Source organism: Rutidosis leptorrhynchoides, chromosome 11, assembly GCF_046630445.1.
Source record: "Rutidosis leptorrhynchoides isolate AG116_Rl617_1_P2 chromosome 11, CSIRO_AGI_Rlap_v1, whole genome shotgun sequence".
In the NCBI taxonomy this organism is placed as follows: domain Eukaryota; kingdom Viridiplantae; phylum Streptophyta; class Magnoliopsida; order Asterales; family Asteraceae; genus Rutidosis; species Rutidosis leptorrhynchoides.
This window is the reverse complement of record NC_092343.1, coordinates 2,076,115-2,147,776: the sequence shown is the minus strand read 5'-3', so window position 1 is coordinate 2,147,776 and position 71,662 is coordinate 2,076,115. Positions and strand designations below refer to the sequence as shown.

The window sequence follows — 71,662 nt, the reverse complement described above, 5'->3', positions numbered from 1 at the left end:
CAGACTCAACCTCGTTTCGTGCCTTAAAGTTAGAAAACTACTTCGTAAGGGTTGTTTTGCGATCCTTGCCCACGTTAAGAAAGTCGAGTCCGATGAGAAGCACATCGATGATGTGCCAATTGTTAGTGACTATTCTGATGTATTTCCCGATGAATTGCCGGGTCTTCCGCCTCATCGACCGGTTGAATTCCAAATCGATCTTATTCCGGGAGCCGCACCCGTAGCGCGTACACCATATAGACTCGCTCCATCTGAAATGCAAGAATTGCAAAGTCAAATCCAAGAACTACTTGATCGTGGTTTTATCCAACCTAGCCATTCACCTTGGGGCGCTCCGATTTTGTTTGTTAAAAAGAAAGACGGATCCCTACGAATGTGCATTGATTATCGCGAACTAAATAAATTGACGGTTAAGAACCGATATCCTCTTCCTCGCATCGATGACCTCTTTGATCAACTACAAGGGTCTTGTGTATATTCGAAAATCGATCTCCGCTCGGGTTATCATCAATTGAGGGTTAAGGGGGAAGATGTCTCCAAAACCGCTTTCCGAACTCGTTATGGTAGTTATGAATTCCTTGTCATGCCATTTGGTCTCACTAACGCACCGGCGGTGTTCATGGATCTTATGAACCGCGTGTGCAAACCGTATCTCGATAAATTCGTTATTGTGTTCATCGATGACATATTGATCTATTCTAAAAATGAAGAAGAGCACGAACAACATCTCCGACTTGTGCTTGAACTTTTAAGACAAGAACAACTCTATGCCAAATTCTCCAAGTGTGAATTTTGGTTAAAGGAAGTTCAATTTCTTGGTCATGTTGTAAGTGACCAAGGTATTAAAGTCGATCCATCGAAAATCGAAGCCATTAGCAAATGGGAGACTCCTACTACTCCTACTCACATTCGTCAATTTTTGGGTCTCGCCGGGTACTATCGTAGATTCATCGAAAATTTCTCTTTGGTTGCACGTCCTCTAACCGCCTTGACTCACAAGGGAAAGAAATTCATTTGGGCGACCGAACATGAATCCGCATTCCAAATCTTGAAAACGAAGCTAACCACCGCTCCTATCTTGTCACTTCCCGAAGGCAATGATGACTTTGTTGTATATTGCGATGCCTCAAAACATGGTTTTGGGTGTGTATTGATGCAACGAACGAAAGTCATTGCTTATGCTTCTCGACAACTTAAAATTCATGAACGAAACTATACGACACATGATCTCGAACTCGGAGCCGTTGTCTTTGCACTTAAAATGTGGAGACACTATCTTTATGGAACCAAGAGTACTATCTTTACCGACCACAAAAGTCTCCAACACATTTTCGATCAAAAGCAACTAAACATGAGACAACGACGGTGGATTGAAACTTTGAACGATTACGATTGCGAGCTTCGTTACCATCCCGGGAAGGCAAATGTAGTAGCCGATGCCTTAAGTCGAAAAGAAAGAGTGGTGCCTCTCCGTGTCCGAGCTTTAAACATCACCATTCACACCAACCTTAATAGCCAAATTCGGGTAGCCCAAGATGAGGCTCTTAAGGATGAAAACATCTCTCTCGAACACTTGAACGTCCTCACCTCTCGATTCGAAGTTAAAGAAACCGGACTCCGATATTTCGCCGGAAGAATTTGGGTGCCTAGTTATGGGGACCTACGAAGCCTTATTTTAGATGAAGCCCATAAGTCACGATACTCGATTCACCCCGGTGCCAATAAGATGTACCACGACCTTAAACAGCTATATTGGTGGCCGAATATCAAAAGGGAAGTAGCTACTTATGTTTCCAAGTGTTTGACATGTTCCAAAGTCAAAGCCGAACACCAAAGACCGTCCGGACTACTTCGACAACCCGAGATCCCGCAATGGAAGTGGGAAGGGATAACGATGGATTTTATCACCAAACTACCAAAAACGACGGGCGGTTATGATACCATTTGGGTTATTGTTGACCGTCTCACCAAATCCGCACACTTCCTTGCCATGAAAGAAACGGACAAAATGGAGAAACTTGCACAACTTTACATTAAGGAGATCGTAGCCCGACACGGTGTACCTTTATCGATTATCTCCGACCGAGATGGCCGTTTCGTTTCTAGATTTTGGCGTACATTGCAAGAAGCGTTGGGAACGCGTTTAGACATGAGCACCGCATATCATCCTCAAACCGACGGACAAAGCGAACGTACAATTCAAACCTTAGAGGACATGTTACGAGCTTGCGTGGTTGATTTCGGAAAAGCTTGGGACAAGCACTTACCTCTCGCCGAGTTCTCTTACAACAATAGTTATCACGCGAGTATTAAAGCCGCACCTTTTGAAGCGCTATATGGCCGCAAATGTCGTTCACCTCTTTGTTGGGCCGAGGTAGGCGACGTGCAAATCACCGGACCCAAACTCATTCACGAAACTACCGAGAAAATCGTTCAAATTCGAGATAGGCTTAGGACGGCCCGAAGTCGTCAAAAGAGCTATACCGACAAACGACGCAACGATCTAGAATTTCAAGTCGGTGACCGAGTAATGTTAAAAGTCGCACCTTGGAAGGGTGTAATCCGTTTTGGGAAACGCGGGAAGCTAAATCCGCGGTATATTGGTCCTTTCGAAATCTTGGAGCGTATTGGAACCGTTGCTTATCGTTTAGATCTTCCACCTCAATTGAACTCCGTTCATCCTACTTTCCATGTATCCAACTTGAAAAAGTGTCTTGCCGAACCCGATATCGTCATTCCTCTCGAGGAGCTTACCATTGATGACAAACTTCATTTCGTGGAGGAACCGGTTGAAATTGTGGACACCTCCGTCAAGACATTGAAACAAAGCCGAATCCCGATTGTCAAGGTTCGTTGGAATGCCAAAAGAGGACCCGAGTTTACTTGGGAAAGACAAGATCAAATGCAAAGGAAGTATCCTCATCTATTCGTGAATTCGGAAACGCAAGATCTCGAGGAAGAAACAACGACTACTACGCCTACTTAAATTTCGGGACGAAATTTCTTTTAAGGTGTAGGTAATGTAACATCCCGCCTTTTTCCATTTACTTTTCCGTTTAACTATTTAAGTTCTGTTATATGTTCATAACACATCTCGTTAATACGCGTTTGAATTATCTCGTTTAGGTAATTCCCGTACCCGGTTCCTAAGTTGAGGGACTAAAGTTGCCAAATGGAGAAAGAGATGACTAGGTCAACTAGTCAACTCTTTCCTCTCCATTCATTCTATCACCTCCCCCAAAATAATACTTCACCTTTTCCTCTCAAACCCTCAAACCTTCAATCATCATCTAAATTCGTTCAAGGAGGATTCGATCAAAACAAATTGCATATTTGAACTCCTCGTGATCTCCTCTTCGTTTCCATACCGATTTCATCAATTTTGGGTAACTTTCTAAAATCACTAATTCTTGTGTTCTTGAGATTTTTAAGTTATAAGGTTGTTAATTAGTGTCTATGGCTCGAGTCTAGTTTGTTTATGTGATTTGTATGCTCGTTTTTGATATTTTGATGTAACTAGTTCATATTGAAAGAATGCTTGCTTAATCTTGAGTTTTAGGTGTTCATATGTTGTTGAATGATGAAAGTTCATGTTTTAATTGTGTTCCTAACATCACTAGCTTCAAATTGGTATGTAGGTTGACATGGATTAGTTTCATATGCAAGATTGTTGAATTTGTGATTTTGGATTAGGGTTTGATGAGCTTTACATGAACTTTTGATGCGTCAAATGCTATGAGATATTGTTGTTAAGTGTTTTGTTGCAATGTGTGTTTGATTACCTTCGAAACGGCATAACGTACATGTAAATTGGTTGCCCGAATCATAAAATGCGTTTTTGGAACTTAAACTTTGATTATGAATGTTTAATTACAGTTTTTGGTTGTTGTAAGTGGAAGTTTGATTGATGAAATGTACTTAGTTGTATTCCTCGTCAAAATACCTTTCCAACGATATATAATAGGCATTATAAGTGTTTGCGGGTCAAGAGTTGGGTTGGAAAAGGTTTTGGCTCGTGCATACTTTGGAAAAACAGAATCAGACCTGCACAGAGGGTGGCGCGGCGCGCCCCTACCCCGCGCGGCGCGCCAAATGGCCTGGCCAGAATTCTGTCCAACTTGGTCAATTTTTGAATAATGTTTGGCATGCTACGCACCTCCGATTAACATGTAACTTGGCCAACATGCTCATATATGATTTCTAAGATTAGAAAAATAGTTCGGAACCCGACCCGAACGTGTTGACTTTCGTTGACTTTGACCGACCAAAGTTTGACTTTTTGTCAAACTTAACCAAATGATTATGCAACCTTCCTAACTTATTTATATACTTGTATCTTGCATGAAACTTGGCAATTTGATTTCACATGCTAAATAATCGAGTCGTAACGAGCCATAGGACTAATTGAACATCTTTGACCTATCGTGTTTACCGTTATTGATACAACCTATTGTTTAGGTCAAGACTAGCATTGTTCTTTGCACACGTTTACTTGTTGAAGTACTTTACTACTCGTGCACTCAAGGTGAGATCATAGTCCCACTTTTACTCTTTTTGAACTTATATTTGGGATGAGAAAACATAAACGATTCTTTTGAACTAAGTGAACACAAGTACAGGAAAACAAACATTCTACATACGAGTTTAGAACAAAATCCTCAATTCGATTATCATTAGTTACACTTGCCGGGTGTAAGCGAGAACTTATGTTGTATGGATCCATATGGGTTTGACAAACCCTCATTCAAACGGTTCGCTACCGTTTACGAATGAAATATATTTTCGAGAAACAGTGTATGTTCTAGCACTAAGTGATGGGGTTCAATGGAAGGAAACGTTAAGCATTGATAATTGGGTGCTCGTGAAACAAACTTTTGGAATGTATTACTATTATTTCATTGATGCAAATCTTGTGGTTCACTTGTACTTACTTACTTAAACCTATGATTTCACCAACGTTTTCGTTGACAGATTTCTATGTTTTTCTCAGGTCCTTGAACGATACATGATACATGCTTCCGCTCATTATTTGATACTTGCATTGGATGTCGAGTATATGTGCATTTCATGGAGCGTCTTTTGACCTTACTTTAAACCGTGTCGCCTAGATTTCATTCGTATTATAACGTTGTAACTTAACTATTGGTTGAACAATTCTTGTAAACTTTGGGAACAATCTTTATTTTGAAATGAAGGCGACATATCTTTTGGTCAAACGTTGTTTTAAAGACTTATGACCACGTAACGGGACCTAAGTAGACGGCGCCGTCAATGACGATTTGGTCGGGTCGCTACATTTCACGGCGTGGTGCACGACGAGGAGGCATTGTTCCTTCAAAACAAAAGAATACCGTTGGTTAGTATTCTAAATAATACTAACCGTGATATGGAATAAAGATAGAGAGAAAATTTTCCTTGACTCGCCTTAAATTCTTTATGTCATAATGTCGGAACGTTCATATGAGTCACCGTAATATAATCCCGGAAATTATATTACCCTGATTCATATGTGCATTCGACATTATTTCATATAGTCAAGGTGGCGTGTCAATCAAATTAAACAACGTGAGATTTAGATGAAATAAGAGTAGATATGAGTAGAAGCGTTCGAGTATAAATGCACAAATAGTCAAGTAATTCCTACTTCAAGTCTATATGCCGGTTGTAGTCTAGACTCACCAATGTACCCTATGACTCGGGGTTGACACCAATGAACTCTAAATCCCTACAACCAACGCTCTGATACCATCTGTAGCGACCAGACCAGATCATGTTTGACGGCGCCGACTACTTCGGTCCCGTTGTGTGGTCATAAGTCTTTATTATGACTTTTGACCAAAATATGTCGCATTTATTTTATAAGAAAAAGGATGTTTCAAGTTTACAAATGTAGTTCGAAAGACTAGTTACATTACAATGTTTAACGTATGAATGAAACCTATGCGACACAATTTAAAGTAGTCAAAAGACGCTCCATCTATGCATGTATACTCGACATCCAAGCAAGTATCAAAAAGAGTGCGGAAACATGTATCAAGTAGCTTTCAAGGACCTGAGAAAACATATAGAAAACTGTCAACGAAAACGTTGGTGAAATCATAGGTGTTTTAGTAAACGTTGCATTTGAACCACAAGATTTAATATAATATGATTATCTAAATCATTTGCATTCCAAAGTTGTTATTTGTTTCGCGGGCACCCAATTATCAAACTTAACTGTTTTGCACCCTTCGCGTAGTGTTAGAACATACACTAGACCCGAAAATATATTTCATCCGCTAACGGTAGCGAACCGTCCGAATGAGGCTCGTCAAGCCCATGTGATCACATAATATAAGTTCACGTTTACACCCTGCAAGTGTAACTAATGATAATTGAATTGAGGCTTTTTGTTCAAACCCGTACGTGGAATGTTCGTTTTCGTACTTGTGTTTAAAGTGTAAAAGTATGATACGTATATGTTTCTCATCCCATAGTTTAAAGCATAAAAGTTGTTTGAAGGATGGGACTATGATCTCACCTTGAGTGCACGTATGAAAAGTACTTCACAAAGTAACGTGTGCGAAGGATAGTGCTAGTCTTGACCTAAACCAATAGGTCGTATCAATAACGGTAAATTCGATAGGTCAAAGATGTATAATTAGTCCTATGGCTCGTTACGACTCGATTATGTAGCATGTGAATCAAATTGTCAAGTTTCATGCAAGATACAAGTACAGAAACAAGTTAGGAAGGTTGCATAATCATTTGGTTAAGTTTGACAAAAAGTCAAACTTTGGTCGGTCAAAGTCAACGAAAGTCAACATGTTCGGGTCGGGTCCCGAACTATTTTTCTGAGGTTTTTATTCATATATAAGCATGTTAGAACAAGTCTCATGTGAATCGGAGGTCCATAGTGTGCCAAACATTTTTCGTATTTTGACCAAAGAGGTCAGAAACTGGACACGGCTTAGGCCGCGCCGCGGCCCCAAATTGTCGCGCTGCGACAATACACGGGAACTGGTACCTGGTCAGTCTCAAATGTCCAAGTCTCAATTCCAAACACTTTCAAGCATAACTCGCAAACCGCTAATACTTAGAACTCGTATCTTATATCGTTAGAAAGGTAATTTGACAAAGAACACAACTAAATACATTTCACCAACCAAAAATGTTATTTGTAACAATCGGCTTTCCAAAGTAAATGATCAATTAATGCACACATTTAATACACAAATTTGATAAGTGCACATTTATGATTCGGGCATTTAATGCATACATATAACATGCCGTTTTGTAGGTAATCGAGCATACAATACAACTAACTACTTACTAACTACAATTCATGTCATTCAATGCATCAAATATTCATTTCAAGCTTATCAAACTCTAACCCGAATTCACCAAAATCACTAATCAAGTTTATGGAGTTTTCTCAAGCAACCTACACATCAATTTGAAGCTAGTGATACTAGGAACACATTTAATACATGCATTTATAACATTTAACAACATTCAAACAACCAAATCACCAAATCAAACACACCAAAGTTCATACTCAAGCTAGTTACTTCAAATAATGAAATCGAGTATATAAATCATATATTCATGTTAGACTTGAGCCATAGACACTAATTAACAACTTTATAAGTTCAAAAATATCAAGAACACAAAATCTAGTGATTTTAGAAAGTTACCCAAACTTGATGAAGTCGGTATGGAATCGAAGAGGAAGTTGCAAGGATTTCAAATATGTAATTTGTTTTGCAAGACACCCGCTAGCTTGGATTTAGATGATGATTCCTTGTTTGAGAAATTGAGAGAAAATATGGAAGTAGAAGAAGAAAAGGGAAAATGAAAAAGAAAAGATGGGGGTGGGGTTGACTAGTCAAAGGCTAGTCACCTCTTTGGCATTTTGGCGAAACTAGTCCCTCAAGTTCGGTTGCGGGTGCGTGAATTATCTAGACGAGATATTTTTAAAACACGTATTAACGGGAGATGTTATAAACATATAACGGGATTTAAATAGTTAAACGGAAAAGTAAACGGAAAAAGGCGGGATGTTACATTACCTACTCCTTAAAAGAAATTTCGTCCCGAAATTTAAGTAGGCGTAGTAGTCGTTGTTTCTTCCTCGGAATCCTGCGTTTCCGGAATTGGGAATAAATGAGGGTATTTCTTTTGCATTTGATCTTGCCTTTCCCAAGTAAACTCGGGTCCTCTTTTGGCGTTCCAACGGACTTTAACAATCGGGATTCGGCTTTGTTTCAATGTCTTGACGGAGGTGTCCACAATTTCAACCGGTTCCTCCACAAAATGAAGCTTGTCATCAATAGTAAGTTCCTCGAGAGGGATGACGATATCGGGTTCGGCAAAACACTTTTTCAAGTTAGATACATGGAAGGTAGGATGAACGGAGTTCAATTGAGGCGGAAGATCTAAACGATAAGCAACGTTTCCAATACGCTCCAAGATTTCGAAAGGACCAATATACCGCGGATTTAGCTTCCTGCGTTTCCCAAAACGGATTACACCTTTCCAAGGTGCAACTTTTAACATTACTCGGTCACCGACTTGAAATTCGAGGTCGTTGCGTCTTTTGTCGGTGTAGCACTTTTGACGACTCCGGGCCGTCCGGAGCCTATCTCGGATTTGTACGATCTTCTCGGTGGTTTCGTGAATGAGTTCGGGTCCGGTGATTTGCACGTCGCCTACCTCGGCCCAACAAAGAGGTGAACGACATTTTCGGCCGTATAGCGCTTCAAAAGGTGCAGCTTTAATACTCGCATGATAACTATTGTTGTAAGAGAACTCGGCGAGAGGTAAGTGCTTGTCCCAAGCTTTTCCAAAATCAACCACGCAAGCTCGTAACATGTCCTCCAAGGTTTGAATTGTACGTTCGCTTTGTCCATCGGTTTGAGGATGATATGCGGTGCTCATGTCTAAACGCGTTCCCAACGCTTCTTGCAAGGTACGCCAAAATCTAGAAACAAAACGGCCATCTCGATCGGAGATAATCGATAAAGGTACACCGTGTCGGGCTACGATTTCTTTAATGTAAAGTTGCGCAAGTTTCTCCATTTTGTCGGTCTCCTTCATGGCAAGAAAGTGTGCGGATTTGGTGAGACGGTCAACAATAACCCAAATGGTATCATAACCGCCCGTCATTTTTGGTAGTTTGGTGATAAAATCCATCGTTATCCTTTCCCACTTCCATTGCAGGATCTCGGGTTGTTGAAGTAGTCCGGACGGTCTTTGGTGTTCGGCTTTGACTTTGGAATATGTCAAACACTTGGAAACATAAGTAGCTACTTCCCTTTTGATGTTCGGCCACCAATATTGTTGTTTAAGGTCGTGGTACATCTTATTGGCACCGGGGTGGATCGAGTATCGTGACTTATGGGCTTCATCTAAAATGAGACTTCGTAGGTTCCCATAACTAGGCACCCAAATCCTTCCGGCGAAATATCGGAGTCCGGTTTCCTTAGTTTCGAATCGAGAGACGAGAATGTTCAAGAGCTCGTGTGAAACGTTTTCATCCTTGAGAGCCTCATCTTGGGCTACCCGAATTTGGCTATTAAGGTTGGTGTGGATGGTGATGTTTAAGGCTTGGACACGAAGAGGCACCGCTCTTTCTTTTCGACTTAAGGCATCGGCTACTATGTTTGCCTTCCCGGGATGGTAACGAAGTTCGCAATCGTTTAAGGTTTCAATCCACCTTCGTTGTCTCATGTTTAGTTGCTTTTGATCGAAGATGTGTTGGAGACTTTTGTGATCGGTAAAGATAGTACTCTTGGTTCCATAAAGATAGTGTCTCCACATTTTAAGTGCAAAGACAACGGCTCCGAGTTCGAGATCATGTGTCGTGTAGTTTCGTTCATGAATTTTGAGTTGTCGAGAAGCATAAGAAATGACTTTCGTTCGTTGCATCAACACTGTAACACCCCAGCTTAACATGACCACAATATTGTCCGCTTTGCCCGCAGGCGCACGGCTTTTTCTTGGCGACCACACACGAGAAGCACTTTCCCAGGAGGTCACCCATCCTGGTAGTGCTCTCGTCCGAGCACGCTTAACTGCAGCGTACTCACACATCTGCTCTGCCTGTGGTCCCAAAACGCGTTGTGTCATTTAAGCGTGGGTATTACCTTATAATCCCATGATCACTCATGTCCGTGGGCGATGTGGGATTTGCCTAGGGTGTTACATTCACCCCCCCCCCCTTAGGGACTCATCGTCCTCGATGAGGTTTGCCCCACCACCCCAAACATCACATGAGTGGCTCTGATACCATTCTGTAACACCCCAGCTTAACATGACCACAATATTGTCCGCTTTGCCCGCAGGCGCACGGCTTTTTCTTGGCGACCACACACGAGAAGCACTTTCCCAGGAGGTCACCCATCCTGGTAGTGCTCTCGCCCGAGCACGCTTAACTGCAGCGTACTCACACATCTGCTCTGCCTGTTGTCCCAAAACGCGTTGTGTCATTTAAGCGTGGGTATTACCTTATAATCCCATGATCATTCATGTCCGTGGGCGATGTGGGATTTGCCTAGGGTGTTACAAACACACACCCAAAACCATGTTTCGAGGCGTCGCAATACACAACAAAATCATCGTTGCCTTCTGGAAGTGACAAGATAGGAGCGGTGGTAAGCTTTGTCTTCAAGATTTGGAACGCGGATTCTTGCTCGGTCGCCCAAATGAATTTCTTTTCCTTGTGAGTTAATGCGGTTAGAGGACGTGCAACCAAAGAGAAGTTTTCGATGAATCTACGATAGTACCCGGTGAGACCCAAGAATTGACGAATGTGAGTCGGAGTAGTAGGAGTTTCCCATTTACTAATGGCTTCGATTTTTGATGGATCGACTTTAATACCTTGGTCACTTACAACATGACCAAGAAATTGAACTTCCTTCAACCAAAATTCACACTTGGAGAATTTGGCATAGAGTCTTTCTTGTCTTAAAAGTTCAAGCACAAGTCGGAGGTGTTCCTCGTGTTCTTCTTCGCTTTTTGAATAGACCAAAATATCATCGATGAACACGATAACGAATTTGTCAAGATACGGTTTGCACACGCGGTTCATAAGATCCATGAACACCGCCGGTGCGTTAGTGAGACCAAATGGCATTACAAGAAATTCATAACTACCATAACGAGTTCGGAAAGCGGTTTTGGAGACATCTTCCCCCTTAACCCTTAATTGATGATAACCCGAGCGGAGATCGATTTTTGAATATACGCAAGACCCTTGTAATTGATCAAAGAGGTCATCGATGCGAGGAAGAGGATATCGGTTCTTAACCGTCAATTTGTTTAGTTCACGATAATCAATGCACATTCGTAGGGATCCGTCTTTCTTTTTAACAAACAAAATCGGAGCGCCCCAAGGTGAATGGCTAGGTTGGATAAAACCACGATCAAGTAGTTCTTGGATTTGACTTTGCAATTCTTGCATTTCGGATGGAGCGAGTCTATATGGTCAATTATGATTTGGAAAAAACCTTCATCACTGTGTTGATTGTCCGTATCATCAACTAAAGCATTCAACTGATTGAATAGCTTGGACAATTGTGATTTGGAAATTGACTTTCCTTTGCTGTTATGCCTAGCGTTCACATCAGAAGTCTTCTTGAAAGAGACATTATGTGTTCCTCGCCTGGCCTTCCACATTCCTGTGCTGGAACCTCCCATCAATGGTTTTCTTAATCGTGGTATGGTTTCATGAACTTGACCATCTGCTGTGTCAGTGTTCAAATGATCTTCTTCTTCAATGGAAGTCTCTTCGAGAGTTAACTGATCAACTGGTATATTTTCAATGAGGTTTTCATCGATTGGCTCAAGTGTTGTTTTCGATGAGGTTGTTTCAGTTGCCTTCGTGCTCTTGGTGGTTTTGGTGGTCTTTGAGACGGGTGGCGCCATCTGTTAGTACGATTTTCCGTATAGTGGCTGTAAGGTACTAGTACAGAAAACTAGCTGCTCAGCGTGTGGCGTATACTGTTGATTTTTGTTTGCCCTCGAGAAATAATCTCTGCAGACCCGGAACATAGATGTACGATATGTGGGGTGGCTGTAGTGACCCGAACTTTTTCATGTTTATATATATTAATTGAGATTGATATTTACATGATTAAATGTTTCCAACATGTTAAGCAATCAAACTTGTTAAGACTTGATTAATTGAAATATGTTTCATATAGACAATTGACCACCCAAGTTGATCGGTGATTCACGAACGTTAAAACTTGTAAAAACTATATGATGACATATATATGGATATATATATATAGTTAACATGATACTATGATAAGAAAACATATCATAAAGTATATTAACAATGAACTACATATGTAAAAACAAGACTACTAACTTAATGATTTTTAAACGAGACATATATGTAACGATTATCGTTGTAAAGACATTTAATGTATATATATCATATTAAGAGATATTCATACATGATAATATCATGATAATATAATAATTTAAAATCTCATTTGATATTATAAACATTGGGTTAACAACATTTAACAAGATCGTTAACCTAAAGGTTTCAAAACAACACTTACATGTAACGACTAACGATGACTTAACGACTCAGTTAAAATGTATATACATGTAGTATTTTAATATGTATTTATACACTTTTTAAAGACTTCAATACACTTATCAAAATACTTCTACTTAACAAAAATTCTTACAATTACATCCTCGTTCAGTTTCATCAACAATTCTACTCGTATGCACCCGTATTCGTACTCGTACAATACACAGCTTTTAGATGTATGTACTATTGGTATATACACTCCAATGATCAGCTCTTAGCAGCCCATGTGAGTCACCTAACACATGTGGGAACCATCATTTGGCAACTAGCATGAAATATCTCATAAAATTACAAAAATATGAGTAATCATTCATGACTTATTTACATGAAAACAAAATTACATATCCTTTATATCTAATCCATACACCAACGACCAAAAACACCTACAAACATTTTCATTCTTCAATTTTCTTCATCTAATTGATCTCTCTCAAGTTCTATCTTCAAGTTCTAAGTGTTCTTCATAAATTCCAAAAGTTCTAGTTTCATAAAATCAAGAATACTTTCAAGTTTGCTAGCTCACTTCCAATCTTGTAAGGTGATCATCCAACCTCAAGAAATCTTTGTTTCTTATAGTAGGTTATCATTCTAATACAAGGTAATAATCATATTCAAACTTTGGTTCAATTTCTATAACTATAACAATCTTATTTCAAGTGATGATCTTACTTGAACTTGTTTTCGTGTCATGATTCTGCTTCAAGAACTTCGAGCCATCCAAGGATCCATTGAACCTAGATCCATTTTTCTCTTTTCCAGTAGGTTTATCCAAGGAAATTAAGGTAGTAATGATGTTCATAACATCATTCAATTCATACATATAAAGCTATCTTATTCGAAGGTTTAAACTTGTAATCACTAGAACATAGTTTAGTTAATTCTAAACTTGTTCGCAAACAAAAGTTAATCCTTCTAACTTGACTTTTAAAATCAACTAAACACATGTTCTATATCTATATGATATGCTAACTTAATGATTTAAAACCTGGAAACACGAAAAACACCGTAAAACCGGATTTACGCCGTCGTAGTAACACCGCGGGCTGTTTTGGGTTAGTTAATTAAAAACTATGATAAACTTTGATTTAAAAGTTGTTATTCTGAGAAAATGATTTTTATTATGAACATGAAACTATATCCAAAAATTATGGTTAAACTCAAAGTGGAAGTATGTTTTCTAAAATGGTCATCTAGACGTCGTTCTTTCGACTGAAATGACTACCTTTACAAAAACGACTTGTAACTTATTTTTCTGACTATAAACCTATACTTTTTCTGTTTAGATTCATAAAATAGAGTTCAATATGAAATCATAGCAATTTGATTCACTCAAAACGGATTTAAAATGAAGAAGTTATGGGTAAAACAAGATTGGATAATTTTTCTCATTTTAGCTACGTGAAAATTGGTAACAAATCTATTACAACCATAACTTAATCAACTTGTATTGTATATTATGTAATCTTGAGATACCATAGACACGTATACAATGTTTCGACCTATCATGTCGACACATCTATATATATTTCGGAACAACCATAGACACTCTATATGTGAATGTTGGAGTTAGCTATACAGGGTTGAGGTTGATTCCAAAATATATATTGTTTGAGTTGTGATCAATACTGAGATTCGTATACACTGGGTCGTGGATTGATTCAAGATAATATTTATCGATTTATTTCTGTACATCTAACTGTGGACAACTAGTTATAGGTTACTAACGAGGACAGCTGACTTAATAAACTTAAAACATCAAAATATATTAAAAGTGTTGTAAATATATTTTGAACATACTTTAATATATATGTATATATTGTTATAGGTTCGTGAATCAACAGTGGCCAAGTCTTACTTCCCGACGAAGTAAAAATCTGTGAAAGTGAGTTATAGTCCCACTTTTAAAATCTAATATTTTTGGGATGAGAATACATGCAGGTTTTATAAATGATTTACAAAATAGACACAAGTACGTGAAACTACATTCTATGGTTGAATTATCGAAATCGAATATGCCCCTTTTTATTAAGTCTGGTAATCTAAGAATTAGGGAACAGACACCCTAATTGACGCGAATCCTAAAGATAGATCTATTGGGCTTAACAAACCCCATCCAAAGTACCGGATGCTTTAGTACTTCGAAATTTATATCATATCCGAAGGGTGTCCCGGAATGATGGGGATATTCTTATATATGCATCTTGTTAATGTCGGTTACCAGGTGTTCACCATATGAATGATTTTTATCTCTATGTATGGGATGTGTATTGAAATATGAAATCTTGTGGTCTATTGTTACGATTTGATATATATAGGTTAAACCTATAACTCACCAACATTTTTGTTGACGTTTAAAGCATGTTTATTCTCAGGTGAATATTAAGAGCTTCCGCTGTTGCATACTAAAATAAGGACAAGATTTGGAGTCCATGTTTGTATGATATTGTGTAAAATCTGCATTCAAGAAACTGATTTCGATGTAACATATTTGTATTGTAAACCATTATGTAATGGTCGTGTGTAAACAGGATATTTTAGATTATCATTATTTGATAATCTACGTAAAGCTTTTTAAACCTTTATTTATGAAATAAAGGTTATGGTTTGTTTTAAAAATGAATGCAGTCTTTGAAAAACGTCTCATATAGAGGTCAAAACCTCGCAACGAAATCAATTAATATGGAACGTTTTTAATCAATAAGAACGGGACATTTCAGTTGGTATCCGAGCGTTGGTCTTAGAGAACCAGAAAATTTGCATTAGTGTGTCTTATCGAGTTTGTTAGGATGCATTAGTGAGTCTGGACTTCGACCGTGTTTTCTTTAAAAATGATTGCTTAACATTTTTGTTGGAAACTATATATTTTTAACATATGAATATTATGTGATATATTAATCTCTTAACGTGTTTGATATTATGTGATAGATGTCTACCTCTAGAACAAGTCCCATTGACTCACCTAATAATAATGAAGAGTCAAATGTAAATTGGAATGATTTGTGGACTGATTCACAAATTCCTGAAGAGGAACCGGAAGAAGAGTCGGAACCGGAAGAAGAATCAGAACCGGAAGAAGAATCGGAACCGGATGAAGAAATAGAACCGGTGGGGGAAATAATAAAACGGTTAAGTAAAAGAAAATCCTCAACCAACCGACCAAAGTTAATTATGGTCAATGGTGTTTCCGCCAAGGAAGCAAAATATTGGGAGGATTACCAATTCTCCGATGAATCGGATTCCGACGAGAATTCCGATGATGTTATAGAAATTACCCCAACTGAATTTAAAAAGGCAAAAGAAAATAATAAGGGAAAGGGCATAAAAATAGAGAAATCTAATTCCAACCCCGATGAACTTTATATGTATCGTCAACCCCCGAAGTCCTTAAGTTGTAACAATGACCCGGGAACCTCTAAACCACCAGGTTTTTGTAAACCAATGTGGACAACGACGGCTCGTATTAGGGGAACATCATATATCCCTAGAAACTTGGCAAAACGAACCAAAACCGAAGAAGAAGAAACGAGCGAGTCGGAATAAGATAGTTGTATTCGTGTGGTGTAATATATGTAATATAGTGTTCTTATGCTTTATGATATATGTAAAAATTGCTTGTATTAATAAGTATTTTTTTATGAAACTAACTCTTGTCTATTTTACAGTTTAAAAACACAAAATGGATAGACAACCCAATATTTTAAGAGACCTACCCGGAGACATGATTGATGAAATCTTGTCTAGAGTCGGCCAGAATTCTTCGGCACAACTATTTAAGGCGAGATCAGTTTGTAAGAAATTCGAAGAACGTTCCAAGAATGTCTTGGTTTATAAGAGGCTTTCGTTCAAAAGATGGGGGATATCACATTGGGAAATCCATAAGTTACGATGTGTTTACTTTGACGCATATATTGCGGGGAACCCAAATGCTATTTTACGCAATGGGTTAAGAAATTATTTTGACTCAATATATCCGAATATTGGACTTCGTGATTTAGAAAAAGCGGCTAACATGCAACATAAAGAAGCATGTTATGCTTACGGATTAGTAATGTTCGCTTCTCACCAAAGTGAGAACAAGAACATCGGGCTACAACTATTAAACAAAACGTTCCCACAAGTGACGGAGTCGGTAATTGGGGTAAGAAATGAGGTTTTTAGATTGTTACGGGACTGTTGGACATTACGTAACCCTCGTCCCTTTGACAACGTTACAACACGCTGTCTTATCAACGGCCATAATGGTTATGTTCCACAAGACCAAGGATGGGAAGTAGTCCTAGTAAAACCAGAATGCATGACTTGTTTCTGGACGTATGAATTACGTGTCTTTATTGCCTTTGCTGAACGACTTGTGTACTAGCTAGAATTATCTTCACAACTATCTTGTATCAAATTTATTGTGTGCTATATTTCATGCTATATGTAAAATAAGCGGTATTGTAAGTTTGTAAAATATTGTGTAAAAGTTTGAACGCGAAATATTATTATAATCAGTTTTTCATATAGAATTGTAGTAGTTGAATTGTATATTAGCTACTAAGTATGAACTTAACGGGTAGGTACTACCCGAATTTAAACTTATAAAACGCTAATATGAAGAAAAATCTTTTATAAATGAGTTCATATTATGCTACGAAATACTATTAACTACTCTTAATATTCTATATGATTAACTTGTTCCATTTGACTATTTTGAAGGAAATGGCACCGACTACTCGACACACCGTGAATATGAATGAAGAGGAATTCCGTACTTTTCTAGCTTCAAACATAGCCGCAGTACAGGCTGCGCTACATACCAACAATAACTCTGGATCTAGCAGTACAAGAAATCGTGTAGGATGCACCTACAAAGAATTCACTGCCTGCAAACCTTTGGAATTTGATGGAACCGAAGGACCGATCGGATTGAAACGGTGGACCGAGAAGGTTGAATCGGTGTTTGCCATAAGTAAGTGTACTGAAGAGGACAAAGTGAAGTACGCTACGCATACCTTCACAGGTTCTGCGTTAACATGGTGGAATACCTATCTAGAGCAAGTGGGACAAGATGATGCGTACGCACTACCGTGGTCAGCATTCAAGCACTTGATGAACGAGAAGTACCGTCCCAGAACCGAGGTCAATAAGCTCAAGACAGAACTTAGAGGGTTACGAACCCAAGGATTTGATATTACCACGTACGAAAGACGATTCACAGAATTGTGCCTATTGTGTCCGGGAGCATTCGAAGATGAGGAAGAGAAGATCGACGCGTTTGTGAAAGGATTACCGGAAAGAATCCAAGAAGATATAAGTTCACACGAGCCCGCCTCCATACAACAGGCATGTAGAATGGCTCACAAACTAGTGAACCAGATTGAAGAAAGAATTAAAGAACAGACTGCTGAAGAGGCCAATGTGAAGCAAGTCAAAAGAAAGTGGGAGGAAAACGGTGATAAGAATCACCAATACAACAACAACAGCAATTACAACAATAATCGCAACAATTATCCCAACAATCGCAACATCAATCGCAACTACAACAAACGGCCCAACAATAACAACAACAACAACAACAACAGCAACTACAACAATCATCCCAACAACAATAATAACCGCAACAACAACAACAATCAGAAGCAGCTATGCCAAAGGTGTGAAAAGAATCACTCGGGGTTCTGCACCAAATTTTGCAACAAGTGTAAAAGAAATGGTCATAGCGCGGCGAAGTGTGAGGTCTACGGACCAGGGGTTAATAGAACGAAAGGAACAAATGGTGTCGGAACGAGTAATGGCGGAGCAAGTAGTGTCGGAGCAAGTTATGCCAATGTAGTTTGTTATAAATGTGGAAAACCAGGCCACATTATTAGAAATTGCCCGAACCAGGAGAACACGAATGGACAAGGCCGTGGAAGAGTTTTCAATATTAATGCGGTAGAGGCACAGGAAGACCCGGAGCTTGTTACGGGTACGTTTCTTATTGACAATAAATCTGCTTACGTTTTATTTGATTCGGGTGCGGATAGAAGCTATATGAGTAGAGATTTTTGTGCTAAATTAAGTTGTCCATTGACGCCTTTGGATAGTAAATTTTTACTCGAATTAGCAAATGGTAAATTAATTTCAGCAGATAATATATGTCGGAATCGAGAAATTAAACTGGTTAGCGAAACATTTAAGATTGACTTGATACCAGTAGAGTTAGGGAGTTTTGATGTGATAATCGGTATGGACTGGTTGAAAGAAGTGAAAGCAGAGATCGTTTGTTACAAAAATGCAATTCGCATCATACGAGAAAAAGGAAAACCCTTAATGGTGTACGGAGAAAAGGGCAACATGAAGCTACATCTTATTAGTAATTTGAAGGCATAAAAACTAATAAGAAAAGGTTGCTATGATGTTCTAGCACACGTCAAGAAAGTACAAACTGAAGAAAAGAGCATCAATGATGTTCCTGTCGCAAAAGAATTTCCCGATGTATTTCTGAAAGAATTACCGGGATTACCCCCACATCGATCCGTTGAATTTCAAATAGATCTTGTACCAGGAGCTGCACCAATAGCTCGTGCTCCTTACAGACTCGCACCCAGCGAGATGAAAGAACTGCAAAGCCAATTACAAGAACTTTTAGAGCGTGGTTTCATTCGACCAAGCACATCACCGTGGGGAGCTCCTGTTTTGTTTATCAAGAAGAAAGATGGTACATTCAGGTTGTGTATCGACTACCGAGAGTTGAACAAACTTACCATCAAGAATCGCTACCCACTACCGAGAATCGACGACTTATTTGATCAACTACAAGGCTCGTCTGTTTATTCAAAGATTGACTTACGTTCCGGGTATCATCAAATGCGGGTGAAAGAAGATGATATTCCAAAGACTGCTTTCAGAACACGTTACGGTCATTACGAGTTTATGGTCATGCCGTTTGGTTTAACTAATGCACCAGCTGTGTTCATGGACCTTATGAACCGAGTGTGTGGACCATACCTTGACAAGTTTGTCATTGTTTTCATTGATGACATACTTATTTACTCAAAGAATGACCAAGAACACGGTGAACATTTGAGAAAGGTGTTAGAAGTATTGAGGAAGGAAGAATTGTACGCTAAGTTTTCAAAGTGTGCATTTTGGTTGGAAGAAGTTCAATTCCTCGGTCACATAGTGAACAAAGAAGGTATTAAGGTGGATCCGGCAAAGATAGAAACTGTTGAAAAGTGGGAAACCCCGAAAACTCCGAAACACATACGCCAGTTTTTAGGACTAGCTGGTTACTACAGAAGGTTCATCCAAGACTTTTCCAGAATAGCAAAACCCTTGACTGCATTAACGCATAAAGGGAATAAATTTGAATGGAATGATGAACAAGAGAAAGCATTTCAGTTATTGAAGAAAAAGCTAACTACGGCACCTATATTGTCATTGCCTGAAGGGAATGATGATTTTGTGATTTATTGTGACGCATCAAAGCAAGGTCTCGGTTGTGTATTAATGCAACGAACGAAGGTGATTGCTTATGCGTCTAGACAATTGAAGATTCACGAACAAAATTATACGACGCATGATTTGGAATTAGGCGCGGTTGCTTTTGCATTAAAGACTTGGAGGCATTACTTATATGGGGTCAAAAGTATTATATATACCGACCACAAAAGTCTTCAACACATATTTAATCAGAAACAACTGAATATGAGGCAGCGTAGGTGGATTGAATTGTTGAATGATTACGACTTTGAGATTCGTTACCAATCGGGGAAGGCAAATGTGGTAGCCGATGCCTTGAGCAGGAAGGACAGAGAACCCATTCGAGTAAAATCTATGAATGTAATGATTCATAATAACCTTACTACTTAAATAAAGGAGGCGCAACAAGGAGTTTTAAAAGAGGGAAATTTAAAGGATGAAATACCCAAAGGATCGGAGAAGCATCTTAATATTCGGGAAGACGGAACCCGGTATAGGGCTGAAAGGATTTGGGTACCAAAATTTGGAGATATGAGAGAAATGGTACTTAGAGAAGCTCATAAAACCAGATACTCAATACATCCTGGAACGGGGAAGATGTACAAGGATCTCAAGAAACATTTTTGGTGGCCGGGTATGAAAGCCGATGTTGCTAAATACGTAGGAGAATGTTTGACGTGTTCTAAGGTCAAAGCTGAGCATCAGAAACCATCAGGTCTACTTCAACAACCCGAAATCCCAGAATGGAAATGGGAAAACATTACCATGGATTTCATCACTAAATTGCCAAGGACTGCAAGTGGTTTTGATACTATTTGGGTAATAGTTGATCGTCTCACCAAATCAGCACACTTCCTGCCAATAAGAGAAGATGACAAGATGGAGAAGTTAGCACGACTGTATTTGAAGGAAGTCGTCTCCAGACATGGAATACCAATCTCTATTATCTCTGATAGGGATGGCAGATTTATTTCAAGATTCTGGCAGACATTACAGCAAGCATTAGGAACTCGTCTAGACATGAGTACTGCCTATCATCCACAAACTGATGGGCAGAGCAAAAGGACGATACAAACGCTTGAAGACATGCTACGAGCATGTGTTATTGATTTCGGAAACAGTTGGGATCGACATCTACCGTTAGCAGAATTTTCCTACAACAACAGCTACCATTCAAGCATTGAGATGGCGCCGTTTGAAGCACTTTATGGTAGAAAGTGCAGGTCTCCGATTTGTTGGAGTGAAGTGGGGGATAGACAGATTACGGGTCCGGAGATTATACAAGAAACTACCGAGAAGATCATCCAAATTCAACAACGGTTGAAAACCGCACAAAGTCGACAAAAGAGCTACGCTGACATTAAAAGAAAAGATATAGAATTTGAAATTGGAGAGATGGTCATGCTTAAAGTTGCACCTTGGAAAGGCGTTGTTCGATTTGGTAAACGAGGGAAATTAAATCCAAGGTATATTGGACCATTCAAGATTATTGATCGTGTCGGACCAGTAGCTTACCGACTAGAGTTACCTCAACAACTCGCGGCTGTACATAACACTTTCCACGTCTCGAATTTAAAGAAATGTTTTGCTAAAGAAGATCTCACTATTCCATTAGATGAAATCCAAATCAACGAAAAACTTCAATTCATCGAAGAACCCGTCGAAATAATGGATCGTGAGGTTAAAAGACTTAAGCAAAACAAGATACCAATTGTTAAGGTTCGATGGAATGCTCGTAGAGGACCCGAGTTCACCTGGGAGCGTGAAGATCAGATGAAGAAGAAATACCCGCATCTATTTCCAGAAGATTCGTCAACGCCTTCAACAGCTTAAAATTTCGGGACGAAATTTATTTAACGGGTAGGTACTGTAGTGACCCGAACTTTTTCATGTTTATATATATTAATTGAGATTGATATTTACATGATTAAATGTTTCCAACATGTTAAGCAATCAAACTTGTTAAGACTTGATTAATTGAAATATGTTTCATATAGACAATTGACCACCCAAGTTGATCGGTGATTCATGAAACGTTAAAACTTGTAAAAACTATATGATGACATATATATGGATATATATATATAGTTAACATGATACTATGATAAGAAAACATATCATAAAGTATATTAACAATGAACTACATATGTAAAAACAAGACTACTAACTTAATGATTTTTAAACGAGACATATATGTAACGATTATCGTTGTAAAGACATTTAATGTATATATATCATATTAAGAGATATTCATACATGATAATATCATGATAATATAATAATTTAAAATCTCATTTGATATTATAAACATTGGGTTAACAACATTTAACAAGATCGTTAACCTAAAGGTTTCAAAACAACACTTACATGTAACGACTAACGATGACTTAACGACTCAGTTAAAATGTATATACATGTAGTATTTTAATATGTATTTATACACTTTTGAAAGACTTCAATACACTTATCAAAATACTTCTACTTAACAAAAATGCTTACAATTACATCCTCGTTCAGTTTCATCAACAATTCTACTCGTATGCACCCGTATTCGTACTCGTACAATACACAGCTTTTAGATGTATGTACTATTGGTATATACACTCCAATGATCAGCTCTTAGCAGCCCATGTGAGTCACCTAACACATGTGGGAACCATCATTTGGCAACTAGCATGAAATATCTCATAAAATTACAAAAATATGAGTAATCATTCATGACTTATTTACATGAAAACAAAATTACATATCCTTTATATCTAATCCATACACCAACGACCAAAAACACCTACAAACATTTTCATTCTTCAATTTTCTTCATCTAATTGATCTCTCTCAAGTTCTATCTTCAAGTTCTAAGTGTTCTTCATAAATTCCAAAAGTTCTAGTTTCATAAAATCAAGAATACTTTCAAGTTTGCTAGCTCACTTCCAATCTTGTAAGGTGATCATCCAACCTCAAGAAATCTTTGTTTCTTATAGTAGGTTATCATTCTAATACAAGGTAATAATCATATTCAAACTTTGGTTCAATTTCTATAACTATAACAATCTTATTTCAAGTGATGATCTTACTTGAACTTGTTTTCGTGTCATGATTCTGCTTCAAGAACTTCGAGCCATCCAAGGATCCATTGAAGCTAGATCCATTTTTCTCTTTTCCAGTAGGTTTATCCAAGGAAATTAAGGTAGTAATGATGTTCATAACATCATTCAATTCATACATATAAAGCTATCTTATTCGAAGGTTTAAACTTGTAATCACTAGAACATAGTTTAGTTAATTCTAAACTTGTTCGCAAACAAAAGTTAATCCTTCTAACTTGACTTTTAAAATCAACTAAATACATGTTCTATATCTATATGATATGCTAACTTAATGATTTAAAACCTGGAAACACGAAAAACACCGTAAAACCGGATTTACGCCGTCGTAGTAACACCGCGGGCTGTTTTGGGTTAGTTAATTAAAAACTATGATAAACTTTGATTTAAAAGTTGTTATTCTGAGAAAATGATTTTTATTATGAACATGAAACTATATCCAAAAATTATGGTTAAACTCAAAGTGGAAGTATGTTTTCTAAAATGGTCATCTAGACGTCGTTCTTTCGACTGAAATGACTACCTTTACAAAAACGACTTGTAACTTATTTTTCTGACTATAAACCTATACTTTTTCTGTTTAGATTCATAAAATAGAGTTCAATATGAAATCATAGCAATTTGATTCACTCAAAACGGATTTAAAATGAAGAAGTTATGGGTAAAACAAGATTGGATAATTTTTCTCATTTTAGCTACGTGAAAATTGGTAACAAATCTATTACAACCATAACTTAATCAACTTGTATTGTATATTATGTAATCTTGAGATACCATAGACACGTATACAATGTTTCGACCTATCATGTCGACACATCTATATATATTTCGGAACAACCATAGACACTCTATATGTGAATGTTGGAGTTAGCTATACAGGGTTGAGGTTGATTCCAAAATATATATTGTTTGAGTTGTGATCAATACTGAGATTCGTATACACTGGGTCGTGGATTGATTCAAGATAATATTTATCGATTTATTTCTGTACATCTAACTGTGGACAACTAGTTATAGGTTACTAACGAGGACAGCTGACTTAATAAACTTAAAACATCAAAATATATTAAAAGTGTTGTAAATATATTTTGAACATACTTTAATATATATGTATATATTGTTATAGGTTCGTGAATCAACAGTGGCCAAGTCTTACTTCCCGACGAAGTAAAAATCTGTGAAAGTGAGTTATAGTCCCACTTTTAAAATCTAATATTTTTGGGATGAGAATACATGCAGGTTTTATAAATGATTTACAAAATAGACACAAGTACGTGAAACTACATTCTATGGTTGAATTATCGAAATCGAATATGCCCCTTTTTATTAAGTCTGGTAATCTAAGAATTAGGGAACAGACACCCTAATTGACGCGAATCCTAAAGATAGATCTATTGGGCTTAACAAACCCCATCCAAAGTACCGGATGCTTTAGTACTTCGAAATTTATATCATATCCGAAGGGTGTCCCGGAATGATGGGGATATTCTTATATATGCATCTTGTTAATGTCGGTTACCAGGTGTTCACCATATGAATGATTTTTATCTCTATGTATGGGATGTGTATTGAAATATGAAATCTTGTGGTCTATTGTTACGATTTGATATATATAGGTTAAACCTATAACTCACCAACATTTTTGTTGACGTTTAAAGCATGTTTATTCTCAGGTGAATATTAAGAGCTTCCGCTGTTGCATACTAAAATAAGGACAAGATTTGGAGTCCATGTTTGTATGATATTGTGTAAAATCTGCATTCAAGAAACTGATTTCGATGTAACATATTTGTATTGTAAACCATTATGTAATGGTCGTGTGTAAACAGGATATTTTAGATTATCATTATTTGATAATCTACGTAAAGCTTTTTAAACCTTTATTTATGAAATAAAGGTTATGGTTTGTTTTAAAAATGAATGCAGTCTTTGAAAAACGTCTCATATAGAGGTCAAAACCTCGCAACGAAATCAATTAATATGGAACGTTTTTAATCAATAAGAACGGGACATTTCAGTGGCCTCAATCAATCTGTGGATCAATCTGTAATGATCCGTCTAGCGCACTGCTGCTAAGCGGCTAAGGTTGTTTTAGAGTGAGAAAGAACTGTGTGAGAGAGAAAGTGTACTTCTCTCCGACTGAAGTTCAGATCAGAATGATGTCAAATGTGGTGACCTAGGGGGTCTATTTATAGGCGTAGAATGTCCGAAATTCACGGGATACACGTGTCAATCACTGAATGGTTCTGTTACGTGAAGTATCCGGAATGTCGGTGGCGTGTGCTGACGTGGCTGCGTGCCGTTCACGCGCTGAGTTAAAGGGCTTATGCATAGAAGCTGCCTGCAGGGCTTACACTTGACGCTGAGCGGCCTGCTGGACGCTGGGCGGCAAACTCTGAACACCGCTAGATTTTGTTATTTTCTGTGCTCTTTGTTCGATTTTTCTGTATAAAATAATCTTTTTATACGTGTATCTCCTAGGATACACCATTAAACTACTTTCACAAACAACTAAATATATTTAAAAAGCTACAACTATCAGCTACCAGCTTTTAGCTAACAGCTACCAGCTTACAGCTTTCAACTTCCAGCTACCGACTAGTTTTGCCAAACGTACCCGTAGTCGAGTGTTTTTTCGTGTCTGCAGTCCTGGTAATCGAGCATACGAATTGAATCGAGTAATCGAGTTTACGAGTCAAGTTATCGGGTTTACGGACTCATATTATTTTTAGCAAGGTTGCAAAAGACGCGAGACGGGGTCGAGACGGTCGGGTCCTAAAAGGGTCGAGACGGTCGAGACGGGGTCGAGACGGAGGTCTAGACGGATGTTGACTAACGTTGACTTTTAAATAAAAATGTTATATATTATATATATATATATTGTACATTACATTATTCCAAACATAAGCATTTCACACATGTTTAAATATTCAACATTTCAAACATAAAAAAAGAAACCCTAAGTAATAGCAGAACTTTTAATATTAAAAAAAAAAAAAAAACACTTGAAAAAAATCAGAAAACCCGTTTTTTCCGTTTTTTACAACACTGATGTTTAGGGTTTTCAGTTTCCCATCGGGTACAGCTACCTACAAGGCTACAACCGAACTTTGCTAAGCGGGAGTAAAGATCTAAATCGCAATACTAAACCCGGGACAAAGCTAGGGCAAATATTCTTCAATAATTTGTTCATTATCGATCGACGGTAAATCGGAAACTGCTTCTTTCTCCCGATCGACGGTAAATCGGAAACTGCTTCTTTCTCCCGATCGACGGTAAATCGGAAACTGCTTCTTTCTCCTTCACCAGCTCCTTTTTCACCGGTAAATTTACCTTCACATTATTTTTGTTTATTTTCCAATTACTTCAATAATCGTAGTTTGCTAATCGTTGAAACATCACCTCGGAACGATATTTTGTAAATATATGATGTATTATTCGATGATTTGTTGAATTGCTGGAATGGATTGTTAGCTAATCATACTGATATTTTATTTACGTTATATATATATATATATATATATATATATATATATATATATATATATATATATATATATATATATATATATATATATGATGTTTTCTTCCTAATTTTTTCTACATAATTCATTGTTCATTGTATAATGACTGCTTCGTTTAGTTGTGACTGATGTTGCTGTAAGATCACTTCTAGGTCATGTAATTCAAGTTCATAAGCTTAATCTCACTTTAATATCTGTTATATAGCCTAGATGTCGGAATACAATTGCATATAAGGTTATCAGTTAGTTGTATGATGTGATTGTGTAACTGATTTCATTCATTGTTCTAGCAACAAATTATTATCAGCACAACATCTATTCTTTAGCTTTTGAGAATGGGATAGGGCTTCTGCAAGTAAGTTTTGACACATGCGAGTATGTGTTTGTGTGTGTGTGCAGTCTTATGTAGAATAGTATGTATGTGAGCGCATAATAGAAGGAAGGAAGGAAGGAAGTGCGATTAGTATATATGTTAAGTTGGATGAGTGTTATTAACATGCAAAACCTCCATATACTTCTAAGAAGCTTAACCGATTGGGCTGGGTGTTAACCTAACTTCTATCTATATACTTCTACGAATCAAAGACGTTTCATCTTGGGTTGGGTTAAATATTGCTTAACGATTTGATTGCTTCGTAAACATCAATATATATGTCTTTTACTATTGATGCTCTTTTTCCTGAATTTGGGTAGTTATTTTTTTAGAGCCTCTTGAATGCACAGGTGATGTCTGCATTATCTTTAGTGCAGTTGACTTGTTCTTAGACTTTATTTTCTTATCCTTTCATAGGAGTTTGCACTTGGTTTACTCTTTCTCTAACTCTATCTTACCACTTTTCTGTAAAGTGTGAACTCAAATCTATACATTGAGCATTTAGTATCTCTACTGTATTTTCATGTGAGAGCATTACTCTGTGCCTAGCTATATACTAATGGGAAGGAATGTGTTTTTATATTACAGCTTGTGTACACTTGCTAGTTTAAAAAGATGGATGACACATCCAAGGTTTCAACAGAGGAGGTAAGATCTTGGAACTGGGCATATATTAATATTCTTGAATTCCAATTATCACAGAATCTTTCCCTTGTTTACATTATGTTTTGTTTCTTCAGGAGGAAGTGATGGTGAAGAAATATGGAGGAATCTCGAATGTTCGAGTAATTGTGAATATCCGACCGCTGATTACTCAGGAGCGGCTTGCTAGGTGCTCTTACTGTATCAGTGTTACTCCAAATGAACCTCAGGTAATATCACTAACCCTAATTTCTAATTGTATGTTTGTATGTTGTTTTGTGATAGCTCTGATATGTAAATTAGGAGTTTATAAAGGACAATGGTATTGTGAAAAAATATTTAGGAGATGCTTGTGGTTTTAAACGTATTTTTATAAACATAATAAGTTGTCCTTTTGAATTTTATACCAACTTCATATAACATTTGTTATTATGGCATCAATAATAAACACATAAATGTGGGTTTAAATGAATTAGAATAATAATACTGTTTAATGAATTTGTTTAGTAGAAAAAGGTACAGATTAATAAACATATATATTTGCATACCATATTTTGGTTTTAAGCTATATATTCTGTTATTTTGTTCTATATTTGGGTTCATCGTGACGATACAAATAGTAAATTTAATTAATTAAGTATTGGAAGGACAACTATTATGTTTTGAAAAATATATATGGTACTACTAACATTCGTCAAATGCTTTTTTTTAAAGTACAATGCATTGCTAATAAACTCTGTATATTAGGTGCAAATTGCTTCACGCTCGTTCACATATGATAATGTGTATGGGAGTACGGGGTTATCATCTTCTCGGATTTTTCCTGACTATGTTGCTCCACTTGTGGATGATCTTTTTCATGGCTTCAATGCTACAGTATTAGCATATGGACAGGTATTCAGTTAATTGTGTTGTTATCTTTTTACACGACAAACTCCTTTGCATTTTCTGTTTTATGATTATGTTATTATTCAGTTTCTGCACCCCAGATTGGTTAACATATTTTCTTTCTTTTTTTTCTTTTTTTTTTTAAACAGAAATACTGCAAATTTTATTGTTATAAAGCTCATATAATGTCTAATGTTTTACATTGCAAAAGACTGGCTCTGGGAAAAGTCATACGATGGGGACAAACTGCACCGGTGACAGCACTATTGGCATTGTCCCTAAAGTCATAGAAACTATATTCAAAAGAGTAGAGGAGACTAAAAGCACAACTGATTTCTTAATCAAAGTTTCGTTCATTGAGGTAATACAATATATGTTGTTATATGCTTAAGCAATTTTGTCATAATTTCTACACACATGTTCTGATGTGTTCATTTGCACTGTATATGTTTTCGTATGTTAAAGTAGTACTTGCCTCTTTTCAGATATTCAAGGAGGAGGTATATGATCTACTGGATTCAAATCAAGGTGTTAATCTTAAAGCTGATGTAAACAGAAAGCCCATAAAGCCTCCTTCTAATGCAACAGAGGCTGAAGTCACTTCACAAGAAGATATGGCTTCATATCTGCATCGTGGATCTGTGTGTCGTGCGACTGCAAGTACGAATATGAACAGTGAATCAAGGTTTGTTTTTTACGATACAATTTTAAATCTTATTATGTACGGATGTACCTAACAAGCTTTCTAACCAATTTTTCTTCTTACATTAGTCGTTCACATGCAATTTTTACCATCTCCATCAAACAACAAAAGATTAATGATGGGATAACAACTGGAGGATGTGGGGATGATATAGGAGATGTATTATTCTCCAAATTTCATTTGGTTGATCTTGCTGGGTCCGAGAGTTCGAAGAAAACTGGACGAGACAAAAATCGTTTTCAGGAAGGTACCAATAACGTCTTTTAAATTTCATTTGGCCTTGTCAGTTTACTAATAAGATCTTTATAATTGATAGTTTTCTTTTTCTTTTCTCAAAATTGCATTGCTTTAGGGATTGACATCAACAGGGGGTTGCTAGCACTCGGAAGAGTGATTAGGGTATTAGTTGATGATCAGGTGAGTAATGAAGGGGGCCATGTGCCCTATAGAGATAGCAAATTAACCCTTTTTCTGAAGGATTCTCTTGGGGGAAACTGCAAAACACTAATGATTGGTAAGAAAGAGCTGTTTTTTAAGCTTGAATTTTTTTATTTACATTGAATTATCTTAATATATGTTTTTTTCTTGTAGCTTGTGTAAGTCCAGCAGACGTTAATGTAAAAGAAACCGTGAATACGCTGAGGTATGCAAATCATGCTCGCAAGATTCAAAACAAACCTATGGTAAGAAATATTGTTCTTTTGAGTATGAGTATAAGAATAAGAAATTATGTAATTGATATTCAAACCTTGTCTTCTTCATACGTAGGTAAACCATGATTTGGAAGGTATGAGACATGAAATGCAAAGTATGAGACGTAAACTTGAAGAGTTGAAGGCGGAGGTCAAACAAAAAGATTGTGTGATCAGAATTTTGAATGAAGAAATGAAGGAAAAAGATTCTGAACTTAAGAGTTTAAAAGAAAAAATGAAGGAAAAAGATTATGAAATTAGAGTTTTGAAAGAAGAGAGGCAGAAGATGGAGGTTTGTGATATATTTCCCTGCCATTTTTTTTTTCAGTTTGAAACATTTGTTTAAAAGGAACTTGCAAGTCTTATAATACTGACACTTGTTATTATTGTTATATAATTATATATATAATATATAATAGGAAGATATGGTGATAGAGGGTTTTATGAAGAAATGTGGAGGAGTTAGAGAAGGAGATGTACAGGAGTTACCAGTGGTCCTGGACAGTGACACATCTGAATCTGAATCTAAATCTGAAAGTGATAATGAATATCATTATCTGTCATCAGATGATGATGATGATGATGATGTTGAGGAGCTGGCCCACCAGCCAACAACAGAAAGATTAAGCAGAATATGTTGTAGATGCACCGAAAAAGCGGGATGCAAAACTATTCGATGCAAATGTCGAATAGCTCAGATTTGTTGCTGTGGTCAATGTAGGTGCCGCCTCATCAAGTGTTGGAACCAACCATATACTGAACCACCAAGTCAAGCTGCAATGCATATTGCTACTGATAATGAGGAGGTAACATCTTGGAAGTGTGCATATATTAATATTAATTTCCTTTGGTTGTAAATGGTAATTGTCACACAATCTTTCCCTTGATTTCATTATGTTTTGTTTCATCAGGAGGAAGTAGTCATTATGTAGAAATAGGGAGGGGGTATGGTGCCTAAAAAGCATCCACTCATTTTCAAGGTAAACTTTGAACTCGTCTCCGACAACCTTAAAATCAACTAATGTAACTAAGTTTTATGTACTTCTGTTGGTCTCATCTAAAACTTTGAATTTGGTGTTAGGATCATCAACGAGCTTATTTTGATTCAGCCAATTGGGCTCTGGGAAAGGTACATCTCCTGTGGACCACTTTTCCAATCTTCAGCATGAGAATAATCAAAGATAATTTTTTAATGTTACTTTTGGTTTCTAATATCTAATTAGTATTGTCTGGTATGTTAGGTCTTTGAATAGATGAACACAGTACACCAGCAGCAGAATCGGAGGACAAAGTCATGAATGAATGAATGAATGAATGAGGAAAGTGGTGGTCCTCCCCATTAATGATTTCATGAAGCATCTTGTTATTAGTTGTCTTCTTTTTGTTTCATGAAACAAAACCAATACCTGCATTGCAAATTATACAAGTATGCAACTTAATTGCAATTATTCTTCTCTTCATTTCTTCTTCTTTCTGTTTTATGTTTGATTTCAACTATTCCTGGCAAACGGGTCAGGTTGTGTCGGTTTGGGTAAAGTGTCAAAATGGTTCTGTGTTGAAATGGGTGATGGGTCAAACAGGTAAAACTTTTAAACGGGTCCAAACGGGGTGGGTTGGGTAACAGGTCAAACTGGTCAAATGGGTCAAGTGAGTCCAAACAGGTCACAAACTTGAACTTACAGAATGATGAATCTTGTCATTACTTGACTTGAAATATACGACAAAAAATGAATCATTGCTCAATTATCAACGAACGTAACAAACAAAATTATGTACGTATTTCAAGCCAAATATGACACTAGCTTGTCAATCTCATCTGGGCTTCCTATGAATATTGGAGTTCTCTGGTGAACCTGTGTTTGAAAAAGACATGGTTATTGACTTTTTCTCTTTCCTTATAACTTCATGGTACATTTTGACTTTTTGGTCAAACGACTAAAAACTAGTATCTGTTTCGTTAACTGAAATATGAAAACGAAAAGCTCACAGTTTACATATTTTGTCTATGAAACTCACAAAATCATTTTTTTTTTTTTTTTTTGATGGTTTAAACTACAATACTGAAAGATTTGAAGTTTAAGATTAGTTTGGTTGACCAAAAAAGTCAAACTGTATGATATAAACTGAGAATAGTTTACCTGCTCAGGTTTAATATCAAGAATCCTTTGAACACCATCAATAGCTTTCCCTCCAGCTTGTTCCACCAAATAACTCATTGGTGCACATTCATACAATAACCTCAAATTCCCATTTTTAGCTTTCTCATTATTTGGGTTCCCATAAACGCCACCATAAAGCAACATTCTGTGAATCTCACCAACGAGACATCCAATGTATCGCCCTGAGTACGGTTTTCCAGCAGGTCCACCAGGTTTTCGTAAATGGTTAAGATAATTCTGTAATTTAGGATCAAAAAGATCATAATTTCCTTCGTTAAAAGAGTAAATTCTTCCTTCTTTTGGTATCTTGATGTCCTCGTGTGTTAGAACAAATTCACCATAAGCTGGATCTAACGTGAATGCATGAACACCATTTCCTATTGAAATTGTGAACACAACTGAGCTTGAATACAAACAGTACCCTGCTGCTAATAAGTTGCTCCCAGGTTGACAAACGCTCACGATACACTTTTCTTTTGCCTGATCTAACTGATCACCGAAGAAAAAAAAATCATTTTTTAAACAACAAATTCCAAACATATGAAAGACTTGAGACAGTTGTACATACAGTGTCTTCGTCATAATCGACAAGGCATTGTTCATCAGGAGCGTAAATGCCAAATATAGAACCAGTGGTTAAGGCAATGTCGATATTAGCAGATCCATCAATGGGGTCAAACACGACAATGTAGTTACCCGAATTGGTTTCCTCAACTGCAACGGGCACGTCCTCTTCCTCTGATGCTATGATCCCGGTTCGGCCACTTGATCTCAAACAGTTGCAGAACAACTACATGATTTTTTCACCAAATACATATATATTTTTCTAGAATTTTCAAGGAGCAAACAGTATTTAAGCATAAAAAACTGAAATAAGCACCAATATACAGAGATTTTTAGCAGTGCTTTTGACACATAGTTTGATAAAAATGTTAATTTGAGTATGCACAGTTCAAAGTAGTTCCTAAAAGAAAGTTAATCGACTTTTGAAATAGGGTAACTTCCAACTCGAGTATATATGTACCCTTTGACCTATAAGTCAAATATACCATATACAAGATCAAAATGAATAGGCATAACTCAATGTTTCCGAAAAATATCGAGAATGATGCAAAAATTGGGAAGATATGCTACAAATGGAAGTGCATTATGTTATGAAGATGTAAAAAAATGCATTCATAATTTCAGTTTTAAAAATAGGTAACTTGACCAAAAAAGTCAAAAGATACCTCATTAGATATAACATCAAGTTTCTTTTGATCTTCACCCTGAATGTTCATGGTTCCCTGAGCACCAGTCAAGTTAATAATGCTAGATCTTTGTAACAATGACGCAATTTGCTTACAAGCCAATGAAATACTCGATAGAACTATAGTCAATTCCGCATCAATATGACCAGCTTGTTCTTGTTTTAATAACCATGTTGTTAAGTTTTCGAGTTCGTAACGATTCTTTTTCTTTGTGGGAGATGTTGTGGCTGCTGCAGTTATTGGAGTTGCTTGACAGGTGAGGGTAGAAATGGGCTTTCTTCTGCTGCCGATGTTGATGCTATACGGTTGTGTTTGGTGGTGATAAGGGTGGTGGTGGTGGTGGGAGGGTGAGAGGTGGGGTATAGAGGTTGAGGTGGTTGAGAACACGGTGGTTGCCGGAGAAATGGGAATTGTTTCTGCCATGTATGTGATGGTTATGGTTGGAACGTGTTATCTTCGTATAAAGTTTGAATGATAAAATGAGTGAATATGATTGATGATGAAACACAAGGTTCCTATTTGTTGGCAAGAATGCAATATATTTATAAATAACATTTTAGAAACGGAGTGCAACTATAATGATTGGTCAAATTAAGAAAATAATTTACTTTCATTTAATAGTTTCGTACATTGTTTGTGAGATAGCAATGACAATTAAGTCATTGCTAATAGAGTAATAGGTAAAAAAAAATTTGTTTTTTCTCTCTCCGTACATCTCATCCCTATCCATTTTCCCAAATCGTAACCCTATTTTTTGCGCCGTCAGTCACCTTTGACTTCTCTTTTTCAGCTAATCTCACGGCTTATTCTTGCAGGTTTGTGTTCCTTTGTCGTTTGGTTCTCTCCAGCCACCGTCATCTCGCCGGTGGCTCGGTTTCTTCCCTTCTCGTTTTTCTTTTCCGGTGAATCGTAGGCTTAACTGTCTGTTTTGCTTCTTCCGCCGCCGTCCTTGCAGTGGTAGGGGTTGAATTGCTTGTTGGTTTCTGATTTTTACGTTTTTCGTTTTGTTGCCGGCATGTTGTTTCTTTTTCCTGTGGTTTTGGAGGGTTCCGACGTCCTATTTCGTTTTCGGCCACCGTTCTCGTGGTGTGTGTACGGATTATCGTTTGGCCCCCGACTGCACTGGTTTTATCCGTTTTCCGGCGAGTGACTAGCCGGAGTTACCTTTTCTGTGGCGGCCGGTGGTTGTGCCGCTCCGTTGGTGGTGCCCAACGGTTGCTACGGTTGGAGATGGCTTATTTCTCCTTCAGTTATGCTGCTGCCGGCCGGCAGGTTGGCATGCCACCCTGTTGGTGGTGGCTACCTGTTGCCGATGTTGGTGGATTGAGATGGCGGTCGGTGGTCTCTTTTTCCGGTTAACGGTCTCGTGACCGTTTTTGTGGTTTGGATCTCTCTCTTTTTCGGGGTGTTCTCGGGTTTGGATCAGGCGACGATCTCCCTGTTTGAGATCTGATGTTAAATCTAGAGGTGGCTCCGGGTTTTTGTTTGGTTTGGATCATTTTGTGACGGTTCATGGTGTTGCACAACTGCTGGTTTCTTCCGGTTGGCTCTTTTTTGGTCGGATTATGCTGCTATTTATTTTTCAGGTTGCTTCGATGATTGTGCTTCGTGGTGACGTTCTCTTACTTTGAGGTTTGATTGAAGAGCTGGCGTTGAAGGTATTGTGGCTTTTTCGTTTGGGGTGCTGACGGTTATGTTTTTTTTTTTATATTTATTATTGTATTGGTTCGGCGGCGTTCGGCGTTTTCCCGGTCGTCTTCGCCATTATTATGTATCTTATTGCATGATCGGTCGTTAGGTGTTTGATTGTTAGGCTTGTTTTAGGCATGATTGAGTCCTAGTAAAGTGCGTTTTTCACCCTGTTGGTGAGGCCGTTTGCTTTGGATTTGATATGTTGTTGTTTGTTTTTTGCCTAGGTTTTGAGCTTCTACTGTATCGGTTGTACTTGTTGATCTTCGGATCCGTTCTATGTTATCGTTTTTTTGCCAAAAAAAAAAAAAAAAAAAAAAAAAAGAGAGATAGCAATGACAATTGTTAGTTTGTTACTCCTAAGCTTGACCGGTATTGTTTTTTGGGTCGTCCAATTTAATTATTTACTTTTATCAAATAAAGAAAACATTAAATAATCTATAAAAGTATTTTTCATTTTTTTTCAATACAACAAGATAATGGTTATCTCCCTAAGGTTGTACTCACTTGAAAGTTAAAAAAATGCTTGAAATTCAATGGACAAATCTCAGCATTTGAGTCAGATTTCCTTTCCATCAAATGTGATTGGATTTTACAATCACATGTGTTTAAATATGATACACAGAATCACATGTGATTGGGTTTTAAAATCACATGTGATTGACTTTTATCGAATTGAACGGATTATCAACAATATCGAGCGAGAGCATATGAACTTGAAGAGTGAGTTTTCGAATCAAACACTTTCAAGTTGTGATTCCTTCATCAAAGTTGTTTAAAATCAGTCCATAAACACTAGTGAATCATTAACTGAAGCTAAATCATCACATAATTCATGAATTTAATGATGAACACAAACAATTGACTTTTTTCTCGAACCTTTGACCTTGAAATTCGAATTCGTTTCTTCGATTTAGGAACTGAGATTTTGCAGATAGTTTCACGATGAGATTCTGAACACATCTAAATTTTCACATTTCCTCAAATCGTTCTTGATTGATCCGGAGACCTAATCGCCTTGACTTTTTGAAGAACAAAGAACACGAATCAAATAGCTTCAAATCTGTTGTTGTTGATTTAAATTGATGATGAACGAGGTTTAGGATTATGATATAGATCATGTATTTTAGCTCAATTCATTGTATGAATCATCATGAGAAGAATTCACAATTTGAAGGTGATGAAGAACGTATTGTTGCAGTTTGTTTGAATTTGAATATATTGAATTGTGTAATCTGAAATGAATGGTTGAAATTTATCACTTAGATCTTAATTTAAATTAAGGATTCAAATGAATATTCATCTTTCTCCCTACCCATAAATCATAGTCACTCGTCTCATAATTACTATTTTCTACCCATAAATCATAGTCACTCGTCTCATAATTACTATTTTTAACTTTTTGTTGGATTTTATAAAATATATTAGCAAATTGTCTAAATTGCTCTTTATTCAATAATTATCCTAATCTTAATTTTAATTAAAGGAAATTGTTATAAAAAGTAACTAATATATTAGTTCCCATATTAAATATTACATTTTCAATAATAAAAGTCATTATCGGAACTTTGATTATTTTTTGTTGATATTTAAAGTAAATGACAATATTTTTAGGACAAACATAGTAAGGTGTATAGTTTTATTTTATTTTTATAGAGGGAGCATTTGTGGCGTAGGTGAAGAATCACATGATCATATTTACTTGCCTTGTAATGTTCGGTTTGTCAAAGTGTTCATAGATGGGCCAATAGCTCCTAGCCAAGTGCTCTCATGATCGATATTCTCATGGATGGATTCTCGGAACAGCCCTCTTATCATCAAGAATCAACTTTCGTGTATCATCTAGTGCCAAATCTAGAACGAAATTTGATGGGGTCTCGAAAAGTTTCGAAAACATCATATATGAAAGGTACTTTATTGTCTGTTTACCTCCGAAAAAACATATATCTTTCCAATATGAGGTCCCATAGTTAAATTTAGTGATGTCATTACAGTTTTAAAGATATTTTGGTAAAACATTTCAACATTTGTGGTGTCACGAGACCCCACTATCCTGCATAGAACCACCATTGGTATCGTTGCTTCATTTTGGTGGTTTTGGCTTCCCATGAGTGCCTTTAATAATAACTTAGAAAGAAAGAAATTATAATCTAATAATTAAATAGAAGAAGAATGGATAAAGATCGGATTTGCTAAATGAAGGTGTAGAAGTGGTAGTTCTTTTTCTTGATTAAATGCTTAGTGTTGTGACGTCCCTAGCTTAATTGTTTGGGTACGTAATTCTTTTTAGTTTTACTTTAACTCATTGCTAGTTGCTTTCTTTAATATATTTAGTTGTTTTTTTCTTTTCTTAAGAAGTATTGTGTAACAGCAACTCAAGAGTTGGAATTGGTTGATGGTTATGATCTTACTCCCGGCAACCTTAAATCATATATTAATTTAGCACGTATGCAAGTGGGCATGAAAACCTGGCTTTCGAGTTAAACATCGATCCTTCTAAGGCTTACTTCACTTCATGTCTTTGGTTGTTATTATATGTACTTGTATTGTATGTATCACATAAAAGGGCTAAAGCACATAGAAATATATGACATTATTCTCCACTTCACCCAACCACTTATATAAAGCTCTTTAACTTGGCACTTGGGATATATATAAATTGCATATGTACCAACTTGTGGGTACTTTTCAATAGGCTAAACATGTAAATAATTGTAACCATACTTGCAACAAGTATGTTGTAGCCTTGTAGGTTAAAGCATGTGATTGACCACTTCTCAATGTAACCATTCAACATAACTACCTATATAACAATGTAATGATAAACTATAAAAGTATAATCTGATGATATATGATGAATCTGTTTTAGACTTTTAGACAACATTTAAATCAAATCTTATGTAGTGATTTTTGTCAAGGAGTTGGGTCTTGACATAAATATATAAGAAATCAAGGCATACAAAAATGGCCCATTTTCATTGACTGACTTGTATTTTTGAATTAAGTAAGGTAGTAGAGTACACTCAATATCAGAGTATATTATTTATATTTTATTTAATATTTATATTATTTTAATTGAACTATTATATGCATAAAATATGATAACATAGGCTTTTCCTTTGTTCACTTTAGATAATGCAAAAAACCTCTTGTTGAAGCAATGCATATATCCACCCCACCCCACCCCTTTTTGACTCCCACAAAGTGAAAGCGACATTACCCACCCCCTTATAAAGGTGCATAGCAGTTAGCAGTTACAAACACTTGGAAACAATTACTTACAACCCAACCAACAACAACAACAACAATGATGGCCAAATCATTATTGCATTCTCTCTTCTTCATTCTTATCTCCATCTTCCTACATTTCTTCACCTCATGTAATCCACAACCTTATAATTTTCTTCAAGTACATTCTCTCTCTTTGCATATTTAATAACCAGTTCTTTGACCTTTGTTTCTTTTTTCTTTTGCAGATGGGGTTCAGATAATTCTAGTCAACAACTGCAGAGAAACAATATGGCCAGGTTTACAAGGTGGAGCGGGTCACCCAAGCCCAAAAGACGGTGGTTTCCAATTAGGTGGGGCCCAAGAAGTAGTTGTCGATGTACCAGATAAATGGTCAGGGAGAATATGGGGAAGGCAAGGTTGTCTTTTCGACACTAACGGAAAAGGTACTTGCGCAACTGGTGGTTGTTCTGGGCAGTTACACTGTCAGGGCACAGGTGGTGAACCGCCAGCAACGGTGGTGGAAATGACGTTAGGGTCATCTGATTCACCCTTGCATTTCTACGATGTAAGTTTGGTGGACGGATTTAATTTACCGGTTGCAATGGCGCCGATTGGTGGTGGTGCAGGGTGTGGTAGGGCCGAGTGTGAGGTCGATTTGAACGTGTGTTGTCCGTCAGCGCTTGAAGTGAAGGTTGGAGGTAAAGTTGTAGGATGTAAGAGTGCGTGTTTAGCAATGGGGTCACCTAAGTATTGTTGTACGGGTGAGTATGCGAATCCAAAGACATGTAAACCTACTGTTTTTTCAAAGCTTTTTAAGGCGATATGTCCCAAAGCTTATAGTTATGCTTTTGATGACACTTCGAGTCTTAACAAGTGCAGGGCCTCACGATATGTTATCACGTTCTGCCCTCCTAAATGAGTAATTTTACCAGAGTGAGCAAAGTGTAAACAGCTGTTAGTTTATTAACTATGTCAGTACTAATTATTCTATGAAACTCATGTAATAGAACATGTACATCGTTTGATTTCCATTTTTGCAAAATTTTAATCCTAAAATCGACTTAATGATTTCATGATTCTTGGTTGCTAGGGTAAAGGATGATACATATATGATTATATGAACTAAGCTCTTGAAATAGTCGAGAAAAACTGAACTTATGTTCAAGAAGACAAGAAGTCAACAGGATCAGTAAATATATAGAAAAAAAAAAAAAATCTTCCAATTACAATAAAGAGTAAATTTAACAGCAGAAATCCTTGATATAGTTATACCTATGCGAATGTATCAACATAAAAGAATACCCTACAACAAAAGGCTAACCAACTAGCCAAATAGATGAGCCAATATGGATTTAGGTCGAACCTCGAAGAGGAGAATGAAACACTTTGGATGCAACATCAGGGGGTGGTTCATTGACATCCACACCAGGAAGAACCACAAGTCCCTTTGCTCTAAGGGGAGATGGTTCGTTATAGTGTGCGGCCCACAGGGAGTCAACAAGCTGTCTTTCGTCCCTGACAGCAGCAAGATCTTCAGATGACATCATACTGATATCATTAATCCTTTCTTCAAGGGCTTGCTTTAATTTTTCATCATCTTCGTGTGTGCTATTGTCTGAATTTACTGTTTTGTCCTTGGCAAGCTCGTAAAGACCCCTTAATGCACCTTCACGTACTTCTGAATCTTCACTAGAGACGAGATGAGTCATGATGCGTGGAAAACCGAGCTTGGTAACAACATTGCAGTCACTAGGGTTCTCTTGAATCAAATAATGTATCAAGTTAAGTGCTTTCCTACAATCCAATTCAAACAAACAAGATTAGACGAGATACCACAAAGTATATAAGTCATTATATTTAAAATGTATCTCGTATCTAGTTGAGCAATAACATATATATGCAAGTTGTGACAGATTATACCAAGTTATAAACAGATAGATACCTTTGGAATCGGACACTTTCAGAGCTCAGAGCATCTTTGAGGGCAGCATATCCATTTGCAAGACGAAATGCTGCAATGGCTGGCTTGTTGTGCCAAATCAGACCTGAAATTGACAACCAAACAAGATTATATAAGTAAATTTCATACACCATTTTTAACATAATAATGAGGCATCACATAAGTACAAGACTACTCACAATATAGTGCACCGAGCGACTTGGTCCGTACGGTAACATCTGTTAGGAAGAGAGGATCGCCTGGACGTTGGGAGATACAAATTTGAGAGAAAAACAACTCTATTACTCACAAGAATAGATTTACAGAGTATTACAAAACTCTTAAAAAAAAACTCTCAAACTCACACACACTATCTAGGTTTTGATTACACTTCTCTGAGTGATTTTGGGATGATTTACAACTGAGGTTTGCACCTCTATTTATAGTAAAAATTCTATGGCGGTGGAATGGTGTGAACGGAGAAGGTTGGTGGAAGTTGGCGGCCGTCATCGTGTTCAAGTTTGCTACTTCCGTATGAGTTGTTCAAAGCCGTCTTCTTTGAATATCTAGAAGGTGAAGCTGGAATATGGCTGGAAACTATCAATTCTCCCCCTCCAGCCGAATCCACAAACATTCCAGTTATGTCTCTGCATAACTCCAACTTCTCTCGAGTCACTACCTTTGTTAACATATCCGCAGGATTCTCCTTTGTATGGATCTTCACTAGTCTCAACAGTTGTCGATCAATTACCTCGCGTATCCAATGATAGCGAATATCAATATGTTTTGTACGGAAATTGTACATGGAGTTCTTGCTCAAATCTAGAGCACTCTGACTGTCACAATTTACCTTGTACTCCTTTTGCTTGATTCCAAATTCTTGGAGATAACGCTTTAACCACAACATTTCTTTTCCAGCTTCTGCGGCAGCAATATACTCTGCTTCAGTTGTGGATAATGCAACACACCTCTGTAGTCTTGACTGCCATGAAACAGCTCTCCCTGCAAAAGTGTAAATGAATCCTGAAGTAGATTTCCTACTATCAGGATCTCCGGCCATATCCGCATCTGTATAGTCTTCCAAGATTGGATCAGCTCCCCCGTAACAAAGACATAGATTCTTTGTACCTTTAAGATATCTGAGAATCCATTTTACCGCCTCCCAATGCTCTTTCCCGGGGTTCGAGAGAAAACGACTCACCGTTCCCACTGCATGAGCAATATCGGGCCTTGTACACACCATTGCATACATCAAACTTCCAACTGCTGAAGAATATGGTACTGAAGACATCTCCCCGATCTCTTCCTTGGATGAGGGACAAGAACTCTTGCTTAACTTGAAATGGTTAGCTAATGGAATGCTAACAGGTTTGGCATTGTTCATATTGAAACGTGAAAGCACTCGTTCAATATATTTCTCCTGAGATAGCCATAACCTTTCATTCTTTCTGTCTCGGGTTATTTGCATTCCCAAAATCTGTTGAGCCTGTCCTAAGTCTTTCATGTCAAAAGACTTAGAGAGTTCCTTCTTCAGCTGGTTGATCTTCGTTGCGTCTTTCCCTACGATCAAAATATCATCTACATATAGTAGAAGTGCAACGAAATTTCCTTCAGAAAACTTCTGAATGTAGACACACTCATCTGCTGCAGTTTTCTTGTACCCTTGACTCACCATGCACGAGTCAAACTTCTTGTACCACTGCCTAGGTGCCTGCTTCAAACCGTACAAACTTTTCTTCAGCTTGCATACGAGGTTATCTCCTGAAACCTCAAAACCTTTCGGCTGCTCCATGTAAATTTCTTCATGTAAATCTCCATGAAGAAAAGCTGTCTTTACATCCATCTGTTCAAGCTCCAAGTTCATACTTGCAACCAATCCAAGTATGACTCTAATTGAAGTCATCTTGACTACTGGTGAAAATATCTCGTCAAAATCAATCCCTTTCTTCTGTTGGAATCCTTTGACTACAAGCCGTGCTTTGTATTTCACCACTTTTCCACTACCATCCTTTTTCAGCTTGAACACCCATTTATTTTTCAGTGCCTTCTTCCCGCGTGGAAGTTCTACAATCTCATAAGTTTGATTTTTCTGCAGAGAATCCATCTCATCCTGCATTGCGAGCAACCATTTTTCTTTATCCTTATGAGTTACTGCTTCATGAAAACTCTCCGGTTCTCCATCTTCAGTAAGTAGAAGGTACTCTGATTCTGGATATCTACTCGATGGAATCCGACCTCATTCAGATCTATGAACTTCTGGAACATTCTGAGGAGATCCACCATCATCTTGACCTTGTGATGGTGCTGGAACGTCTGGCAGATGGGGTTGTGGCTCCCCCTGCTCAGCACCGTCATTTTCCTCATTATCTTCTACTTCTGGCATTTCTTCTTGCACTGAAAATTCATTTCTCATGAATGATTCCGTTGTTGCCTCTGGCAGCTGAGCAGCAACATTTGACTTCTGAGATATTGTGGGCTTTTCAATATCTTCTATTGTCTGGCTTTCATGGAACACCACGTCCCTACTTCTGATCACCTTTTTCTCCTTTGAATCCCATAATCTGTATCCAAATTCTTCATCTCCATAGCCTATGAATATGCATGGAGTGGTCCTTGCATCCAGCTTCTGCCTGAGCTCCTTGGATATATGTGCGTACGCCAAACATCCAAATACTCTTAAGTGAGAGTATGATGGATCCTTTCCAGACCAAAGTTTCTCCGAAACTTCAAAATTCAGTGGTACTGATGGAGATCGGTTGATCAAGTAACATGCGGCTCTGACTGCTTCTCCCCAGAATGGCTTTGGCAGCTTAGCCATACTGAGCATGCTCCGAACACGTTCCATGATTGTCCGGTTCATTCTTTCTGCTATACCATTGTGTTGAGGGGTACGTGGAACTGTCTTCTCATGTCGGATGCCATATGATCTGCAATAGGCATCGAACTGCCTGGAAGAGTATTCACCGCCATTGTCAGATCGAAGACACTTTAACTTATTTCCTGTCTCACGTTCTACCATGACATGGAACTGTTTGAAGTATTCGAAAACCTGGTCCTTCGTCCGTAAGAAATATACCCACACCTTTCGAGAAGTATCATCGATAAACGTCAGAAAGTATCGATTGCCGCCAATTGATTCAACCTCCAAGGGACCGCAAACATCAGAGTGTACCAGACTGAGTAACTCTGATTTTTTCGTTGAAGAGGAATTAAACGAGACTCTATGCTGCTTACCAAACAGACAATGATTGCAAGGATCTAGTGCAGCATCCTTGTCTACATTGATAAGCTCATTCTTTATTAGGGTAGACAACCCTTTCTCACTCATGTGACCGAGTCTCTGGTGCCATAAATTTTGTGAAGCCTCCTTTTCTGCAACATTAATACTGTATGTGCAGATCTTCACATGAGTTTTGTATAGTGTGCCACAAATGTGTCCTCGAGCGACTATCATAGCGCCTCTTGACAATTTCCATGTGCCTTTACTGAAATGACTATCATAGCCCTGTTTATCGAGAGCTACCCCAGAAAGTAAATTCAGCCGAAGATCTGGCACATGGCGGACATCCTTCAAAGTGATTGTGCTCCCGGAACTTGTCTTTATCTTGACATCACCAATTGCGACAATCTCAGCGGAACTGGAATTTCCCATCTTCACAGCTCCAAAGTCTCCAGCTTTGTATGTTGTGAAGTATTCCTTGTATGGAGTCACGTGGTAGGAAGCTGCAGTATCTACCACCCATTCTGTTTCTTCTCGTGAGACGTGAAGGCATGTCTCATCATGGGTTGAACAATAAGCTACATCACCAGAGATAGTCACTAATGTTTCTCCACCCTTATTCTTCGGCTGTGAACTGCTTTGACCTTGTTCCTCTTTTAATCTATAGCAGTTCTTCTTCATATGTCCCTCTAATCCACAATGATGGCATTTATATGTTGGTTTTCTGCCATCAGCTGACCTGCCCCTGCTCTTGCTTCTGCCTCTCCATTTATTTTTGCTACTCATTCGCTGTCTCCCCCGATTCTCTGTGACAAAGGCATGGGTCTGATCTGTGCCCATGTCTTTTCTCCTTGCCTCTTCACTGAATAGGGCATCCTTGACCATTGACATGGTAAGTTTGCCATTCGGGGCTGAGTTGCTGAGTGTTACTACTAGCGTTTCCCAATTATCGGGAAGGGAACTAAGTAGCAGTAGCGCCTGAACTTCATCGCCAAGCGGCATCTCTACAGACGATAACTGGTTGACCAAGCTCTGGAACTCACTGGTATGCTCGGCAACTGAAGTTCCACTTTTGAGCTTCATGTTGACTAAACGCCTCATCAGCAGGGCTTTATTCTGAGCAGTCTTGGCCTGATACATGTCCTCCAACTTTTTCCAGAGGACATATGCGTCTGTCTCTTGTGCAACATGGTGGAAGACACTATGATCAATCCATTGACGGATCTGACCAATAGTTTTTCGGTTTGATTTCTTCCACTCTTTCTCTTTGGCAGAATCAGGGTTTATACCCTTCAATTCAATAGGATCGAACAAATCCTTACAGCTGAGGAGATCTTCCATCCGAGGTTTCCACAGCGTGTAGTTTGTGGCTGTGAGCATAATCATAGCTCCGAAAGACGATGTTGACTCTTCTGTGGACATTATCACCTTAAAAATAATTTTTCAACACAAACGGGGTTGAATTGTAGAAAACAGAGATCACCGTTACGTCCGGAACGGTTGAAAATGGTGGAATAGACACTTCGCGGCTTAAATTCCACTTACGGGGCAAAATTATAATTTTTATAAACTTCAGGGACCAAGAATGAAATTCTGAAAATTTCAGGAACCAAATTGTAAAATTTCAGAATTGCTACACTACTGCTACAGTACTGCTACAGTGACTTGCTACAGTGCCGCCAGCTGCTACAGTGAATTGCTACAGTGATTGTCTTCTCCGGCAAAAATTCCGACACCGGTCGTCTTCTCCGGCGAGATTCCGGCGAGTTGACCAACATTTGACCGCGTTTTCTGGGCTCGTTATAACTCCGTTTAAGTCACCATTTTTTGCGTTGGACTCGGTTCGACAAGACGAATCCAATGGTACACTCAAAATTGAATTTTGAGAAAACTTCAGAAGACCCAAAAACTCAACCAACGTCTCTAACCAAGCTTCTGATACCACTTGTTAGGAAGAGAGGATCGCCTGGACGTTGGGAGATACAAATTTGAGAGAAAAACAACTCTATTACTCACAAGAATAGATTTACAGAGTATTACAAAACTCTTAAAAAAAACTCTCAAACTCACACACACTATCTAGGTTTTGATTACACTTCTCTGAGTGATTTTGGGATGATTTACAACTGAGGTTTGCACCTCTATTTATAGTAAAAATTCTATGGCGGTGGAATGGTGTGAACGGAGAAGGTTGGTGGAAGTTGGCGGCCGTCATCGTGTTCAAGTTTGCTACTTCCGTATGAGTTGTTCAAAGCCGTCTTCTTTGAATATCTAGAAGGTGAAGCTGGAATATGGCTGGAAACTATCAACATCCGGATCAGAAACAAAATTTGAAAGCAAAGGTTCCATGCCATTTGCATCCATAACAAGTTGCTGACTCTTAGGATTATTTTGGACAATAACACCTACAATCTCTGCAGCCTTGGCTCGTATATTAGCGTGTGTGTTCCTCAAATAATTCAGTAGAGGGACCAAACCGCCAATAGAATCAAGATCTACCAACATACAAAAAAAAAATACAATTTTATTTAAAAGATAATCACATGACATTCAGAATTAACCTTAAATCTTTCATAAGGATAAACTTACCATTGGCATTATCAATAGACTCAGCATGATCCTGATTCCTGAAGCTCGTCCAACATATCTGCGACGAAACATTGAATAACAACATAGTAAGGACAAAGTTGCATAATCAAAACTATACACGATGATCATATCCGGAATTTAATAATACCTTCAATGTCTGTTGGTGTTACACCTTGCTGTTCGAGGATATTATCAGGAGTTTGCATAACAAGAGTTATTTCTTTCATACGCTTGACCACGTCAATCGTTTGAGCTTGCATAGCTTCCATGAACCATTTTCGATCCTCCTCACTAAATAGTAATAGCAAGTATATAATCAAATAAGTGTCACAAGTTGGAAAAATACAACTCAATCAAATCACATAAATGACATATTCACTATTAACTATATGACTACAATCCTACACATAAAAGAGGTACATATTTTTATCCATGGGCGGATTCAATGTAGTGCAACCGGGGTCACCCGCCCCCGGTGATCGAAATAATTTTAATAATATTTTATTATGTACTTACAAAAAAAAAACTGTACGGTGCTATACGGATATAAAACAAATAGGAGAAATCTTAAAGAAGTTGCTCATTAGCTCACTTGGTTAGAGTGGACTCTATCTATTACATGGTTGCAGGTTCGAGACCTTGCAACGTCATTTTTACGACTGAATTTTTCAGTTTGGCTCATTTATACCTCCATTTCAGTGTAGCTCTTTTATGTATGTATTTTTTTTTTTTTTTTTTTTTTTTTTGCCTAAAATATTGAATACTATTAAAAAGGGGACCTTCATCGAATAATGAAGGACCCTAACAACTACAGTCCAAAACAACTCGAAATGGGTCGAAATAATTAAACGTCACAAACCGACGATAACTTCAAGCGAACCCAACGGAGCCAAAATCTCTAGTCTAAACTAGCAAACTAAGATAGAACACTAGAATTACACAAAGCAAATTCTAAAACAAAACAAACATAGACCATCTTTAAACAAAAAATACAAAAAGCTCTTTTATTTATGTATAATAACAAGGTGTTTTTCTAGTATTTACTTAATTGGTTACAACATGATCCTATAACTACAAGGTCTTAGGTTATGGAACCGTTTACAAGGGAATACTGCGAGACAATCGTGTCATCGCGATAAAGAGGTCTCGAACAATTGACCATACACAGTTGGATCAGTTTCTGAACGAACTTGCAATTCTAGGACAAATTAATCATCAACATGTGGTGCAGCTTTTTGGATGTTGTTTGGAAACTGAGGTCCCGTAGTTGGTTTATGAATTTGTTTCTAATGGGACTCTTTACCATTACATTCATAATGAAACAGTGGAAACATGAGATTGTCATGGGATAGCCGTTTAAGGATAGCGCATGAATCGGCTCGCGCACTTGCTTATCTTCACACAGACACTAGATTGTCCATCATACATAGAGATGTTAAGTCTTCTAACATTTTGTTGGATGAAAACTTGACGGCAAAAATTGCAGATTTTGGTAATTCTAAGTTAGTCCCGTTGGATCATGATCGTGATGCAATTACTACATTAGTTGCAGGTACATTCGGTTACCTGGATCCTGAATATTTCCACTCGGGTCAATTAACGGTTAAAAGTGATGTGTATAGCTTTGGAGTGGTTCTTGCAGAACTCTTGACGGGAAAGAAATCACTTTTAACGGAAATTGATCTGGAAACAAGAAATCTCAGTGTGTATTTTGTGAATGGAATTAGCGAAAATCGAATGCCTAAAATTATTGATCAACAAGTCTTTATGGAGGCAACCGATGAGCAGCTAAAAGCAACATGTAACCTGGCATGTAGATGCCTTCATTTAAAAGGTGAAAACCGACCTAGCATGAAAGAGGTGGCCTTGGAGCTTGAAACAATAAGGATTGGAAGCGAACAAGTTGACCCTTATGATTATCCTGGTACACCAAACAGCGAAAGTGAACAAGATAGTAATATTTATGATGTTTCCCTTGCAGAAAACAGTGATACTTTTAGCTTTGGAGAATATAGTTCAAGCAGCGACATAAATTAAGAATAGACCATTATTTTGCATTCCATTTAGGCATTTATGTATTTGTTTCTTGTTTGCAGTATCATACACCATATTTTGTATTCAATACTATTTTCATGTGTAAAGTGCGTAATACCGATTAATGATATACTTTGTGATGGGCCGGGTTTTACGAATACTATTTTCTTAAAAAAAAAAAAAAAAAAAAAAAAAAAAAAAAAAAAGTATTCGACCAATTACTGTTTTTGCTTTCAAGATGTTTTATTCAAAGCTTCTACATATTACTCTTGTAGTGTGGCATAATCCATTTCATGGATTAACCCTGTAATAGTCTATTGTAAAATCTATTTTGTTATGTTTACGTTGGAAAGCATGTTTTGAGTTATTGTCATTTAAACCCTATTTTGATTTTGATATCATGTTATGTTTGCAGGTTTTGAGTGTTCAAGCTATTTCATTTGTATTTGTTTTTAGATAACGGCGATTTCATAGACTTTGAAGTATTTAATAGCGGTAAAACTTGAAGAAAAAAAAATCCTGGTTATACTTTTTATCAAGGTTGCAAAAGACGCGAGACGGGGTCGAGACGGTCGGGTCCTAAAAGGGTCGAGACGGGGTCGAGACGGAGGTTTAGACGGATGTTGACTAACGTTGACTTTTAAATAAAAATGTTATATATTATATATATATTGTACATTACATTATTCCAAACATAAGCATTTCACACATGTTTAAATACTTCAACATTTCAAACATAAAAAAAGAAACCCTAAGTAATAGCACAACGTTTAATATTAAAATAAAAAATAAAAAAATAAAAAACTTGAAAAAAATCAGAAAAACCCGTTTTTTCCCGTCTCGGACCGTGTTTGACCGTCTTTTGACCGTTTTTTGGCCGATTTCCGTTTTTTCAAACGTTTTATGTATAAACGGGACGGGGCACTCCAAAATCCGTCTACACCCCCGTTTTTTCCGTTTTTTACAACACTGCTTTTTAAAAGAACAAACTTTTGCTTTCAGGATCTCAATTTCTTTGTTCAAAGCTTCTTTTTGCATACAATCCTACATATTAAATAAAGCACCCATTGAAAACAGGAAGGTTTAACTTATACTTGCAACTAACAGCTGGAATAACTACTTAATTAGTTCACAACTAAGAGCCCATGGGAAGTATAAACGTAGTTACTGATTGTTCTTGAAACCTCAATTCACTAGTAACAAAGCAGGAATTACAGATAAAATAAAATAAATACTACAGTAGTAACAGATAATGATGATGTCAAAAAAAACATACTAAGAATTCACTACACAGTCCTAAACTCAATATGAAAAGTTGAAAGACTTACTTTCATGAATAAGGCTGATTGGTTTTTCAATAGTTCAGATTTCTCGGCCTCCAAATTCAAGATGAGATCATCGGCTCTTTTAAGCTGATTTTGAAGAACCATATTGCAGTCCTTATATTCGCAGCACTTATTGCAAATGTCTTGTGTTTTCACCTGAAAGAAAATCAATATCCAATAATTATAACATTACATTAGCTAATTGGCTAAACTTAATAAAAAAAAAAAAAAAACAAATCACCACATTAGGCTCAGATGGTGGTGGCTCAGACGCTGACTCAGCTTGATTATTATCCACGTTTGATGTAGATGCTGTCCCTGATATACTATTGTTGTTGTTGTTGTATCTCTCAAAGACCCGGTCCGAGCTTGCATATTCCTTTAGTTTTCCATTGTCTGAGATCATCACAAGACCAACTTCAGCATCACACATAATAGCCAACTCCCTAGCTTTTTTTAAGAGCCCCTTAGATCTTTTTCCAAATCTTTCATTTCTTTTTTTTTTGTCATCAATTCTCATTATCTCTTCAGCCATCTACAGATTAGAAAATTAGCAAATGAGCAAGTTAAATAAGTATGGTATGTCATGATTACATCCAAATATCTATCTAGCATGAAGCATTATGCAAATTAAGTTAAGCTTGTTTTAATAACAAACCATTAATAGTGGATAAACTTTGTGATTACTAATAGAAAGAGGCCAATGGTCAACGTTATAAAGCTATTATTATTATTATTCTTATTATCAGTTCTTTCAGCACATGTTATTCTAATTGATAAGAATGAAAGAAGTTTCAATTGGATAGAGCTGAGATAAGATGAATTAAAAGAAAAACACTTCTAAAGCATCAATACGTATTGTTTTGTAATAATTAACACAATCGATTTACTACAACACATCAAGAGGTCAAATGAACAAACACGATTAGGGTACGTTTAGGTGTGGTAGTATAAGTATAGTTGGTATAGCTAAAAAAGAAAAAACAGAAACAGTATAAACTCATATAGTAACAGATAGAAGCCAATAATTTAGAACATATAAAAAACAGATAGATACCGACTACAAATATAGGAGAAAGAAACAGATAGAAGCACAGAAATTCAAAACGGTATAGACGCAGATAGATGCTAACCTTAAAAATTATTCAACTATCCGATGGAAATTGCAAATTAAGCAAAAGTTTAGACGCTAACCTTGCTGACTGCCGTGTATCTTGCTCAATGTTTCAGTTTAAACCTGGTAGAACACAAGTGTCATTTATACGGATTGAAACCCAATGCTTGTAGTATCAAAAAAAAAAGTATACATCAAGTGACAATCGCAAAAATACAATCCATATATGAAGACGTTACATCAACTTGTATAACAGTTTGTACAACAAAGAGTATCAAGTACAGAGTATCACTTAATACAGCATCGATATTTCAATTTTGGTTTTGTAACATCGTTTGTATAACAGATGTCACAAAAAGACCACATTCAAAATATACATTAAAAAAATCAGTATGTAAAGGCCATAAAACATTTGCATCAGCGACTATTGTTTAATCAAATCAGATCATGTGCAGTTTTAAAAGGCCGTAAAATGTCTGGATCAGAATAACAGCAGAAGACTATAAAAAAAATATCCTTCAAAGTGTTCAAACCTTGTTAATTACCAAGTCTAAAAATCCTACATCGACCACTACCAAGGGGAAGCTAATTTACCTAATGATCATCATCAAGGTTTATAACTTCTCATAAAGTAATCTATTATCATCCACTTTCAGACATGTACAAGTATTAATAACTGTCATACATTCCCTGAAGATATACTTTTTTGTTATTGTTCTCAGCTCATGTTGACAATAATATCACTATGTTAGATCGATTTGATTCTCACCATTGACTATGTACGGTAATTACAAGTAATATACATCAATACATATAATACACATATATATCGAACTTATTGATATACTATGTAAGGTTACAAGTAAAATGTACAAGTATGTAAGTAATTACAGGTAATATACATATTATATATACAAGCAATATCACAACGAAGACTAATTGAAGTAAACAGACTAATTACAGAACTTAATGCGACGTATAAATAACGTACAGGTGCGGTTCCGTCGCCGGAGCAGAGGTAGGGGTTTCCGTTTGCAGGAGCAGCGATTTGATGTAACAAATTGATGTGAAATGTATCGAATGACTTTTTGTGGTCAATTAGGGTTTTCGTTTTCTTTTCATTTGACGGGTTTTCTGTTTTAAGACTAAGAGAGATGAAATTACGTGTTTGGTCCCCAAGGTTTGTTTCATATTGCATTATAGACATTTACTATATCATTTTTTATGTCGATAGTCACTGAGGGTTACACTAATTACGAGATTAGTCCCTCTCATTAACAAGCGTTAAAAATCTCTATTAATTATTATTATTATTATTATTATTATTATTATCCTACAGACTAAAATACACCCAAAATTTCGTCGTTTCATCTGTTTCGGATTGTCGTTTTAAGTTTGCGTTCACACTGCAATTCTAGTTTTTATGCTTTACAGTTCTCCCAGTAGACATCATATTTTCTGAAATTATAAAATTGACTGTGAAGATTGTGAAACAGCAATCGAAAATGAATAACCTTGTGAAATTTTTTATTAGCGACACTTTTCGATGATCAATAATCCACATCTTACATTCTTACTCTATAGGGAATCAAAATGTGCATAATATACTAATAAGGAATTAAAGGCCTCTGCCTTGGAATATTATAGTTTTAAAAAATATTTAAGGCTAAAAACCTTTGAATTCGACATCCATATATTTTATTATTGTCCGTCAGCGCTTGAAGTGAAGGTTGGAGGTAAAGTTGTAGGATGTAAGAGTGCGTGTTTAGCAATGGGGTCACCTAAGTATTGTTGTACGGGTGAGTATGCAAATCCAAAGACATGTAAACCTACTGTTTTTCAAAGCTTTTTAAGGCGATATGTCCCAAAGCTTATAGTTATGCTTTTGATGACACTTCGAGTCTTAACAAGTGCAGGGCCTCACGATATGTTATCACGTTCTGCCCTCCTAAATGAGTAATTTTACCAGAGTGAGCAAAGTGTAAACAGCTGTTAGTTTATTAACTATGTCAGTACTAATTATTCTATGAAACTCATGTAATAGAACATGTACATCGTTTGATTTCCATTTTTGCAAAATTTTAATCCTAAAATCGACTTAATGATTTCATGATTCTTGGTTGCTAGGGTAAAGGATGATACATATATGATTATATGAACTAAGCTCTTGAAATAGTCGAGAAAAACTGAACTTATGTTCAAGAAGACAAGAAGTCAACAGGATCAGTAAATATATAGAAAAAAAAAAAAAAAAATCTTCCAATTACAATAAAGAGTAAATTTAACAGCAGAAATCCTTGATATAGTTATACCTATGCGAATGTATCAACATAAAAGAATACCCTACAACAAAAGGCTAACCAACTAGCCAAATAGATGAGCCAATATGGATTTAGGTCGAACCTCGAAGAGGAGAATGAAACACTTTGGATGCAACATCAGGGGGTGGTTCATTGACATCCACACCAGGAAGAACCACAAGTCCCTTTGCTCTAAGGGGAGATGGTTCGTTATAGTGTGCGGCCCACAGGGAGTCAACAAGCTGTCTTTCGTCCCTGACAGCAGCAAGATCTTCAGATGACATCATACTGATATCATTAATCCTTTCTTCAAGGGCTTGCTTTAATTTTTCATCATCTTCGTGTGTGCTATTGTCTGAATTTACTGTTTTGTCCTTGGCAAGCTCGTAAAGACCCCTTAATGCACCTTCACGTACTTCTGAATCTTCACTAGAGACGAGATGAGTCATGATGCGTGGAAAACCGAGCTTGGTAACAACATTGCAGTCACTAGGGTTCTCTTGAATCAAATAATGTATCAAGTTAAGTGCTTTCCTACAATCCAATTCAAACAAACAAGATTAGACGAGATACCACAAAGTATATAAGTCATTATATTTAAAATGTATCTCGTATCTAGTTGAGCAATAACATATATATGCAAGTTGTGACAGATTATACCAAGTTATAAACAGAGAAGATACCTTTGGAATCGGACACTTTCAGAGCTCAGAGCATCTTTGAGGGCAGCATATCCATTTGCAAGACGAAATGCTGCAATGGCTGGCTTGTTGTGCCAAATCAGACCTGAAATTGACAACCAAACAAGATTATATAAGTAAATTTCATACACCATTTTTAACATAATAATGAGGCATCACATAAGTACAAGACTACTCACAATATAGTGCACCGAGCGACTTGGTCCGTACGGTAACATCCGGATCAGAAACGAAATTTGAAAGCAAAGGTTCCATGCCATTTGCATCCATAACAAGTTGCTGACTCTTAGGATTATTTTGGACAATAACACCTACAATCTCTGCAGCCTTGGCTCGTATATTAGCGTGAGTGTTCCTCAAATAATTCAGTAGAGGGACCAAACCGCCAATAGAATTAAGATCTACCAACATACAAAAAAAATACAATTTTATTTAAAAGATAATCACATGACATTCAGAATTAACCTTAAATCTTTCATAAGGATAAACTTACCATTGGCATTATCAATAGACTCAGCATGATCCTGAAGCTCGTCCAACATATCTGCGACGAAACATTGAATAACAACATAGTAAGGACGAAGTTGCATAATCAAAACTATACACGATGATCATATCCGGAATTTAATAATACCTTCAATGTCTGTTGGTGTTACACCTTGCTGTTCGAGGATATTATCAGGAGTTTGCATAACAAGAGTTATTTCTTTCATACGCTTGACCACGTCAATCGTTTGAGCTTGCATAGCTTCCATGAGCCATTTTCGATCCTCCTCACTAAATAGTAATAGCAAGTATATAATCAAATAAGTGTCACAAGTTGGAAAAATACAACTCAATCAAATCACATAAATGACATATTCACTATTAACTATATGACTACAATCCTACACATAAAAGAGGTACATATTTTTATCCATGGGCGGATTCAATGTAGTGCAACCGGGGTCACCCGCCCCCGGTGATCGAAATAATTTTAATAATATTTTATTATGTACTTACAAAAAAAAACTGTACGGTGCTATACGGATATAAAACAAATAGGAGAAATCTTAAAGAAGTTGTTCATTAGCTCACTTGGTTAGAGTGGACTCTATCTATTACATGGTTGCAGGTTCGAGACCTTGCAACGTCATTTTTACGACTGAATTTTTCAGTTTGGCTCATTTATACCTCCATTTCAGTGTAGCTCTTTTATGTATGTATGTTTTTTTTTTTTTTTTTTTTTTGCCTAAAATATTGAATACTATTAAAAAGGGGACCTTCATCGAATAATGAAGGACCCTAACAACTACAGTCCAAAACAACTCGAAATGGGTCGAAATAATTAAACGTCACAAACCGACGATAACTTCAAGCGAACCCAACGGAGCCAAAATCTCTAGTCTAAACTAGCAAACTAAGATAGAACACTAGAATTACACAAAGCAAATTCTAAAACAAAACAAACATAGACCATCTTTAAACAAAAAAATACAAAAAGCTCTTTTATTTATGTATAATAACAAGGTGTTTTTCTAGTATTTACTTAATTGGTATCCTATAACTACAAGGTCTTAGGTTTGAGACTTGGAAGTGTCATCTTTTAAAAAAAAATTTTTGCCCCAGTTAAATTTTTTTTCTGGATCCGCCACTGTTTTTATCATAAAATACAATTCAACAGTGTGTTAATTTAACTATTTTTATCAACTAAATATACTTGTAATCAACTTTGTCAATCCTTAACGTATACTTGAAAAGTTTAGCAGTCATAACCTAACTCAATCAAACATAGGTAATACAATCTTGAAGCATACATACAAGATAAATGACAAACAAAAGTTCAAATCGGTATCAAATTGCTTAAAGGTTGAATTTTTATAATCATAGCTTGCATAAATATCAATTCATTGTACAAAGTAAAGATGCTATTGTAATAAATATATATGAAGCAATAACAAAGTAAATTAAATAATGAGAAACACACAATACCTTAAGTTTCTAGGGTTTCCAGTACCATCGGAATTAGCAATACTCCATTTGAGCAAACCATCCCATTGAGGTCCTTCTTTCGACATTAGGATACCTTTTCTGTCAATTAAAACCTAAAATTTAACCCTCCCTCCAAAGACGCGATATGTTAAGTTATCGCACAATCAGAGAAAGATGAATAACGAAGAGAGTCATTAAGAAAGAATAAGCTGAATCTGTATATAAAGGGGTTTTAGGATGAGAGTAATTAATTAAGAATAAGCTGCAGTTTCTAGAAACTACCGGTAATGCGTTCAGGTCAAGGAAAGACTGACGGGAAGACTTTCGAAGATGTTTAACTCGAGTTTTTTAAATCCACACACACTTTTTTTTATACATGCACCACAAAATATGGCATTACTAGGTTGTACTGTACAAACTGTTACTGCATATTTGTGGTGGATATATCAAAAAGTGTGTTGGATATATCACTACCCTTTTAAATCGATACCTCCTCTCTTATTTTGACTTCTATTTTTTTCCATTTTAAGTTTAAATATTTAAAATATATAACGAGTCTTGCATTCATTAATTTGCTTGAAATTCAAGAGACTAATGAGAGCGCGATATGTGACCCAAAAATCACATGTGATTTAAAAAGAAATTCATTTTTTGCTAGAAATTCTTTTTTTACAATCACATGTATTGTAAACCCAATCACATGTGATTAGATTATGCATGTCAAATCCAATCACATGCTTAATTTATGGATTCAAATGATTATTCATCACGGAGTATATAGTAAATACTCATTCATTAATTTGCTTGAAATTCAAGAGACTAATGAGAGCGCGATATGTGGCCCGAAAATCACATGTGATTTAAAAAAAATTCATTTTTTTTCACATGCTTAATTTATGGATTCAAATGATTATTCATCACGGAGTATATAATAAATACTCCTAGTAAATAATCAAATTATGAGAATGCGTTGGATTTATACATCATTATAAATTTCATCACTTATTTTTTTTTTTAAGGCAAACCTACCATCAACACACGAAATCATGAATATTTACATCTCACTGTCTCAAGGGAGGCTTGAACTCACGACCTCTTGATTGAAGAGTTTTTCTCATACCGCTAAGTTATCGCTTATTATACAACAAAAACAAATAAGTTTAAACTTAAACTGGCAATTATATAAATTAAAATAGGCGAAAAAGTATTATAATTAGATTGTCAATACTATTTAGATACGATAACTAAATTATCTAGGTAAGATGGACCATTAAAATTAGATTAATGTTGTAGGGTTAGATATTAGCTTAATTTGTGATTTGATGTTTCAGGCTCATGTAGGGTAAACGTCTAAGTATGAAGATTATCAGTACTAATACTATGAATGACTTGATGAATGAATGACTTTATTGATTGATGAATATGAAATGTAACAATATGACGAATATTTTGTATTGAACCTAGAAATTATGTACTAGTGTTTGTGAGATAAATTACACAGTATAATTAATTCACGACTTGCTTGAACTCGTTAATTGATAAATTACAATTTTGGATTTGATATAAGCCCCTACTAATGTGAGAAAAAGTAGTGTAACCTTACTATTTGTTGATAAGTGTGTTTTGTTATGTATAGAATAAAACCGAGTTTATCAGGTCCGTGCTTTGCCACAGAACGCAAAGCAATTCAAATTGTTTATGCACTTTAAAGTTATTATTTCTGCACTGTAGTGACCCGAACTTTTCCATGATTATATACTACATGAGATTAATATTTACATGAATAAATGTTTCCAACATGTTAAGCAATCAAACTTGTTAAGACTTGATTAATTGAAATAGGTTTCATGTAGACAATTGACCACCCAAGTTGACCGGCAGTTCACGAACGTTAAAACGTGTAAAAACTATATGATGATATATATATGGACATATATATAATTAACATGATATTATGATAAGTAAATATCTCACTAGGTATATCAACTATGAGTTATATACATAAAATGAGACTATTGAATTAAGAAACTCGAAACGATATATATAACGATTATGGTTATAACCACGTCTTACTAAATACATATGTATCATATTAAGATATGGTTACACTATATTTAACATGATAAAATGAAAATTATATATATCATTAGGTATGTTAACAATGAACTACATATGTAAAACAAGACTACTAACTTAAGAATTTCGAAACGAGACATATATATAACGATTATCGTGGTAACGACATTTTAATGTATATATATCATATTAAGATATATTCATACATCATAATATCATGATAACGTAATAATTTAACATCTCATTAGATATTATAAACAATGGGTTAACAACATTAAATGAGATCGTTAACTTATAAGCTTCAAAACAAATCTTACATGTAACGACTAACGATGACTTAACGAATCAGTTAAAATATATATACATGTAGTATATTAAGATGTATCTTTATACTTTTGGAAGACTTCAAGACACATATCAAAGTACTTCTACTTAACAAAAATGCTTACAATTTCATTCTCATTCATTTTCATCAACAATTCTACTCGTATATACCCGTAGTCGTACTTGTACAATACACAGCTTCTAGATGTATTTACTATTGATCTATACCAATAAAAATCTGCTCCTTAGCAGCCTTAAATAATTAAGAGTCATGTGAGAACCATCAATTGGCAACTAGCTAGAATTATTACACTAAAAATCAAATTACAACTTGCATATATGGACACCCCCATTCACGTTTTTCTTCATCATGCACACACTTTCATTTTTTCAATTTTCTCCCATCCATTTGATCTCTCTCTAGTTCTATGATGAAGTTCTAAGTGTTCTTCATCATCTTCATCAAAAACTACATCAATCTAGCTCATAAATCCAACCTTTAATCAACTTACAAAACAACAACTCAAGAACACATCAAGAACACTTTCAAGTTTGTTAGCTTACTTCCAACCTTGCAAATTCATTTCAAGTAATCATCTAAGATCAAGAAACCTTTGTTATTTACAGTAGGTTATCTTTCTAATTCAAGGTATTATTCATATTCAAATTTTGATTCAATTTCTCAAACTATAAACAATCTTAATTCGAGTAAAAATCTTACTTGAACTTGTTTTTGTGTCATGATTCTACTTCAAGAACTTTCAAGCCATCCAAGATCCTTTGAAGCTAGATCAATTTTTGTCACTTCCAGTAGGTTCACCTACTAAACTTAAGGTAGTAATGATGTTCATAACATCATTCGATTCATATATATAAAACTATCTTATTTGAAGATTATAACTTGTAATCACTAGAACATAGTTTAGTTAATTCTAAACTTGTTCGCAAACAAAGTTAATCCTTCTAACTTAACTTTTAAAATCAACTAAACACATGTTCTATATCTGTATGATATGCTAACTTAATGATTTAAAACCTGGAAACACGATGAACACCGTAAAATCGGACATACGTCGTCGTAGTAAAACCGGGGGCTGTTTTGAGTTAATTAATTAAAAACTATGAAAAGCTTTTAATTGAAAGTTGTTTTTCTGGAAAAATGATTTTTCTTATGAACATGAAACTATATCCAAAAATCATGGTTAAACTCAAAGTGAAGGTATGTTTTTCAAAATGGTCATCAAGACGTCGTTCTTTCGACTGAAATGACTACCTCTTACAAAAATGACTTGTAACTTATATTTCCGACTATAAACCTATATTTTTTCTGTTTAAATTAGTAATCTTTGGTTCAATATGAAATCATAGCAAGTTGATTCACTTAAAATGGATTTGAAACGAAGAAATTATGGGTAAAACAAAATTGGATATATTTGCTAGTTTTAGCTACGAAAATTTTATAACAAATCTACTAATCATAACTTAACTAACTTATATTGTATTATACATATATTATGTAATATTGGGATACCATAGACACGTATACAATGTTTTGACATATCATATCGACCCATGTATATATATTATTTAGAACAACCATAGACACTCTATATGCAGTAATGTGGGAGTTAGCTATACAGGGTTGACGTTGATTCTAAAATAATATATATACTTTGAGTTGTGATCTAGCCTGAGACGTGTATACACTGGGTCGTGGATTGATTCAAGATAATATATATTTATTTATTTCTGTACATCTAACTGTGGACAATTAGTTGTAGATTATTGGACTGTGAACTTAACTGTAACGACCCAACCCGTTAACCAACCAAAACTGCAAAATAAAAAAAAAAATTGAAGCAGGCCTGACCAGGCAGGGTGCGCAGCGCGCAACCCTTCCTGTACGCGGCGCGCACAGGGCCTGGCAGACCGCTGTCCAAATTGTTCCATTTTCGTAAAAAGATCTAACACTTCCCATCATTTTTAGACGAAATGCTTTTCACATCATATTAGTATAAGTAAAACTAGCACGAATCAAAGATAAAACGAGTTTTACATCGCGGGGCCCACATATGCCCAAAATACCATTAAGTACGAAATACGAGTTTCGACCACAAAAATTTTAATTGCCAAACGTCACTAGAGCATGGTGTTTGGGGTTAAACTACCCAAATCTTGGTCGAACTTCCAAAAGGCTAAAACCCCCTAGAGCCACTAATCCAAGCGAATACCTTTGCCCTTATCCAAGCCGGATCCTAAAAAGGTAAACAACGAGAGGGTAAGCTAACGCTTAGTGAATGCAATAATTATACACATATATATATAACCTACTTGCAATCACATACACAATTACCTCATACATGCTAGCAATTTAAATGACATACCAACGCAAGGTATAACGCTAAATCTCCAAGACCACAAGCTAGCACAAACAATAGCATATATAACTCGAATAATATAAAGTGCCACACTACAAACACATAACCATGGTTAACCAATAGTACAAAGGAATGATACTTTGAATTTTCCATCGGTGTTCCCGACACCCGTTAGCGCACAACGAATTATAACACTAACCGCGGAGTGGTATCGATCGCCCGAACTTTAAACCCACCCATCACGTGTAATGTGGTATCGAATGCCCGAACTTTAAACCCACCCTACACTCCCACACACATACATGACATGGCATCGAACGCCCGAACTTAAACCCATATCATATATTGACCCGATGTGGTATCGACCGCCCGAACTTAAACCCACATCGAATCTCGTACAAGTAAATACATTATATACACACATGTATAATCATTCCACTCACCTTGTCGACTTGGCGAGATTTCCAACAATAACTTGTAACCTTCAAAGCGAGTCACCTAACACAATTAATTCCCAATTAATTCACATAATAAGTTGGACTACCCACCAACTAACCTCACTAGAGCATTTATGACCCATTTGCACTAGAATCGCACATTAAAGGTCGAGACCCACAACTAATCACTAAAAGCTAGTGACTAAGGTTCTAAGACTTCCACCAAGACATAACTAGGGTGTTTTCATACGCAATTTATCCCGCTAGGTCAAACCCACCCAATTGACCCATTTCAAGTCAACCATAAACCCTAGAGCCAATTTTACTAGCAACACAAGTGAGCTAGTGAATAGCTAACCATTTTAGACTCAATAACACCAATTATTACTTTGAAACCCTAGGTTAGTCATTCTTGAGTCATCTTGACTCAATCTTACCCAAAACCCCCAAAATCACCAACAAAAGGTTTTATGTTCATCACTAACCCAAGTTCTAACCCTTAAACAATTTAAATTAAGGAAGTCAAAATTAGAACTTACCACCACAACCAAAACGTAGCTAGAGAGGATATGAACAACTTTATAACTCGAGCTAAGACCCGAAACTAGCTCCTTCTTCCTTTACTTGAGCTTTCTCTCACTCAAATGGGTTTCTCTCACTAAAATTGAATTAGAAAGATGAAGGTGGTTGAAAATGGAGTTATGACTCCCAACCCACTGATTTGGTGATCTTATCTCGTCCCTAAATGAAATTACCACAATGCCCTTCCAAAATATATAATTAAAAAGGCAGAAACCGGCTACAGTAGGAGTGCGCCACGCGCACCCTTAAGTGTGCGCTGAGCGCACCTAGGCCTGAACAGAATCTGACTTTTGTTTAAATCCAGAATTATTCCCAGGCTTTATGTACTATAATTACACGTCTGTACAATAATTATTAGGGTGTTACAACTCTCCCCCACTTGAATCGGAGCGCGTCCTCGCGATCCCAGCCGCATGACAAGCAGGAAGATAAACCAACACAAATTCTTCGGGTTCCCATGTAAACTCGGAACCTTTACTACGACGCCATTGGACCTATAGGTCCTCACCTCTTTGTTACGCAACATTTTCACCTTCTCATCAACTATAGCAATTGGCTCTTCAACATACTCTAACTTGTTGTTTAGCTCAATCTCATCTAATGGCACCCATGACGAATCATCCGCAAGACACTTACGGAGATGGGAAACATAAAATGTATTATGGATCCCCGCAAGCTCTTCGGGTAATTCCAAACGATACGCAACTTCACCAACACGAGCCAAAATCTTAAATGGTCCAATAAACCGAGGAGCTAACTTTCCCCGTTTTCAAAACCGAATAATACCCTTCCACGGCGAAACCTTAAGCATCACCATGTCACCTTCTTGAAACTCGATCGGTCGCCTACGTTTATCGACATAAGATTTTTGTTTATCTTGCGCTGCTTTCAAACGAGCCTGAATCATATCGATTTTACTATTCGTCTCCAATACCAAGTCGGTGCTCCCGACTTCCCTTTGACCCACTTCGCCCCAACAAATTGGAGTTCGACACCTCCTACCGTATAACATCTCATATGGTGGCATTCCAATACTAGAGTGAAAACTATTATTGTACGAGAATTCCACCAAAGGTAAGTGTTCATCCCAACTACCACCGAAATCAATAATACACGCTGGCAACATATCCTCCAATGTTTGATTCGTACGTTCGGTTTGACCGTCCGTTTGAGGATGGTACGCCGTACTCATATTCACCCTCGTACCCATATCTTCATGAAACTTCTTCCAAAATCGAGAAGTAAAACGCGTGTCCCGATCCGAAACGATAGACGCGGGAATGCCATGTCTTGATATCACTTCTTTAATGAACTACGCTTTTGAAAGCTAGATCCACATGAGGTGTGTAATGCAAAGCTAAAAAAATGCCAGTCACTATCTGAATGACTAAATAAGTACCAGCTAACGGACCGAACCCCCACCAATAACTAAGATTGCTCGGGGTTGGATAATCTATCAAATGCTGATTAAGTGTGGAGAATATAGGTTGTTTAAGAATCGACAATCGTTGGTTCCTTACAGTCATTTATTTTGATTTTTGAGAGAGCGAACCCAGGTTCCCTCACCTTTTAGCGTTCATTTTCGCAAGTGCCTCCGACGTAATTACTTCTTTAATAGGAAGAAACAATGCACTTTTCGTCAATCTATCAACAATCACCCAAATAGTATCAAATTGGGTTCTTGCCGTTTTTGGCAACTTGGTAATAAAATCCATGGTAATACGCTCACACTTCCACATCGGAATTTCTAGCGGTTGCAACTTACCATACGGCTTTTGGTGTTCGGCTTTAACTTGCAAACACATGACGCATTGCTCTACATACTTAACAACGTCGCGTTTCATGCCCGGCCACCAATAATCTTTCCTCAAATCAAGATACATTTTCATCGCGCCCGGATGAATGGAATACTTTGACTTATGTGCTTCATCAAGTAGCACCCACCGGTAATCACCCATATTAAGCACCCACACTCTTCCTTGAAAAGACAACAAACCACGCGAACCCATAGTAATGAATTCCGATTGCCCCACAATTCGTTCCGCGTGCTTGTTGTGAACGTAAGCCTCTATTTGAATCACACCAAGCTTTTCAAGAAAATCGTTAGTAATAATCATATGTAACAATCCTAATCGTAACGCCGGGTGGTGACTCTTTCGGCTTAACGCATCCGCGACCACATTCGCCTTGCCCGGATGATAAAGTATCTCACAATCATAATCCTTCACCACATCCATCCATCTATGTTGACGATAATTCAAATCCCGTTGATCAAAAAGATGTTTCAAACTCTTGTGATCCGAATAAATCGTACACTTGACACCATACAAGTAATGGCGCCAAATTTTCAAAGCATGGACCACCGCCGCTAATTCGAGATCATGAGTCGGGTATCTCTTTTCATGTTCCTTTAATTGGCGAGAGGCGTAAGCGATGACTTTATCTCGTTGCATTAGAACACACCCGAGCCCGTTCAAAGAAGCATCACAATAAACCGTCATATCATCTACACCTTCCGGCAACACCAAGACCGGAGCTTGACACAATTTCTCTTTTAACAATTGAAAAGCGATTTCTTGCTCGTTCTCCCAATTGAATCTCGTATTCTTCCTTGTAAACTTAGTTAATGGAGAAGCAATCTTTGAAAAGTCTTGGATAAACCGACGATAATAACTGGCCAATCCGAGAAAACTTCGGATTTCCGTAGGCGTAGTCGGTTGTCCCCAATTCTTCACCGTCTCTATTTTCCCCAAATTTACTTGAATACCATTCTTGTTCACAATATGGCCAAGGAATTGAACCTCCCTTAGCCAAAATTCACATTTTGAGAACTTAGCATACAACTTCTCCTTCCGCAACGTCTTCAACACACTACGCAAATGATGTTCATGTTCCTTCATACTCCTCGAATAGACAAGTACGTCATCGATGAACGCAATTACCGACTTGTCCAACATAGGTTGGCACACTCGGTTCATAAGATCCATGAATGCCGTCGGCGCATTCGTAAGACCAAAAGGCATCACCACAAACTCAAAATGCCCGTAACGCGTTCGAAAAGCCGTTTTCTCAATATCTTCCTCACGGACCCGCATTTGATGATAGCCGGACCGTAGGTCAATTTTTGAGAAATACGTCGCACCTTGGAGTTGGTCAAACAAATCGTCAATCCTAGGCAATGGATAACGATTCTTGATCGTCACTTTATTCAACTCCCGATAATCAATGCACATACGCATACTACCATCTTTCTTCTTTACGAACAAGACCGGAGCACCCCATGGCGAAGCACTCGGTCGAATAAAACCCTTCTCAAGTAACTCTTGGGATTGATTTAACAACTCTTGCATTTCTGTCGGTACTAAATGGTAAGGATTTTTAGCAATGGGAGTAGCTCCCGGAACCAACTCAATGCGAAATTCAACTTGTCTTTCCGCCGGAACACCCGGTAACTCATCTGAAAAAACGTCTTCGAATTCATTAACCACCGGAATCTCGCGAATGGGTGGTGGCTCATCACGAGTATCAACAACATGGGCAAGAAAAGCCATGCCACCACTAAAAAGGAAACGACGTGCCCGTGCAAAAGTGCATATCGGCACAAGTCTTCTACGCTTATCGCCATGAATAATTAACTCTCCCCCACCAGGGGCTTTCACACGAATGAATTTATCATGGCATGCAATATCGGCTCTATAACGATCGAGCCAATCCATACCAACAACAATATCGAAATCACCCAAAGTCATCGGGATGAGGTCAATTTTAAAGTTTTCGGCACCAAACACAACATTACAACTTTTACACACATCAACCACTAGCACCGTCTTGCCATCCGCTATTTCGACTTCTACCGGACGACTTAACTTAGCTAACGGTTTATTAAGCTTAGGCACAAATTTTGGAGACACAAACGATAAATTAGCACCACTATCAAAAAGTATCCGTGCCGGATTAGAGTTAACCATGAAGGTACCTGAGACAACTTCATTGGATTGTTTGGCTTCATCATTGGTCATCAAATAATTACGCCCCCTTGCCGACCCCACCACCTTCTCTATTCTCTTAACTTGATCATTTCGGAGATCGGGGCACTCCGACTTCCGGTGCCCTTCTTTTTGACAATTAAAACACGTGATTGTATTAGTAGGCGGTTTTGGACAATCACGAGAGTAGTGAACCTTTTGCCCACAATTGAAACATGTGACCATGTGACCACTAGAAGCACCCCTCTTCACGCTACCGACACTTTCAGTTGCTCCCTTACTCTTCTTGTTCGAAAAACTAGAAGCTTCAAACTTTCTTTTACTTGGCGCATAACTAACTGGACTCGGAGCTTGCGCTTCAAACCCCTTCGCCATCGCCAAAAGCTTTGCAAAAGTCTCAACATGACCAATACTAATTTTACCCTTCAAATCATCTCTAAGGGTCGCATGAAAGTCTTCCATTAACAATTGATCGTTCCCCACATACTCGGGGAAAAAACGCGCCTTGGCGAGAAAGTTGGTTTTGAGAGTGTTTAGTTCCAAAGACCCTTGACGCATGTTCCTTAACTCGTTGCGCAATTTGAAAAGATCCACTTGCGTACGATATTCGAGGAAAAACTCCTTCTTGAACTCCACCCAAGTCAACCCCACAAAAGCCGCATCACCCACCATATCAATTTTACCATCGAGCCAATCTTTAGCATGGCCCCTCAACAAACTAGTAGCAAGCCTTGTCTTCTTCTCGGGTGAGCACTCAGTCGTGCGAAAACAACCTTCAACATCGGAGATCCAAGCTGCACTTTTCATGGGATCGGGATCCCCGTGAAAGTGAGGAGGCTTAGTCGCCAAGAAGTTCTTATAGCTAAACTCCAACTCACCCCCATTTTGAGGTCTAGGAAACCTCCTTTCAACTTCTTCTTTGACGGCATTGGTCATTCGTTCTTGAATCATATCGACAAATTTTTCCGAAACCGACTCTTCGAATATTTGTTTAACCCTTCATGAGAAAACCGAAACATAGTTTTCTAAAGCGGTCTCAATCTTAGTAGTCATCTCATCTTCCTCCACATGAGAGGGACCACCATTGCCATTCGTATCCGTTCCGTTTCTCATCTTCATTCTAAGATTAAAAATGGATTAGACATCACCAACAATTTAATACACATATATACCTATGCATATGACCGCACACACACCACATCTAGCTCGATACTTGTCGCACATCCTTGCTTGACTTGACTTGCAACCGTAATAGTGGTCGCGACTATAGTGACCCGAACTTTTCCATGTTTATATATATATTAAATGAAAATGTTATTTACATGATTAAGTGTTTCCAACATGTTAAGCAATCAAACTTGTTAAGACTTGATTAATTGAAATAGGTTTCATATAGACAATTGACCACCCAAGTTGACCGGTGATTCACGAACGTTAAAACTTGTAAAAACTATACGATGACATATATATGGTTATATATATATATATATAGTTAACATGATTTTATTATAAGTATGTATCTCATTAGGTATTTTAACAATGAGTTATATACATAAAAATGAGACTATTAATTTAAGAAACTCGAAAACGATATATATAACGATTATCGTTATTACAACGTCTTACTAGGTACATATGAATCATATTAAGATATTGATACACTTGGTTAATTATGTTAAATGATAAGTAAATATATTATTAAGTGTATTAACAATGAAATACATATGTAAAAATAAGACTACTAACTTAATGATTTCGAAACGAGACATATATGTAACGATTATCGTTGTAACGACATTTAACTGTATATATATCATACTAAGATATATTATATATCATAATATAATGATAATATAACAATTTAACATCTCATTTGTTATAATAAACAATGGGTTAACAACATTCAACAAGATCGTTAACCTAAAGGTTTCAAAACAACATTTACATGTAACGACTAACGATGACTTAACGACTCAGTTAAAATGTATATACATGTAGTGTTTTAATATGTATTCATACACTTTTGAAAGACTTCAAGACACTTATAAAAATACTTCTACTTAACAAAAATGCTTATAATTACATCCTCGTTCAGTTTCATCAACAATTCTACTCGTATGCACCCGTATTCGTACTCGTACAATACACAGCTTTTAGATGTATGTACTATTGGTATATACACTCCAATGATCAGATCTTAGCAGCCCATGTGAGTCACCTAACACATGTGGGAACCATCATTTGGCAACTAGCATGAAATATCTCATAAAATTACAAAAATATGAGTAATCATTCATGACTTATTTACATGAAAACAAAATTACATATCCTTTATATCTAATCCATACACCAACGACCAAAAACACCTACAAACACTTTCATTCTTCAATTTTCTTAATCTAATTAATCTCTCCCAAGTTCTATCTTCAAGTTCTAAGTGTTCTTCATAAATTCCAAAAGTTCTAGTTTCATAAAATCAAGAATACTTCCAATATTGCAAGTTTACTTCCAAGTTTTCTAAATCCATTCCAAGTAATCCTCCAAGATCAAGAAACCTTTGTTACTTATAGTAGGTTATCTTTCTAATACAAGGTAATAATCATATTCAAACTTTAATCCAATTTCTATAACTATAACAATCTTATTTCGAGTGGAAATCTTACTTGAAATTGTTTTCGTGTCATGATTCTGCTTCAAGAACTTTCAAGCCATCCAAGGATCCTTTGAATCTAGATCTATTTTTCTCATTTCCAGTAGGTTTATCCAAGGAACTTGAGGTAGTAATGATGTTCATAACATCATTCAATTCATACATATAAAGCTATCTTATTCGAAGGTTTAAACTTGTAATCACTAGAACATAGTTTAGTTAATTCTAAACTTGTTCGCAAATAAAAGTTAATCCTTCTAACTTTACTTTTAAAATCAACTAAACACATGTTCTATATCTATATGATATGCTAACTTAATGATTTAAAATCTGGAAACACGAAAAATACCGTAAAATCGGATTTACGCCGTCGTAGTAACACCGCGGGCTGTTTTGGGTTAGTTAATTTAAAACTATGATAAACTTTGATTTAAAAGTTGTTATTCTGGGAAAATGATTTTTATTATGAACATGAAACTATATCCAAAAATTATGGTTAAACTCAAAGTGGAAGTATGTTTTTTAAATTGTCATCTAGACGTCGTTCTTTCGACTGAAATGACTACCTTTAGAAAAACGACTTGTAACTTATTTTTTCGACTATAAACCTATACTTTTTCTGTTTATATTCATAAAATAGAGTTCAATATGAAACCATAGCAATTTGATTCACTCAAAATGGATTTAAAATGAAGAAGTTATGGGTAAAACAAGATTGGATAATTTTTCTCATTTTAGCTACGTGAAAATTAGTAACAAATATATTCCAACCATAACTTAATCAACTTGTATTGTATATTATGTAATCTTGAGATACCATAGACACGTATACAATGTTTCGACCTATCATGTCGACACATCTATATATATTTCGGAACAACCATAGACACTCTATATGTGAATGTTGGAGTTAGCTATACAGGGTTGAGGTTGATTCCAAAATATATATAGTTTGAGTTGTGATCAATACTGAGATACGTATACACTGGGTCGTGGATTGATTCAAGATAATATTTATCGATTTATTTCTGTACATCTAACTGTGGACAACTAGTTGTAGGTTACTAACGAGGACAGCTGACTTAATAAACTTAAAACATCAAAATATATTAAAAGTGTTGTAAATATATTTTGAACATACTTTGATATATATGTATATATTGTTATAGGTTTGTGAATCAACCAGTGGCCAAGTCTTACTTCCCGACGAAGTAAAAATCTGTGAAAGTGAGTTATAGTCCCACTTTTAAAATCTAATATTTTTGGGATGAGAATACATGCAGGTTTTATAAATGATTTACAAAATAGACACAAGTACGTGAAACTACATTCTATGGTTGAATTATCGAAATCGAATATGCCCCTTTTTATTAAGTCTGGTAATCTAAGAATTAGGGAACAGACACCCTAATTGATGCGAATCCTAAAGATAGATCTATTGGGCCTAACAAACCCCATCCAAAGTACCGGATGCTTTAGTACTTCGAAATTTATATCATATCCGAAGGGTGTCCCGGAATGATGGGGATATTCTTATATATGCATCTTGTTAATGTCGGTTACCAGGTGTTCACCATATGAATGATTTTTATCTCTATGTATGGGATGTGTATTGAAATATGAAATCTTGTGGTCTATTATTATGATTTGATAATATATAGGTTAAACCTATAACTCACCAACATTTTTGTTGACGTTTTAAGCATGTTTATTCTCAGGTGATTATTAAGAGCTTCCGCTGTCGCATACTTACATAAGGACGAGATTTGGAGTCCATGCTTGTATGATATTGTGTAAAAACTGCATTCAAGAAACTTATTTCGTTGTAACATATTTGTATTGTAAAGCATTATGTAATGGTCGCGTGTAAACAGGATATTTTAGATTATCATTATTTGATAATCTACGTAAAGCTTTTTAAACCTTTATTGATGAAATAAAGGTTATGGTTTGTTTTAAAATGAATGCAGTCTTTGAAAAACGTCTCATATAGAGGTCAAAACCTCGCAACGAAATCAATTAATATGGAACGTTTTTAATCAATAAGAACGGGACATTTCAGTTGGTATCAGAGCGTTGGTCTTAGAGAACCAGAAAATTTGCATTAGTGTGTCTTATCGAATTTGTTAGGATGCATTAGTGAGTCTGGACTTCGACCGTGTTTTCTTTAAAAATGATTGCTTAACATTTTTGTTGGAAACTGTATATTATTAACATGTATATATATTATGTGATATATTAATCTCTTAACATGTTTGATATTGTGTGATAGATGTCTACCTCTAGCACAAATCCCATTGACTCACCTAATAATAACGAAGAGTCGAATATATATTGGACTGATTCACAAGTTCTCGAAGAAGAACCGGAAGAAGAATCAGAACCGGAAGAAGAATCAGAACCGGAAGAGGAGGAACCGGAGGAGGAAATAGAACCGGTGGGGGAAATAATAAAATGGTTAAGTAAAAGAAAATCCTCATCCAACCGACCAAGGTTAATTATGTTCAATGGTGTTTCCGCCAAGGAAGCAAAATATTGGGAGGATTACCAATTCTCCGATGAATCGGATTCCGACGAGAATTCCGATGATATTATAGAAATTACCCCAACTGAATTTAAAAAGGCAAAAGAAAATAATAAGGGAAAGGGCATAAAAATAGAGAAATCTAATTCCAACCCCGATGAACTTTATATGTATCGTCAACCCTCGAAGCCCTTAAGTTGTAACAATGACCCGGGAACCTCTAAACCACCAGGTTTTTCTAAACCGTTGTGGAAAACGACAGCTCGTATTAGGGGAACATCATATATCCCTAGAAACTTGGCAAAACGAACCAAAACCGAAGAAGAAGAAACGAGCGAGTCAGAATAAGATAGTTGTATTCGTGTGGTGTAATATATGTAATATAGTGTGCTTATGCTTTATGATATATGTAAAAATTGCTTGTATTAATAAGTTTTTTTTTTATGAATCTAACTATTGTCTATTTTACAGTATAAAAACACAAAATTTATAGACAACCCAATATTTTAAGAGACCTACCCGGAGACATGATTGATGAAATCTTGTCAAGAGTCGGTCAGAATTCTTCGGCACAACTATTTACGGCGAAATCAGTTTGTAAGACATTCGAAGAACGTTCCAAGAATGTCTTGGTTTATAAGAGACTTTCGTTTGAAAGATGGGGGATATCACATTGGGAAACCCATAAGTTACGATGTGTTTACTTTGACGCATATATTGCGGGGAACCCAAATGCTATTTTACGCAACGGGTTAAGAAATTATTTTGACTCAATGTATCCGAATATAGGACTTCATGATTTAGAAAAAGCGACTAACATGCAACATAAAGAAGCATGCTATGCTTACGGGTTAGTAATGTTCGCTTCTCACCAAAGTGAGAAAAAGAACATCGGGCTACAACTATTAAACAAAACGTTCCCACAAGTGACGGAGTCGGTAATTGGGGTAAGAAATGAGGTTTTTAGGTTATTACGAGACTGTTGGTCATTACGTAACCCTCGTCCCTTTGACGACGTTACAACACGATGTCTTATCAATGGCCATAACGGTTATGTTCCACAAGACCAAGGATGGGAAGTAGTCCTAGTAAAACCAGAATGCATGACTTGTTTCTGGACGTATGAATTACGTGTCTTTATTGCCTTTGCTGAACGACTTGTGTACTAGCTAGAATTATCTTGACAACTATCTTGTATCAAAGTTATTGTGTGCTATAT

The 71,662-nt window shown here is 36.7% G+C and overlaps 6 protein-coding genes and 1 pseudogene across 8 annotated transcripts; 3 read left to right on the top strand and 4 right to left on the bottom strand.

The window, feature by feature from the left end:
• Positions 1-26,199: 26,199 nt before the first annotated feature.
• On the top strand, positions 26,200-31,402 carry LOC139876440 (kinesin-like protein KIN-4C). 2 transcript variants are annotated; one of them, XM_071863747.1, is made up of 15 exons: positions 26,200-26,408; positions 26,444-26,465; positions 27,628-27,687; positions 27,780-27,911; positions 28,429-28,575; positions 28,781-28,930; positions 29,055-29,254; positions 29,341-29,519; positions 29,625-29,786; positions 29,864-29,955; positions 30,041-30,256; positions 30,384-30,770; positions 30,876-30,944; positions 31,046-31,093; positions 31,206-31,402. In XM_071863747.1, exons 3-13 carry the CDS (start codon positions 27,655-27,657, stop codon positions 30,894-30,896), a joined length of 1,719 nt encoding a protein of 572 aa, XP_071719848.1. In that variant the 5' UTR covers positions 26,200-26,408; positions 26,444-26,465; positions 27,628-27,654; the 3' UTR covers positions 30,897-30,944; positions 31,046-31,093; positions 31,206-31,402. The 2 variants fall into 2 exon arrangements, with proteins under 2 accessions (XP_071719848.1, XP_071719849.1); XM_071863748.1 differs by lacking the exons at positions 26,200-26,408; positions 26,444-26,465; positions 27,628-27,687; positions 27,780-27,911 and having other exon boundaries at positions 28,454-28,575; positions 28,719-28,930.
• A 238-nt stretch (positions 31,403-31,640) lies between these two features.
• Positions 31,641-33,839, bottom strand: LOC139876441 (fructose-1,6-bisphosphatase, chloroplastic-like). Its single transcript, XM_071863749.1, has 4 exons — positions 33,353-33,839; positions 32,692-32,913; positions 32,103-32,612; positions 31,641-31,817 (listed from the first exon to the last, which is right to left on the bottom strand). Exons 1-4 carry the CDS (start codon positions 33,794-33,796, stop codon positions 31,746-31,748), a joined length of 1,248 nt encoding a protein of 415 aa, XP_071719850.1. The 5' UTR covers positions 33,797-33,839; the 3' UTR covers positions 31,641-31,745.
• A 2,938-nt stretch (positions 33,840-36,777) lies between these two features.
• On the top strand, positions 36,778-39,263 carry LOC139876443 (thaumatin-like protein). Its single transcript, XM_071863753.1, has 2 exons — positions 36,778-36,971; positions 38,539-39,263. Exons 1-2 carry the CDS (start codon positions 36,833-36,835, stop codon positions 39,210-39,212), a joined length of 813 nt encoding a protein of 270 aa, XP_071719854.1. The 5' UTR covers positions 36,778-36,832; the 3' UTR covers positions 39,213-39,263.
• Positions 39,264-39,491: 228 nt separating this feature from the next.
• LOC139877217 (hsp70 nucleotide exchange factor FES1-like) lies at positions 39,492-46,310 on the bottom strand. Its single transcript, XM_071864629.1, has 6 exons — positions 46,212-46,310; positions 46,042-46,099; positions 45,756-45,947; positions 40,433-40,531; positions 40,236-40,338; positions 39,492-40,087 (listed from the first exon to the last, which is right to left on the bottom strand). The coding sequence occupies exons 1-6, from the start codon at positions 46,308-46,310 to the stop codon at positions 39,646-39,648; spliced, it is 993 nt and encodes a 330-aa protein (XP_071720730.1). The 3' UTR covers positions 39,492-39,645.
• A 120-nt stretch (positions 46,311-46,430) lies between these two features.
• LOC139877216 (wall-associated receptor kinase 5-like) lies at positions 46,431-48,078 on the top strand (annotated as a pseudogene).
• A 157-nt stretch (positions 48,079-48,235) lies between these two features.
• Positions 48,236-51,606, bottom strand: LOC139877215 (uncharacterized). The gene is made up of 6 exons (XM_071864627.1): positions 51,506-51,606; positions 50,595-50,637; positions 49,642-49,935; positions 49,404-49,556; positions 48,989-49,119; positions 48,236-48,242 (listed from the first exon to the last, which is right to left on the bottom strand). Exons 3-6 carry the CDS (start codon positions 49,933-49,935, stop codon positions 48,236-48,238), a joined length of 585 nt encoding a protein of 194 aa, XP_071720728.1. The 5' UTR covers positions 50,595-50,637; positions 51,506-51,606.
• A 1,165-nt stretch (positions 51,607-52,771) lies between these two features.
• On the bottom strand, positions 52,772-55,812 carry LOC139876442 (hsp70 nucleotide exchange factor FES1-like). Of its 2 annotated transcripts, XM_071863751.1 has the most exons (7): positions 55,769-55,812; positions 55,487-55,599; positions 54,150-54,292; positions 54,009-54,059; positions 53,695-53,916; positions 53,498-53,600; positions 52,772-53,348 (listed from the first exon to the last, which is right to left on the bottom strand). In XM_071863751.1, exons 2-7 carry the CDS (start codon positions 55,570-55,572, stop codon positions 52,907-52,909), a joined length of 1,047 nt encoding a protein of 348 aa, XP_071719852.1. In that variant the 5' UTR covers positions 55,573-55,599; positions 55,769-55,812; the 3' UTR covers positions 52,772-52,906. The 2 variants fall into 2 exon arrangements, with proteins under 2 accessions (XP_071719852.1, XP_071719851.1); XM_071863750.1 differs by lacking the exon at positions 55,769-55,812 and having other exon boundaries at positions 55,487-55,755.
• Positions 55,813-71,662: the final 15,850 nt, after the last annotated feature.

What these genes read in the sequence shown, in the direction of transcription:
- LOC139876440 (XM_071863747.1), top strand. Translation starts at nt 27,655, where the DNA reads ATGGATGACACATCCAAGGTTTCAACAGAGGAG. An exon ending in AATATGAACAGTGAATCAAG is followed by an intron (nt 29,255 to 29,340) that starts GTTTGTTTTTTA and finishes TTCTTACATTAG; the next exon opens with TCGTTCACATGCAATTTTTA. An exon ending in AAGAGAGGCAGAAGATGGAG is followed by an intron (nt 30,257 to 30,383) that starts GTTTGTGATATA and finishes AATATATAATAG; the next exon opens with GAAGATATGGTGATAGAGGG.
- LOC139876441 (XM_071863749.1), bottom strand. Translation starts at nt 33,796, where the DNA reads ATGGCAGAAACAATTCCCATTTCTCCGGCAACCACCGTGTTCTCAACC. An exon ending in TCGATTATGACGAAGACACT is followed by an intron (nt 32,613 to 32,691) that starts GTATGTACAACT and finishes TTCGGTGATCAG; the next exon opens with TTAGATCAGGCAAAAGAAAA. An exon ending in TTGATATTAAACCTGAGCAG is followed by an intron (nt 31,818 to 32,102) that starts GTAAACTATTCT and finishes TTTCAAACACAG; the next exon opens with GTTCACCAGAGAACTCCAAT.
- LOC139876443 (XM_071863753.1), top strand. Translation starts at nt 36,833, where the DNA reads ATGATCGATATTCTCATGGATGGATTCTCGGAACAGCCCTCTTATCAT. An exon ending in GAAAACATCATATATGAAAG is followed by an intron (nt 36,972 to 38,538) that starts GTACTTTATTGT and finishes TTTCTTTTGCAG; the next exon opens with ATGGGGTTCAGATAATTCTA.
- LOC139877217 (XM_071864629.1), bottom strand. Translation starts at nt 46,310, where the DNA reads ATGGAAGCTATGCAAGCTCAAACGATTGACGTGGTCAAGCGTATGAAA. An exon ending in ATATCCTCGAACAGCAAGGT is followed by an intron (nt 46,100 to 46,211) that starts GTAACACCAACA and finishes GTTTCGTCGCAG; the next exon opens with ATATGTTGGACGAGCTTCAG. An exon ending in GTCGCTCGGTGCACTATATT is followed by an intron (nt 40,339 to 40,432) that starts GTGAGTAGTCTT and finishes TGTCAATTTCAG; the next exon opens with GTCTGATTTGGCACAACAAG.
- LOC139877215 (XM_071864627.1), bottom strand. Translation starts at nt 49,935, where the DNA reads ATGGCTGAAGAGATAATGAGAATTGATGACAAAAAAAAAAGAAATGAA. An exon ending in CACCATCTGAGCCTAATGTG is followed by an intron (nt 49,557 to 49,641) that starts GTGATTTGTTTT and finishes ATTTTCTTTCAG; the next exon opens with GTGAAAACACAAGACATTTG. An exon ending in AATCAGCCTTATTCATGAAA is followed by an intron (nt 49,120 to 49,403) that starts GTAAGTCTTTCA and finishes TTTAATATGTAG; the next exon opens with GATTGTATGCAAAAAGAAGC.
- LOC139876442 (XM_071863751.1), bottom strand. Translation starts at nt 55,572, where the DNA reads ATGTCGAAAGAAGGACCTCAATGGGATGGTTTGCTCAAATGGAGTATT. An exon ending in GGAAACCCTAGAAACTTAAG is followed by an intron (nt 54,293 to 55,486) that starts GTATTGTGTGTT and finishes ATTACTATTTAG; the next exon opens with TGAGGAGGATCGAAAATGGC. An exon ending in AACACCAACAGACATTGAAG is followed by an intron (nt 54,060 to 54,149) that starts GTATTATTAAAT and finishes GTTTCGTCGCAG; the next exon opens with ATATGTTGGACGAGCTTCAG.